Source organism: Schistocerca serialis, chromosome 4, assembly GCF_023864345.2.
Source record: "Schistocerca serialis cubense isolate TAMUIC-IGC-003099 chromosome 4, iqSchSeri2.2, whole genome shotgun sequence".
Classification (NCBI taxonomy): domain Eukaryota; kingdom Metazoa; phylum Arthropoda; class Insecta; order Orthoptera; family Acrididae; genus Schistocerca; species Schistocerca serialis.
The window spans coordinates 582,478,602-582,550,690 of record NC_064641.1 but is presented as its reverse complement, the minus strand read 5'-3'; the positions used below and the strand labels follow the sequence as shown (position 1 = coordinate 582,550,690).

Here is a 72,089-nt window from a genome sequence, read left to right as displayed (position 1 = left end):
TTTTGCTCGACACATCCCATATGTAGGAACGTGGAACTTCTGTGTAATGTTCTGGTAAATGAGTCGTCTTGGCATGACACAAAGAAAGCAATAAAAGTTGTTCGTACTAATGGTGCCTTTGTAACTCTTTTTGCCCTTGCCCTAGTATAAAATATACAAAGAGTCCATTTTTCTAGGTGGACGGTTAAGCTGACAACCTCTAGATCTCGACTGTGTGTCGAGAAACTTAAAATTCGCCAAATCGCTTTATTGCTGTTGGCCGATTTGATACTATACCATGTCATGATGAAGGCCCTCTCTAGTCTCTGCAGAGATGATAACATTGGTGCACTTGCATATCTGCAGACGTATTTGATACATTTTAGAAATTTACAGTATTCATCGTTTACATGAACTTGAACATTTTCGATAGGCGAGAACTGTACTGAAACACCCACTGATCTTCGCTGTGAATCTAATCTGTTACAGAGATCATTGATTGTATCTTGGATAACTCTTTTTGTCCACATGAAATTATCATAAGAATGGTCTTGGATAACGTTTCATGGATTTTTTGTCCTTCATGGACAATGAATATCTGTTTAACGCACTGCATGTTTTTCTTTCAGATTTGTAATTTGAGGCTGATGACGTCGTTTGTTTGATTCTGTCGAATTTTTCTGGGAAGCCAAATTAAGTTTTGTGGATGTGACAGTTCTCACATTTGTCACTCAGTTGAATACATATAGCAGGTGACAGTATCAAACGTTCTATTTTTGAAGGTGGCTTCGATGGATATATGTAATTTTCATGCAAAACTTGAACTAAATTATTCTGGCTGATGATGCTAGTCCATATTGCAATTCTTTTTTGGTTTATGGCCAAGAAGAATTGCCCGTAAATATTATGAATAAATGAGGCAAATATGTTTTCTGACATATCTGTGCATATTCATGCTTATGACATTCACTTCCAATGGACGCTGATGGCAAGATTATCAGCCTTCCCTCGTTGTCGATTTTGTCATCAATTATTACCATATATCTTCAATGAATTTAATTTATTTTGGTGGACAACCAATAACCACTCTGTCTTCAAATGTGGCATACGTTTCAACAATAAAATGCGTTAACACTTGCTGGCAATCTGTAACCATAATTCGGTGAACTCAGAATTGATGCGATGTTACCTTCTTGTAGATTTTTGTGCCTTTACTTGATTAGTTGCATGTTGAACTGGTAAGCACCTTTGTCTTGCCAAAACATCAGTGGATACCCTAGTGTATTGTAATGTGTTCCAGTATTTTGCTTCAGTATATAATGCTGATGTCATGCAAGCTATATTCATTCTCAACAGTTAGCAATTCGACATGACATGCAGCAAACTTTTGTTTGTACCCACGCCTTATTATTTTGTTGGCCTAAATGATGACTTAATAGTTGTCTGAGGCCATTCGTTTTAGTGAAGTCTTGAAGATATTGAGCAGTTGGTTGTTATTAGGGATTAGATGTTCTCGGACATTTTCTCCTCATAGGCCCGGGAGGTTAGAGCTGATCCATTTCGAGTAGTTCATCGCTGACAATGTATACTGTACTTATAGAAATTTCGCCTTTTCATTTGGGGTTGGCAGTAGTGAGCACACTCGTCCTTAATTCTTAAAACAATCCTGAAATGTCATTCGTATAAATGGAGCCCTGAACTATTTGATTTCTAAACAATATTACTGTAACAGAGGATATTTTGTAGAAAATGTGTTGATAGTGGTCTCTTCCCATTCACATAATCAAATAGTTCTGGTGCCGGCAGTTTTAGTGCTGGAAATGACTTTGCCACTAGTACACCATGAAACTAATGTCTCACCCTTGAATTTTTATGTGGCACAGTACCTACTTATCCAGTTTTCGATGGAGACTCTTGAATGTTGGTGGTATACTTTTCCATGGGATCATAACTGATTGCTCGAAGTTGAAATTTCTGTATTCTCTGGCCTCATTCTTTCTCTATGTCTTTTCTACCACAACTGTTGGTCGTCAGATCTCTGTTTCAATTCGTACGTGGTTCTGGTTCTCGCGTTTTCTGTAGAATACTTATGATGTTGCTCACCTGGACTTTTTCCTATTCGTTGCTGATAAAAATTCTGACTTTCCCAAGAAAGACTGATAGAGTTTACTTGGGCAGCGATCTTGACTGACTTACTGTGCCCAGAAAAGTGGTATCAAAGAGGGGTTATTACAAGGGGAGATGTGGAACATACATATTTAATATTATAATATTTAATATCGTGTGACACTATCGATGGCCAAGAGGATATAGTGATAGCAGTCAGAGACTGCTATCAACAGTAAGGTTGATATGAACGTGTTGGAAGGGTCCTTTAGGGTTATTGAACTGGTCTGGTGTGGGTTGTGAATGCGTGAATTTTTACTTTTTTGGCATAATGTACACTCTCAAGCCCAAAGTTTGCAGTCTTTCTTGATGTTAGGACAGACGAACCTATCCATCACTAGCAGAAAGCTAGGGCGAATGTCAAGGAGTGCCAGAATTGTGAAGGTGTTCAAAGATAGCTCAGCAGAAGCAGTGCAGTATGAGTGAAGGTACATTTCTTTGAAAAGTATCATGTAGTATGGCGTGGGCCACAACGGGAGTATGACAAAGTTCGATTCTTAGGTTCATGTCCAGATCATGTGTGAGAGCTTGTAACTGAAGGTCGTCCTGCTGCTTCTCAGTTAACTGACTGTAATCGATAACAAATGGCAATGCGCTGATATGTGTAAAAGAGTCCTTTATGATGTTCTCTGCACCTTAGAGGTCGCGAACATCTGTGGTAAACTGGAATATGTAGCCCAGGTGGTGATACCATCGGGGACAGGGACCTCCGGGTGGGTTGCAAATAGAGCTGATGAGAGGGTAATGATCGGAGTAATTATGCAGGGGACGTCCTTCAACATCTTGCCTGAAATATGACACTGCCTTGAAGAACGTTAGGAGTTCCCAGTCATAGGTGGGTAGCTTGCTTTGGGACGGAGCTGACATTTGTCTTTGTTACGACACCATTGTGTGAGAGGGTGTCGAAATCCTTTTAGAGATAGTTTTTGTGTGATACCTCGCCAGGTGAGAAAATTGAGATATCATCCAGACAGGCATAAGAAAATGGGAGCTTGAAGAGTAAGCCTTTGATAAAGCGTTGCCATGTTTGTGCCGTGGTTTTTAAGTCTGTACAATATGAACATAAAGTCGAATACGTCAAATGAAGTGCTTATGGTTGTTGTTGGGATGTTATCTGGGCACAAAGATATTTGTAGATACCCTATTTTACACTAAATAACGTTAAAAACAAACGCGTTCGCCAATAGTGGGTGAAGTCCTGTTTGTTTGGAACTGGGTAGCTGTCCTCGATAGTATGAATTTTAAGGATTCTATAGTCACTGCACAACTCGACAAATCTGACGTTCCGGAGGACCAACGTTATGGGTGAATCCCAGGCACTCTCGGAGGGACAGACTGTGCCTTTTTGTAAGGGTTTGTGTACAGAAACTGGCAACCCACAATGTGTCAGGTGGGAATCGAGTTGGTCTCTGATGTACCATGAGTGTAGTGATGACTTTACAGACTGTTCCGTTCTTAGTGGGACACTACCTGAAACATTCTTGCATGGAGGGGGGGGGGCGGGGGGGGGGGGGTCATACAAAAACACAGTGGGAGATGAGAAGATGAGCGATGCTGTACTAACCTTTGAAGTGACAATTGGAAGTGATGTTGCGGGCAATCCATGGGTGGTGTTAGCGATTCCAAGTTAATGTGTTATGAATGTGTTGGCGAGAAGGAGGCGACGCGTGGAGGCAGAGGGCGTAGTCATCGAGGTACTGCTGTGTTCCAAGGAGTTCATGTTCATCGGCTTGAATCTTGTCTCTGATGGTTTCGTTGTCGTGGAATAAGTTACCAGCTGGAGTAAAGATGATGGACGTGTTAGAACTGATTGATTTTACAGAGGCACTCCTGAAGGAGGTGATGAGTGACGACCACTGGGTGTGGCTGTGGGCAACAGAAGCTGGATTGCAGAGGGGTCTGTGTCGTTATTCTGAGCCATCAAAAGGGTGAGGCTGACGAACTCGGTCGGCGAGCTGCTGCTGATTGTGTGTACTAGTCTGCTGCTGGACAGGTCTGGGCAAAGATTAAAGTGAGCGAGAAAATCGACACCAAATATGGGTGAAATTTCCAGGTGAATTGTATCATAAGGTCAAAGTTGAATGTGTGAACCTGTGAGTCATAGACTTGGATTGTCAAATTGTTCATCACATAACTGCGCGAGGTAGCCGCACTGTCTACGGTGCCTTGTCACGCCCTGCGCGGCTCCTCTCGCCCGAGGTTCGAGTCCTCCCTCGGAAAAGGGTGTGTATGTTGTCCTTAGCGCAAGTTAAAGTTAGATTAAGTAGTGTGTAAGCTTAGGGACCGATGACCTTAGCAGTTTGGTCCCATAAGACCTTACCACAAATTTCCATTTCATCATACGGAGATGGACAAATATGTAGACAGATGTTGCAGTTAGCAAAGAGGGCAGCAAAGTGCTGGCCTTGGAGCCTGTGTTGACGAGCTATAGTCGGCTGCTTGTGAAGTCCCGTGCAACAAGTCTGTTATCCTGAAGTGTCTGGGGTGAGTGCGATACACTGTTGTCTCCATGAGTGTTAAGTTAACTTAAATATCTAGCATGGTCCAGTGAACCATACATATAATTTGGGAAATTGGATAGGGGTCTGCAATAGTGGGCGGTGGAAGCTGTGTTGCATCTCCTGCGGTCGCAGGTTCGAATCCTGCCTCGGGCATGGATGTGTGTGATGTCATTAGATTAGTTAGGTTTAAGTAGTTCTAAGTTCTAGGGGACTGATGACCTCAGCTGTTAAGTCCCATAGTGCTCAGAGCCCTTTATGGTCGGTGGCATGTGGCAGAGGCTCAGATGTGGCACAGTTGACTGGGTTCTGCACAGGCACTGTGTGCTCAGTGGCATTCTGTGTGGCCCTGGGTGTGATTTGGATGGCAGTGTCCTGCACATTTCTGGCACAATGCAGTATGGATTGGGAAGAAGCGGAGGTTTGTTGATACCACGTGAAGGCCAGCTGTCCATCTGGGTGCAGTGAATTCAGAATTGGAGATTGGTTGGGTGTAGCCAGCTTGGGTTTTGTCTCATAGGTTGTCACTGCTGTTGGAGTTGCAAGTCATGCTCACCGCCATTGTTGTCAACATTATTAATCCACGCAAGATAGTCTCCATGAGGTGATGTCTGCTCTGATTGTATTGCATATTTGTGATGGAAAGCAGAACCCACTAACATTCGGATTTGGTTAGCAAGTTCGTGTGATGGCATTGGTATTGCTGTGAGTGAGTGTGATCCATGTGAACATTGCTGTGATAATAAGAGACATATAAATATTCTTTGTGTATTATCCTATGTGTAACAGTTGTTCTCCATGGCTCGGGCCGCATTATGTTGGCTCAGATTTTGAAGCACCAGCATCAGCATTCAGGCCAAGTAGACCACAGCTTACATCAGTAGCACTGCCACCAGCTTTCACACCACGAGGCACTGAGGACATCGGCGTCTGCAGGAAAGGAGGCGTGTGACGTTGGTGACTGCAGAGACAGCAGAGGCGTCAGCAACAATGGCGTCTGTGTGTACAAGTGAATAACGACAGAGTAAGGCCTGGGCATCACATCCATACAATGTGAAACATGGATGAGACAAAGCGACACAGAGAGTGAAACAAAATACTCCACAAAAATGAAAACTTCTGATCACTCAGAAACAAGTATTGTAGACTCAAACAAAGGAAAATCCAGGATGGAATGTAACAATATTATGAAAAGGATAGTGGCTACTCACCATATAGCAGAGCTGCTGAGTCAGAGATATGCACAACAAAAAGACTGAAGCAAAGAGAGCTTTCAGCCAACAAAGCCTTTGTCGAAAATAGACAACACACACACACACACACACACACACACACACACACAAACGCAACTGACACACACACACATGACCACAGTCTCTGGCAACTGAAGCCAGCGTCAGATGAATTTGAGGATATAATACTATTAATATAAGAGGAATTCCACGTAACGGTGAAGGTTACTCCTGCAAAGCCACTTGAGTTGAAATACGGGTACAATCTTACTCTTTGTGTAATATCTCACGCAAAACTGAGTGGGTGGGTGTGGAGAACAAACAGCAAAAGAAAAACCAGGCTTAGGAAGGAAAAGAAAAACAAGAGGTCGGGTTGTTCGCTAGTGTGGCAGTCACTGCTCCACTAACTCAGAAGGCGGCCACCAAACCAAAGATCGAGACAACGCAAGCCAACCAAGGTTCATCAAATCTAAAGATAAGAAAGACACAAAGTAAATACAGACACGTCTCACAGAGTTAATTGATCTAAAGAAAGGGCAGATCCGACTCAAGAAAATGAAGACAATAAACAATGTAGTCATAATTGAAACTGAAACTGAAGAGCAAGTCAGGAAGCTGAAACAAAATTCGGAGCTAAATAAAGAAATGATATGCAAGTCATTTGCAAGTCTGGTGAGCAAGATGTATGAGATTGGCGAAATACCCTCAGACTTCAAGAAGAATATAATAATTCCAATCCCAAAGAAAACAGGTGCTGACAGATGTGAAAATTACCGAATTATCAGTTTAACAACCGCGGCTGCAAAATACTAACACGAATTCTCTCTTTCATATTCTGAAGGTGGCAGGGGTAAAATACAGGGAGCGAAAGGCTATTTACAATTTGTACAGAAAGCAGATGGCAGTTATAAGAGCCGAGGGGCATGAAAGGGAAGCAGTGGTCGGGAAGGGAGTGAGACAGGGTTGTAGCCTCTCCCCGATGTTATTCAATCTGTATATTGAGCAAGCAGTAAAGGAAACAAAAGAAAAATTCGGAGTCTGAAATAAAATCCATGGAGAAGAAATAAAAACTTTGAGGTTCGTCGATGACATTGTAATTCTGTCAGAGATAGCAAAGGACCTGGACGAGCAGCTGAACGGAATGGACAGTGTCTTCAAAGGAGGATATAAGATGAACATCAACAATAGAAAAACGAGGATAATGGAATGTAGTCGAATTAAGTCGGGTGATGCTGAGGGAATTAGATTAGGAAATGAGACGCTTAAAGTAGTAAATGAGTTTTGCTATTTGGGGAGCAAAATAACTCACGATGGTCGAAGTAGAGAGGATATAAAATGTAGACTGGCAATGGCAAGGAAAGCGTTTTGAAGAAGAGAAATTTGCTAACATCGAGTATAGATTTAAGTGTCAGGAAGTCGTTTCTGAAAATATTTGTATGGAGTGTAGTCATGACTTCCAGAAAGCGTTTGACTCGGTGTCCCACTGCAGACTCCTAACTAAGGTACGAGCATATGGGATTGGTTCCAAAGTATGCGAGTGGCTCGAAGACTTCTTAAGTAATAGAACCCCAGTACATTGTCCTCGATGTTGAGTGTTCATCGGAGGTGAGGGTATCATTTGGAGTGCTCCAGGGAAGAGTGGTAGGTCCGCTGTTGTTTTCTATCTACATATATGATCTTTTGGATAGGGTGGAGAGCAATGTGCGGCTGTTTGCTGTTGATGCTGTGGTGACTGTAGGAGGATACAAGATGACTTGGACAGGATTTGTGATTTGCGTAAAGAATGGCAGCTAAATCTAAATATAGATAAATGTAAATTAATGCAGATGAATAGGAAAAAGAATCCTGTAATGTTAGAATACTCCATTAGTAGTGTAGTGCTTGACACAGTCACGTCGATTAAATATTTGGGCGTAACGTTGCAGGGTGATATGAAGTGGGACAAGTATGTAATGGCAGTTGTGGGGCAGGCAGGTAGTTGTCTTCGGTTCATTGGTAGAATTTTGGGAAGATGTGGCTCATCTGTAAAGGAGACTGCTTATAAAGCACTAATACGACCTATTCTTGAGTACTGCTCGACCGTTTGGGATCCCTATCAGGTCGGATTGAGGGAGGACATAGAAGCAATTCAGAGGTGGGCTGCTAGATTTGTTACTGGTAGGTTTGATCATCATGCGAGTGTTATGGAAATGCTTCAGGGACTCAGGTGGGAGTCTCTAGAGGCAAGGAGGCGTTCTTTTCGTGAATCGCTACTGAGGACATTTAGAGAACCAGCATTTGAGGCTGACTGCAGTACAATTTTACTGCCGCCAACTTACATTTCGTGGAAAGACCACAAAGATAAGATAAGAGAGATTAGGGCTCGTACAGTGGCATATAGACAGTCATTTTTCCCACGTTCTGTTTGGGAGTGGAACACGACTAGAAGATGCTAGTTGTGGTACGAGGTACCCTCCGCCACGCACCGTATGGTGGATTGCGGAGTATGTATGTAGTTGTACATATGGAAGTGAAATGTGGACGATAAATAGTTTAGACAAGAAGAGAATAGAAGCTTTCGAAATGTGGTGCTACAGAAGAGTGCTGGTATTGAACAGAATTGGAGAGAAGAGATATTTGTAGAAGAAGGGATCGGTTGGTAGGATATATTCTGAGGCATCAAGGGATCACCAATTTAGTATTAGAGGGAAGCGTGGAGGGTAAAAATGGTAGAGGGAGACCAAGAGATGAATACACTAAACAGATGTAGGTTGCAGTAGGTACTGGGAGATGAAGAAGCTTGCACAGGATAGAGTAGCATGGAGAGCTGCACCAAACCAGTCTCTGGACTGAAGACCACAACAACAACAACAACAACAACAACAGCAACATGCAAGTCATCTAAGAAGGAGAGGCCGAAAGTGATAGTGCACACTGATCAGCCAGAAAATTATAACCACCTGTTTAATAGCTGGTATGTCCACGTTTGGCATGGAGACAGCAACACCGCGTCATGGTATGGAAGCAATGAGGCCTTGATAGGTCACTAGAGGGAACTGGCATCACATATGCACACACAAGTCACATAATTCCCTCAAATTCCGGGGAGCGGGACGATGAGCTTTGATGCCACATTCATGCCCAAATATGTTCGATCTGGTTCAGATCTGCTTTGTTGGGGGGCGAGCACGTCAATAGGAACTGGCCACTTTGTTCCTCGCACTACTCCATCACACTTATGGCACTGTGGCATGGTGGATTATCTTGCTGAAAAATTTTACTGCTGTCAGGAAATATGATTATCATGAAAAGGTGTGAATGGTCTGTAACCAGTGTATGATACTCCTTGGCCATCATTGTGCCTTGCACGAGCTCCACTAGATCCATAGATGCCCACATTAATGTTGCCCAGAGCCTAATGGAGCAGCCACCATCTTGTCTGTCTCACAGTACAGGTGTCAAGGAGCTGTTCCCCAGGGAGACGACGGGTTAGCGCCCTGCCATTGGCATGATGAAGAACATATCAGGATTCATCATACTATGCAGTGTTCTGCCACTGCACCAACGTCCAGTGCCGATGGTCACATGCCCATTTCCGTGATAGTTACCGATGTCATGGAGTTAACATTGGCACATGCGTGGGTCATTAGCTGCAGAGGTTTATCTTTAGGAGTATCCGGTGCACTGTGTTTTCAGACACACTTGTACTCTGTCCAGCATTGAAGTCTGAAGTTAGTTCAACCACAGTTCGCCATCTGTCCTGTTTTACCTGTCTGCCCAGCCTAAGACGTCCGACGTTTGTGGTGAGGGGTGGGCGCCCAACTCCCCAATGACATGAGTCACCTTGGTTTCGCTACGTGTTGAAGACAGTCACCACAACACAAGTCGTCCAGTGTTTCCGAAATGCTTGTGCTGACCCTCTGGGCCATCAAAATCTGCCATCGGCCAAACTCAGACAGACCACGCGCCTTCCCCATTCTATACGCAGGCAGCATGCTCACTGCTACTGCATGCACCGTGTATGTGTCTGACTAGCAATCACTCCCCACCATGTGACGCTGCTGTCTCCTGGACGGGCTTACATGTATAGTATGTTGGTGGTCATAATGTTCCGGCTGATCAGTGGATGATGTCCCAGTTACCATACAAGAAAGTAAGTTACTTGAGTCAATATTCAAACATAACTTGGAGGGAACCATAGATAGGAAACACTTCTTAGAAAAAGAAAAGACAGGTATAAAACAGGCCCATGGGAGAAGCTGACAGTAAATTGTGTACTGAAGGTAAAACTCAAAATCAGTGCACATTTGATGACACAGAAAAGAATGTACATTGGATTTCGATCAACCACTGTGAAGGAGTATGCTGCGGTCACCAAATGCTATAACTACCATGTCTGTGGGTACACTGCAAAGTAACGAAAACAAACCGACAGGCTCCCACTGTGAAGAATCTAAACATCTGAAAAAGACTGTAAAAATAGTAAGTGAGCTCCAGAGCTCCAGTGTGCATCCCATTTTCCAAATGGAGGAAATCATGCAGCCAACAACTTAAAGATAGTGCGACATACCAAATGTTCTTGAAGTGGGAAATTTAAAAAATAGAATATGGATTACGAAGCATTTAATAATCTGCTGACGAGCATCACAGGGAACCAGAGACTAAATACAAATGCAACAAATATCAGGTCGACAGTTGAAAAAGGTGAAACACTGTCCACAAAGAAAACTATTTACTACGAGCCCATCGGTCAAATGGGTTATAAAACTATCTCTCACCTTTGTAAAAAAACGGAAAAAACTAAACTCCGCCTGAACAGGCCATTAAGGCCCAACGGTACCGACCGGCCGCCGTTCCATCATCAGCACAGAGGCGTCATTGGATGCAGATATAGAAGGGCATTTGGTCAGCACTAGAGATTGGCAAAACTGCTCTTTTCAGAGATCGGATCAAAACTGTTCACTGCCTGAAATGAACTAGCTCTTTTTCATGACTCACCACTCATTCACAATAGAAAATAAATGGAAGGCACATTGCCCTTTAAACTTGGTTTATTCCAGTACTATACCCGTATTTTGATCTTATTTGATCCTATTTTGAAGTAACACAGATAATGAGTAAGAATTTTGTATTGTTTATTGAAATTTCCACGATAGGACAAAGTTTTTGATTATTGATTTATTTTGCACTATCGTGGTTTTGGCTTTGTAGCCATTATCATGGTCAAAGGTGAAATAGTCATAAAATATCTGACATGTCTGAATGATTTATTGTGACAACAATCATTCAGACATGTCAGATATGTAATAAATATTTCGTCTTTGCACATGATAATGGCTACAAAGCTAAAATAGCATGCTGATAACGACACTTTTGAGTGCCCCGCAAAACAAATCTCCACATCTAAATAGTGATAGTGTGAAATGAAGAAATAATGAAACTTAATCAAATGGTTGCATTTTCATTCATAAAGTACAGTATGACTGCAGTCCACAATGAAGGAAAAATCACTGATAGGTTTATATTACATCCTGAGTCACTTTGAGATAGAAAAGTTATACATTTCATCTGGTGGAAAAAATAAAAATATTACAATAAAATTCTAAATATTTTTATCAGGTAGGGAAATTTTGAAAATAAGACTGATTCATATTATGTAAACAAACTTTAATTGCATAAAAGTAACATACAAAAACAGTAATATATTTTAGTATGCACAGTCGACACACACAATGAGTATATGTTATAGGAAAAACTAATCAATGTTCTGGTTTATAAATAAAATTTGTTCAATTTTACTCAAAGTGAGTCTGTTCCTTCTGTCATTGCGTATTTGTCCTGCTTTTGAGAAGATACGCTCACAGGGGACTGATGTAGCCGGGATGCATAACATTTGCAGGACTAGTTCATACAGTGTTGGGTACAGCAACCTTCTAGTGTCCCACCAGTTTAATGGATCGCTGTTTCTACACAAATATGCCTCAGACAAATATTTGTCTAGTTCGACAATTGCTGCACATCCTGAGTCATGACTTCCTTGGAGCTGATTTATTGGTCTTCGAAGTCCTCCCAAATTGAAGAGCTCTCGCCTGTTACGGTGGTAACTGGTTCAGATCATTGATATGTTTCTTCTTGTTGAACTAGCAGTGATTTCATTTTTGCTATGACACTCGTGTAGCAGTCATGGAATGTCGACTCATCAGCAGATCCTTGTTTTTTGAACTGGGGGGCCAATAAAGATGCTTGTGCAACCACTTCCTTGCTGGAGATGACCCCAAATCCCTCTGACAAGCCTTTCAGCAAATTATTTATTAATGCATGTGTTTCTTCAGGATATTTTTCATTTTTGTCTTTAAAAGACTGTGGTTGCCATGCCATTAATCTTGGCAAGATCTTCATTTTTGACAGGGAGACTGTTTTCTCTGAGGACATCTCTTTGGTTACCTCATCGAAAACTTTCAAAATTCTTATACATTGTTGAATTATATCCCAGCCAGTGTCTTTCAAGTTTAAAGTAATCGACTTTCTAACCAAAATAGCTCGGCAAGAAATGATGGGATCTTTATTCAATAGAAATCTTTCTAACATGTCGTAAGTAGAATGCCATCTCATTGGCACATGTTTCAGTTTCAATTTATCTTTTTTCAATTTTTTTTGTATTTCACCAACTTTGTTTAATGCAAAAGAACTCTTCTTGAAGTACATTACTGTCTTTTTCATCTCATCAAAAATTTTCTGAATTGACTTGTGTATCACGTGTTGCACAATGAGATTTAATGTATGTGCAAAACATGGGATATGCAGAAGTTTCAGAAGCACGACAGCTGCTTTCATGTTTGATGCATTGTCTGTGATCTTTGCAGTGACTTTAAAATTGATATTATATTTTGCAATAATAGCCTTTACCCAATTCGAAATATTTTCTGCGGTGTGTCTTTCTTCGAACTGTGAGCACTCTAGAAGGTATGACTTCAGCTGACTGTTCACATCTATGAAATGTGCCGTGACTGCATAGAAACTTATGTTATTTATACTTGTCCATCCATCAGATGTAAGGCAAACTGCCTTTGCAGTGGCCAAATCATTTTTAATTTTTTCAAATAACTCGTGATACAATCTGGGCATTAAAGAGTTTGATAATGTTTTTCGATTCGGTAAATTATAATTTGGGCAAAGCATAGATATAAATTTTTTAAACTCGGCATCCTCAACTATAGAGAAAGGATGGTACTCTTTGCAAATCATTTTCAAAAGTTGTGTATCTAATGCCATTCTTTTGTTTAAAGTGATTGGCTTCATAATATTAACAAATCTATTTATGGGTTGTTGCAAATGATAAACAGTTGGAGTTGAGGGGGTCACAAAAGAAGATAAATCAGGACTCGGTCCAGAACCAGATGACAGTGATGGGCTGGATACAGCTTGAGACTCAGTTTGGCTTTCTGGGAGAATACCTTCATTTGAGTGGAAGTAGATTCGCAAGAAATGATTTCTTGAACTTCTGCATCCATTGACGGTGATCTTGATTGGCTTCTTGACCCACACCATTCCGCAGATATTGTTGGATGCTTCGATTTTAGATGTCTCTTCAGGTTTGAATTGGAGCCAGAGGAAATGGAAATTATCTGTTGGCAGTAACGGCATTTTCTTTTTTTCCATTTTGGTAAAATGGTACCATATGTCGCTCCAAATTCATCTAGGCGAAGGCGATGTAGCTGACATACTGTCCTCCGGTACTGAAAAGTACATTGGAAATTAAAGTATTTACTCTTCAGATAGACCTCTTAAATAGTAGAAACGTAAAATGACAACAAATGCACATGCATTAATATTTGAAAACGAAAATTATGGTGGGGCTGGGAAGTTTTAAGGAATTTCAGGGCTCTCTGCGATTTTGGGCCCACCCCTATTTTTTCATATAATGTAATTTCGACTACACTTTCTATGACTTTAGTGATTATACAGTTTTGATGAAAATGATGGCATGAGGTTTATTTGAATCTATTTACAGACAGGCCAACAGTATATTAAGTAGTGGCATACCTGCGACTTGGGTAAAAAAACACATTTTAATTCAATGATTTCTTTGTATGGAGTGTAAAGTGTGAAGACCCAGTTGTAAGAATACAACTTGGAGTAGATTTCATAAAATCTCAATAAATCTTTTTTATGTCAACACGACGGTGCTTTTGCCCCAGCTAGGTCACAAATTGTCCTTGCCATGTTAAATGCACGCATTTATAGTTAAAATATGCACAAAAATACCTAAAATATACACTTAAACAAGGAAAATATGCATTTAAAATGGATGAACCTGTATCTAAAACCAGTACAATATAGAACTGAAAAACAGGAATCTAACAATGTATTAGGTGCGATTTGACATTATAGTAATATTAAACCAAATCTGATTTGGTTTTAGTTGACCTCATAATAAAAAAATTACCATCTATTTTTCCACATCTTTCAGAAAGGCCTTTCTTACGTATGCCAAAGTAGATTTCACAGCTGGAAAAGTGCCCTCTACGACATATTACTGATCTGAAAACATTAGGGCTCTTTATGCAAACCTGCCCAAGTTGAACAGTGTAAATTCCCAACTGCATGTTAATGTGAAGGGTTGAGGGCTGTCACCACGGACTATCTGTGGGTCTCCACCTACGCAGGGCACTTTGTATAGTATTATAGGCAAAAGGCATACCCCTCCGGTGGGAGACATCAAACGTTTCTGGTGCCGGTATTTCGGCACAAGCAGCGAGAGAAATGGAAATCTGCGTTGTTGTCGGTTGACGTGGAGAAGGACTGCAGCGGTATTCATGAAAGCTGTGTGGTTAAAGGGAAAGTAGAGGTATCGGTGAAGGTGCTCTCGACAGCGCTAGTGTGAATGCAGTCATTCTATTAACATTCTAAATCTGAAGACTTTTTTTTTCATTTAGCAGGAAATCTGACTTCATTACATAAGACCAAATTTTCACAGGGATCATGGTTGGGCCCCTCAAACTCTATCCTCTACAAACCTCTGAATGCAGAGTGTTTCGAAACTGTCCTTTTAAGATTAATGCTGGTGACGCTAACATAATTTTTCAGTATCACCACTGTGAAATTCAAGCATAAGCTTTCTCTTCAAATATTACGCTACTTGCCTACTTCCACTTGGACCTATCCATAATGCAGCAAACAGTTACAGTTTCATACATATATTTGAAACGAAATCTCCAAACAGCGTTATTTATACCTCTCAAACATTAAAATTTGGAATTCTGCTCACGACAATTTTGGAGATGTTGGCCCTACTCACTAAAATATCCAAGAAAGAAATCGCAATTCACTGCAGAGACTTTAAGTGCATCATTGTATCTGGTCTTGCTGCAGGGGCACAAGAGAGAGTTTAGGAGACTACTTCCATTCTGTTACCGGACATAAAATACAAACTCGGATTTACTGAGAAAGTAACTCGACTACAAGATAAATATGGCCCACTGGAGATGGAAACCTTAAGGGGAAACCTATGCCTTGGCTAACGGATGAACAGCAGATGAATCTCACGCTACAAATCGAACCTCCAAATAGATTACAAGCAAAAAGGAACAGTCAATCAATGTGAGAGAAAAGACAACTCAGGCAAGCTGATACATGAATCTACAAGACAACCGTTGACTAAGTGAAGGCAAAGTAAAAGGCTCTTGCCTGCACAACGCAGCAGAAATACTCGTTTCCATTAGAGTGTGATCCTTTCTACCATAAGAGGCATAAGATAATAATTCCTAGTACATGCATAAAGAAGACATACGTTATAATATATTTGTTAAGTAGCTGTGATGTACTAAGTTTTATAGTTCCCTGACCTGGCCAAGCTACTATCCGATTTTTTATTATGGACACTTGAGTTTACACATTAATTACGAATGAAACAATAAATGTATTGCAAAATGTGTACACCAATATTTTCCTTGTTTTATACTGCGTAAGGCTATATGCAGCACTTTGGTCTTAAAGTCAAATTTATATACTTTTTTCATATTGTAATACGGATTTTGCGATTTCAGGCGTCTTCAGAAGGAAACGTTCACTTTAAAAATATGCAGCTTGCGATGTATTTGTTCCAGGTTAATGAACTTTTGATATGTTATAGCCAAATATATTGTTAGTGGAAATCTCAAGTTTCAACATTTTCCGATCATCCAAAAAAAGTTCTTGATTTTCGCAAACAAAATTTTTCTCATCACAGGATAAATACATAACTGTAAGCGTGGGTTTGTTTTGAAGGTCTCTTTCATGGTTGTAAGAAGATACAACCACTGTGACCCTACAGTGGGATACGGATTTTATACAGAGTGATATTGAATAACGATTGTGAGCGTGTTTGACCGTGAGTTTAATAGTGCGTGCGGTAGGGAAAGCAGTTGCTACGTTGCCGCGTTCAGGCGCAACAGTGGCAGCACGGAAGGAATTAACGCCTGTGAGCTTGCTTTGTCTGAGGCTGTCTTTCCCAGCCGCCGGGGGTAGGAAACGGTACTTGACAACGCTGCGCTCCGCTGGACACTGCTAACTGCACGGTCAAACACGCACACAACCACTATCAAATATCACTCTGTATAAAATCCACACCCCACTGTATGGACGCAATGGTTACAGCTTCTTACAACCACCAAAGAGACCTTCAAAACGAACCCACGATTTCTGTTATATATTTATCCTGTGATAAGAAAAAGTTAGTTTACGAAAATAATAAGAACTTCTTTTGAGTGATCGGAAAATGTTGTAACTTGAGATTTACATTAACAATATATTTGGCTATAATGTATTAAAATTTCATTAACCTCATACAAATACATCACAAGCCATATATTTTTAAAGTGAATGTTTCCTTCCGAAGACGGCTAAAATCGCAAAATCCGTACTACAATAAGAAAAAAAGTCCCTGTAAACCTCAAAAAATCTTTGATATCTATGAATCTTAACAAGAGCATGATCTTTTCGATGCTACAAGGTAACCTGCTGTACAAAATGTCAGTTATCTCCTCATCATCAAAATGATTATGAAGGTGATCTATTTTTTCAATAATTCCCCACAATATTCACTCATGGACTTTCCTCCTCTTCTGTAATAAGATGCTTTCTTAAAAGGGACTGATGACCTTGCTGTTTGGTCCCTTTAACCTCAAACAACCAACCAACCATCTTAAAACCAGCCTCAGCTTTTCTTTGCTTCCCAGCACGTACCTCTGAAACTTGGCCCTAATTCCGTTTTTCTGTTTCTTGGTCTTCCACTTCATATTCCTCAAAACCCGTCTGATGATAATTCCATGGTGTCTCTTTTCCATTACAAAAAATGGTTCAAATGGCTCTGAGCACTATGGGACTTAACATCTATGGTCATCAGTCCCCTAGAACTTAGAACTACTTAAACCTAACTAACCTAAGGACATCACACAACACCCAGCCATCACAAGGCAGAGAAAATCCCTGACCCCGCCGGGAATCGAACCCGGGAACCCGGGCGTGGGAAGCGAGAACGCTACCGCACGACCACGAGGTGCGGGCTTTTCCATTACACTTCAATTTTAATTTTTTTTTATTGTGCTGCTCTTCTCCATCTCCTTTCTTAACAACTTTACACACACATTTTCAGCTCTTGTGGTAACAGTCACAACATTACAATCAAAATCTATACCACAAAATATTTTTTCACATTATCCATGTCTAAAGCTATTTTTACATTCACTTCTAGAATCAAAAGGAATTCTACCTCCATTCCTCGTCTTTGTAGAACAACAGTACTCCACATTCGATATTTCACTGGTTTGAGTAAGTTCCCTGTTGCCCATTTAGTCCTTACCTCTATGCCTGGTGTTATTACTATATTTTCCTCTTCTCTGAGAGTGTCAAATAAAGCTAAGGATAATGATGACAATTCACTGTCTGTGAATAAAAGGGTTTCTCCTTCATTTCCATTTATTATCACTGTAATTATTCGTTATATATACTCTCCCCTCCCTTCTTGCTTTCAACTTCCTCAAAGATAAAATAATCACTGGTTGTATACGTTGATCTCATCTCTCATTTCCTCTTCTTACCAAGTATTCTTTTTCCCTTCCACCGTCTGAGATTCCTCATTCCAATTCCTTTCATGTTCCTCAAGGACAAATTTTAGGCTATCTTCCTTCTCAGTGGCTTCGCAATTTTCTGGGCAGTTATCAATCCTTATTTCCTTTCTTGCATAGAAAATTTTAACTTCACCTTCTTCAAGTACTAATCCAGGTGTCTAGGTGTCTTGCTCCTTAAGGCTCATATTATCATCTTCACCCCTTTAAATTACTTTCTTGATCCAAATCACTATTACTTTGAAAGGGTATAGTACTGCCTGACATAGAAAAGATGTACAACAATATACTTTGTTGTTCTTGTCAGAACAGCGTTTTTGTAGAATAACACCATTTTATTTACTACACTGAAGCCGGATACCAATGTAGGAAAGAAGGGCAATTTGTATGTTTAATTATTCAGATGTGCACTTCCTTAAAATAGATCCCTGAATCCAGTTTGGTAATGTTTGTGAATGGAATGAATGGCTGGTCGTCGGCTGACCACAGATACGTGCGTCTCGCGGGCCCCGAGGAATCGCTTCATGATGTCATCAGTAAGGCTGAAAGCGTGACAGTGCTGCCTGGTGACTAGACCTGTAAACAACTCTGTTGACGTAAGTGACGTCACACGTTGGCCACAGCGTTTGTACAGACTTGCCATCAGCTATTGTTTTGGAACGTCAAATCAATCCAGATTGTTTGAATGAAGCTTCCATTAACAGAATTAAATGTAGAAAGAAGGTTTGAATGCGAATAATCTGGATTATGGTGACATAATAATCCGCAGCGTAGTCAAAGTTACGCATTAGAGTCTTACGTGATTGATTGAAGCCAATTGATAACAAATTATTGGTCGAAAGGCAGAGTGATTTATAGCATAACACATATTACGCATTGAGGACAATGTGTATAAATGTTTTTAACGCATTAACTGCTGCTTACCAATGTAGGCTAACTACCACTGAGACGTTTGCAGCACGAATTTGTCTTTGAACCCATACCAGCAGTAGCAAATGCGGAAAAACAAATCAAATATGGTAAAGGATACGTAGTGGAACGCCCATTGCATTTTTTCCAGTTTGTGTACGATATCTGTAAATAATATGCATCAAAACACGTCGGATGATTGTTCATTTTCTAATATATGTTTTTTGGGGATGACCCAGTAGTTTTATTTTTTTATTATGAGAAATGCATTAAATGTGGGAAAGTGCATTTAAATACGCCGCAAACAAATATTAGGCAAAGCCACACGTCTCTCTGTTATCACAACCGTTATTTCTCATTCGCTGTGTTCCACAACTGTCGACGAAATTATCGCTTTTCAACCTAATGTAGACCTCAGACTACGCTACAAATAGTTATTACTCCAGCCAAGGTTTCTTGGGAAAGGGGGGGAAGGGGGCGAAATCCAGTATAGTGCTCTAGCCCAGATATGTGCTCTTGCCCAGTGTGTGTTACCGATATGCTTAAATTTTGATCGCTGTTTTTCTGTAAACAAACAGCAATATGCCAATCACATCTCCCTGTATGTAGTTACTCAAAAATCCAGTTTATGTGATCTTAAGATAAAAAGAGCTCAACGAGGGAATATTAATAGATCCAAGCAGTAAGCCTACTGACATCTCCAAATTGTAAGACTGCTACAAATGCAAGTCACTGATTGTCAGAGTGTATCAGTGGGACAAAACATTTGAAGTAAATCACAAAGCTTAGGTTAGTTCAACTATTACTTCTTAATGTAGTAGGCAGTCACAATTTTCTTCCGTATTTTGATGTACATACATACTACACAAGCACCCAAATGGTACCTGGTGGAGGGTACCTTGTACCACTACAAATCATTTTCTTTCCTGTTCCACTCGCAAACAGAGAGAGGGAAGAAAGGCTATCTACCATCCGAACTCAGATTTCTCATGCCTTCTAAATTTTCTCAATAGTGTTGAACAAAAAGAACATTATTTTCCCTCCAGGGATTCTCATTATACTCACACATAGTTTGAAACTACTGGTAACCTATATAGCATCCAGACTCTGAGTTGCTTCAATGTGTTGCTTAAATCTGACCTGGATCTCAAACATTGGAGCAGTACTCATGAATGTGTCACATAATTGTTCTATACGGGTGGTGTAAGTGATCTTCCCCTCATTTCCAGTCACAAACTATATTCATCTTCCCAGAGGAAAGAAGTAACAACCCTGAAAGCTAGAAAGGTTTTTTTTTTTAAGTGCTGTTTTTCTCTCATACTTATACAAGTCATTTCATAATTTTACAATGAGTACTGTCAGCTGTTCATATAATGGTAACATTAAAATCCTGTTTATTTGAACCTTAGTGTTAACATTAACTAGCAATTGCATTCGTGAGTCGAAACATTATGTTTAATTATAGTTATAGAAGGAGAAGCTAATAAAATATTTTTTTTACTTTGTATTTTTTTATTACCTTAGGATTTTCAGTTTTCTGCCTGATGTCTAGCAGCAACCTGTTAAAGACTTTCAATCAGAATGTGATATTCCATTCTGAATCGTAGGCAGGGATGTATAGCCTACATGGACATTGTTTTTACTTCCAGTATTTTGCAAGTTCATTTCACTGAACAGAGTAAAATTACCCCTATTATGAACAACAAATACTTTTAGGCAGTAAATATGTTACATGTAAGTGAAAGACTCCGAAGGGCTCTGAAAAGACTTCTGTAAGAAGCTGCGCTATCAATTTTACACAATAATTTTACTCACATGGATAAAAAGTTTTGTTAACTTGCCACATCAGATTTGAATAAAATCGCAAGCTTTTCATAGCAGCCTCCATCACCGTCACCAGTAATGGTACTGGTGTGGTGTACTGTAGCAGCACATTAAAAGTGAAACTTCCTGGCAGATTAAAACTGTGTGCCTGACCGAGACTCGAACTCGGGACCTTTGCCTTTCGAGGGCAAGTGCTCTACCATCTGAGCTACCGAAGAACGACTCACGCTCGGTACTCACAGCTTTACTTCTGCCAGTATCTCGTCTCCTACCTTCCAAACTTTACAGAAGCTCTCCTGCGAACCTTGCAGAACTAGCACTCCTGAAAGAAAGGATATAGCGGAGACATGGCTTAGCCACAGCCTGGGGGATGTTTCTCATTCTGGAAACATTAAAAGTGTTTCAATTGAATTGATTCTGCATTATTTCTCTTGCTCATGTCCTTGACATTAATGCTACCAAGTTGTGTTTTTGTACAGTAATTAGTTTCCATGTAATAATATGTTAAATATAGAAAGTTTAACTGTAACCAAGAAGTAGTTTTCTTTGATGACAATGTCAGTTCCAGTGCACAACTGAATTTCAAAATCTGTCTTGTGGGGTGAAAATCCATTACTGCTGCTATCTTGTGCTGAGAATGAGATGACTTTCATAGAAATACTGAATTATTTCATTTGTAATACAGTTTCATAGTTTTTGTAGTTGCTCATGACCTTTACACTTGCATGCAATAGATGTAGCATCAGCATACAGAACTATGCTTGAATTTGGGGAGCAGTATTTTGTCATTTACATAAATCGACAAAAGAAAGTATCCCAGTACAAAGTCCTGGGTACCCTGTATTACATGTCAGTAATTTTAGATCAGTGTATGCCACTCGCCATTCTTAAGAGTGAAAACTGATTTGTGTTAGATAAGGTTTTATTAAACTGTGAACAATTATCAGCATTATTACCCAGCCGTTTTCCCAGAGTATTTACTATACAAACAATTGATAGAGATTAGCTTTCCCATCTATAGCTTATCGCAGAAAGTTCAGTAACACCTTCAACATGTAAGGAATTGAGCACCAACTATTGGCACTTTTGCAACATCACCATAAGGTTTGATATCCCTACTGAAAGACGAGCAGAAATTTTTTGTTAATTGGTGCATAATAAGGTTCTTTTTTGGTATACCAGTGCTCAGTAATAACTGAAACATCTGGTTTATTAAAACATGCTATTATGTCCAAATCATTGTGCTTACTTCCTAGGCTCGTAAAGTTTTGGAAGATGATCTTTGTTCGCAGGAGGCTCGTAAAGTTTTGGAAGATGATCTTTGGTCGCAGGTTGCATTGTCACCACATGTTTTTTCTTTTTTCTTTTTTTTGTTTGTAACCATAAATATCCTCATTAAGTAAATCAGATGTACTTGTCAAACTGGGAAGAGGACACAAAAAGATCACACATGTACAAAATAATAATAAAAGGAAAGATTCAAAACGAGTTTCTTACAGCAAAATGTAAAACTTAATTGTTTTTGGATATATTACTTACTTATATCCTTCATTCAAAAACTTAAGAAGGCTGTTAGTTTAATGTCTTCAAGGCATAATGCTGTTTCACTGAGCATCGCAACAATCAAGCCTGAGATAGTAGTGTACTATGATACTACCTATGAAGAAATTGATACACTGGATGCGAAGTGCACTGTTTAGTCTACCCAGCAGGTGTTCCAGAAGATGGCCCTGCACTATTCTATAGCATCATTAATATTTGTGTGGTATATACATTAGTGATATATTCATCACTGACAGAAAATTTAATAATCACATTTTTCCTTCAAGTTTCTGAAATGGCAGTTGATGAGATCATATCTGAAGAGACACTATCAACCCACACTTTCAGCATGAAGTAGGACTACAATTACCAGAATTCTGAAATGTGGATCTAGTAAACCTAGAGTTGCTCTAGGAAAATAAGTAAGATGTGACATGTGTCCCAGATCAAAGATGAGAAAATGAAAGGTTGCTGTATTAGTTATAGCACACAAATATGCAGTGACTAAGAAGTGTGAAATGACTGTGTTCAAAGCTATGTAGACTTGTTTAATTCCTGGTTTAAGTCATTCACATTATTTCATTGCTGTGTTTCCTGCTGCCGTCCATTAATACCAGAATGTCAACAACTACTTTGTTACTTCAAAATCTTCAACATGTTCACTGTGGCTGACACAAAGGTCAATAAGAGCTTTTAAGTGTCAGCTGCAGTGAATGTGCAAAACAAGAAAATTTTTGCTATTTAATTTAAAGTCCTATTCAGCTTCCTTTTTCAGGCGTGTTTATTTTTAAATATTAAAACTGATGAGAGTTTCATTACAAGACCCCTAATTTTGAAATCTGGATGACATCATCCCAGCACTGCAACAAAATATGCACCATACACAACAGGTTCAATGTAATCTCTCCTCTCCACAAATTTGCACCTCAGATGTGTTATATGTCATATATATGTTATACATCATATAATACTACAGTTAATTTTCCATATATCTGAGCAAAATGAGTTATTGTGTGTCCATATTTATCTCATCTAGGCATTGCATCTTACCCTTAGCTTCAGTGTGCTTTACAATAAAATTTGTACGAAGAGTTTTCTGTGTAAATTACCTATTCTACAGCTAATGCTTGTGTAACCCAATGTGCCATTCAGGTGGGTTTACTGGTGTGTCAATATAATTGTCAGGTTTGGTTTGAAAGGGGTTCTTGAAATATATTCCCACATAAATTTTTATCTATTCTCGGTTGCAAAATATATTACACACTGTCAGTGCCATTTCAATGCAAAGATTTTAAATCATGCTGGGGAATATACCAATAACACAGTTGCAGCATACCTCAGAAATTTAATTTTAGTTGCTTCAACCAATGACGATTACGGATCAAGTCTTGCACTGCCCTGTTTTGTGTATTAACCCGTTGGCTGGCATGAAGGTGCCGGTGGTCACAGCAGATTGCTCTGCTGGGGCCAGCACTGATCTCATGGTAACAACCAGGTATCAGCAATTTTACACTTTAATCTTACCGAGGAAAAATATTTACTTATATTTGATATCCCTTACCATTTCAAGACAATTTTTCGGTTTGCGGTATTTTTATTTAAATGACTACAAAGTTATTCATGAATTCAGTTTTAGATACATATTTAACATAATATATTTAACTGTGTAAAGGATAATTCCTGAAACAGTAATTAGCATTCTAGCTGTATCTTTTTAGCCAAGGCTGTACAGATGCATATACTTCACACTAGTTCCTAAACGACTGCTTAACACATTGACTACCATGCTGCTGACAGCAGAGCAGCACACTTAATGCTGTATTCCAGACCCAATCATGCCAGGGCCAAGAAATGCAGAAGATAATCTCTCAGGGAGTACTATAATCTAATAATGTAAACTTATAACTAAAAAGGCCATTTCCAATTACGTCTAACAAGCAAATTATGCTTTGAGTCAGTGATTTCTTTTGCCATAACTGACTAGTGAACACACATGCCATAGGATGGTGAATATTTATACTTTGCCTGTGAGAAGCAGCTATGCACATACTCCAATTTATGTTGAAATTATCACCTGGGTATTTTAATTAAATTTGGTCTACTATAAGCAACATGATAAAGGAATCAAAAGAAAGACACACACAGATTTAATTTCTTTATTAACAATGCTCGGATTTCCACATCACCATGGAGGTACCAAGCTGGATGCGTTACTCGTTTTTTTACATGGCGAGTTTCCCCAGTAGGCCTATAAACCATGAAACAGACAAAAAAGCTACTTCTCGTTGTCTTCTCTTCCTTGGACTTTCACTTCAGAAACTCTGAAACATCCATTACAAAAACACATTACACCATGCACAAACCTGGATTCAGTCACTGCAATTCATATCTATTTTACTGTCAAAAATACTGACTATGAGCAATGATTAATTGTGAACATTCAAAAGTTTTCAAATGTGCAGGTTACTGTTAGAATACAGTTACTACACAATTTTTGATCAGGAAAAAGTTACGATGATTGCAACTTAAATACCGAAGCCATTTGTTATGAGAATATGCCGTTACCACAAATAATCCACATAGATGCATTGAAAGAAACTTTACTGAGTAACATAATGCATCAGAATACTATAGGCACAAAGAATGAAATTTCTGTAGATTTACCATACATTTTACTTTTCTTGCACATGATAAGATTACCGTCCATTGTCTGGAATATAAACTATCCTTTCTCGTCTGCAAACACGTGCTTTTGCAGCAAGTATTATCAATTTTTCCGTGATTGAAAAGCTTTAACGCACACAAATCCCGCCATCATACACAAATCCACAAGGCATCAGCATGCCAGCGATATTGGCTTGCATGAGAGACGACGTCATGCCATGATATGACGTCATGATTCCTTGGGGCCCGCGAGACGCTTCTGACCACAGATAGTGAAGGTAGGTTATATAATTATCTTTGAGACAGTTCTCTGGTCACCTTTGGCTGAACCAAAGAGTGTAAGTATACCAGAGCCTGGAATATGGCTGACCAATACGGTGGCAAGGTCCTCCCCCAATTCTGCGGAAGGATGACTGGATGAACGGCCATGTTTCAGCACTCTGTTGCTGGTTCCTGAGGTGTGAAGACGTGCTTTATGTGTGCTCCAGAAAAACAAAGTTAATTGAAAATGGTATGCTTATAGAATATTTAGGCGTAGATGAACTAACAATTTCTCTTTTCAGAAACTTTTGGTGGGAGGCTGATGTAAATTTTTCTTAAAAAGATAGGCAGATAAAAATTCATGAGGAACATAGGATTCTTTGGAAGTGACAAAGAAACCACGTGTTGTAATCGTAAGACGAAATACTAGCATGTGGTAGTATTAAGATGAAATACTTGTGTGTGTAAATCTAAGTTGAAAATAATTAAGATTTCCGTGTACAGAACTCTAATTAGAGACAAGCAATTCCACATGGTGAGTACAGTGTGAGTCTCAACCGGACTATGAGACAATAAAAAGAGTTAGAAGTGTGATTTGCATGGGACAGTAGCGAATTTAGTGGGTCAATCATGATTTTTCCCAGTACAGCACGACAGTCGGTAAATTTGTTATGTTGGTAATGAATGAGATTACGAGAATGTGGGAGAGAATGAAGTAGCAAAAGATTCCTTACCAATCCAGAAAGTGCACAGTAGCAATAGACAGAAACATTTCGAGACCATAGAATAGTAAAATGCCCATTGGGTGGAGAATCACTTGTGTTGCTATTGTGTTTGAGTGGAATGCAAGAAATTTTGCAACATTAGCATGAAAGAATTTACTGTAAAAAAGAGGAGATATGTGAGACAAATAGTGGTCTTGATTATGGAGTTGTGGGTGGCCATTTTGATGAGCTATTTCAACATAACCTCCATTCTTTCCATGTTAGAGCTCATTGTATTACTTCTCTTCAAATGACATTAATCATGGAATGGAAACACACAGCAACAGAACGTACCAGTGTGACTTCAAACACTTTGTTACAGGAAATGTTCAAAATGTCCTCCGTTAGCGAGGATACATGCATCCACCGTCCGTCGCATGGAATCCCTGATGCGCTGATGCAGCCCTGGAGAATGGCGTAAGTATCACAGCCGTCCACTACATTTGGTACCGGGGTTGCGTAGACAAGAGCTTTCAAATGCCCCCGTAAATGAAAGAAAAGAGGGTTGACGACAGGAGAGCGTGGCGGCCATGGAATTGGCCCGCCTTTCCCAATCCATCGGTCACCGAATCTGTTGTTGAGAAGCGTACGAACAGTTCGACTGAAATGTGCATGAACCACATGTTGTGTCGAACTTAAAAGGCACATGTTCTAACAGCACAGGTAGAGTATCCCGTATGAAATCATGATAACGTGCTCCATTGAGCGTAGGTGGAAGAACATGGGGCCCAATCAAGACATCACTAACAATGCCTGCCCAAACGTTTACAGAAAATCTGTGTTGATGACGTGATTGCACAATTGCGTGCGGATTCTCGTCAGCCCACACATGTTGATTGTGAAAATTTACGATTTGATCACGTTGGATGACGCCTCATCCGTAAAGAGAACATTTGCACTGAAATGAGGATTGACACATTGTTAGGTGAACCCTTCGCAGAAGTGTACCTGAGGAGGACAATCAGCTGGAATGTTCCGTGCTCCCTAAGACGCCGATCAATTGTGTCGTACGTCTTCCAGTCGGGAGACCTTCGTTCTGGAAATCTGTCTCGATACAAACGTACCGCGCCACGGCTATTGCCCCGTGCTAATCCATACATCAAATGGGCATCTGCGAACTCCGCATTTGTAAACACTTCTCTGACTGCAAAACCACGTTCGTGATGAACACTAACCTGTTGATGCTACGTACTGATGTGCTTGATGCTAGTACTGTAGAGCAATGAGTCACATGTCAACACAAACACCGAAGTCAACATTACCTGCCTTCAATTGGGCCAACTGGCGGTGAATCGAGGAAGTACAGTTCATACTGACGAAATTAAAATGAGCTCTAACATGGAAATTAAGCGTTTTCGGACACATGTCCACATAATATTTTTTTTATTTATGTGTGAGGAATGTTTCCTGAAAGTTTGGCCGTACCTTTTTGTAACACCCTGTATACGACAGGAAGGAAATGTGGCCTTGCCAGGGTGGAGTGAGTCCATCAGAAATGAGCAATAGCTCTTTGTCAGATCCGTTATTCATTCCATTCCATTAAAAAGTAAGGATCAGAATAAATTATAGGTTAACTGAAAGGCACTAGGGCTCATATTTCAAGCAGTGGGTACGATAAACACGAAAATATTTCTGATGTATGAATAATAATTGCACTTGCTTGGCAAGCCACTCACCTTGTAGGCCTGACTATTAGATGCCACAGAATGGGGTAGGAACCTCCCACTTTCTTCAACAATATTCATTTTCATGAATAACATTCCAGTTATTTTGAACACAATTTTTATTTTTCAGTCCAGTTTCTTTCTCTACACTACTTAATTTTTCCTTTCTAGTTACAGTTATGTTCCGATTATCTTCGCCTTCTGGGATTTTTGGAAGCAAAATTTTTCTTACTTTTTCCATTCGCTCCAAATTATCCAAATACTCCAGTCCCTCATTATTTCCCATTGCTTCCACCAATTCCTTGCTGTCTTCTGTAGTAGAACCCACAACTTGTAATTTATTGAGCCCTATGTCTTCATCCTCACATATATCAAAAATATTTTTCCATAGCCTAGTTATACTAACAGACCTTTTACTTTCTTCTAGTACACACACTTCAGCTGGACTGTTCTGCACCTCACTGTTGCTATCCACACTGTCTTCATTTACTGTATTATCTTTCTGCTTTATTATTTTGTCCAGTATTTCGTTGATTTCTTCGATGTTCCCTATTATGTGTTTACTAAAATTAACGCCACAGTAGGAAATTTAAATGTGAGAGAGGGTGTGTGCACCAGACAAGTGGCTGGTTTTGAATATCTCTTTAAAGAAAGCAGAGATGGAATGGATAGTGGAGTGTGGTGGGTTGAGGGAGGGAGAAGGATAGGGGAATGGTCTGGGATGATAGAATGACAGTAGATCTAATGGGTGCAGAAATGTCTAGTCTCAGTAAGAGCTATTTGGTTCTTTTGCAGGGTGTGGTTGATTTCCTTCTCCACACTACCTCAGTTCAAACTTGTGTTCCATCTTTAATGACCTCATCACTGATAAGATGATAAACTATAATCACCTTTCTTCCTTCTTGCTAGGTACCAGTGCTTGTATTTGGAATTGTTACACCCTTATTACTTATGTAACTTACAAAATTCGAGTCTGGAGCTATGAAGAGACAAGAATGAGGAGAGATCTTTTTATGATGATACTCTTTGTCACCCATTGCTGGGACTGCTACAGAACTTTTTGCGAATGAATAAGCTCTCGTATTTGACAGATGGGTTGTAGAAATACACTCAGCACCTTTATAAGAAGAAATGTGGTGATGCTATTTTAGATTCTCACTGTTTCCTAAGACAGACGATAAGATGACCCAACACCATTTGTAGCAACAATATCTTCTGGAATAGAATGTCGATCTTCACGACATCAGTTACATCAAGTTTTCGTGTTAGCTGACTAATTAACATGCATGACATCAGATACATTTATATTTCTCGTGAAGTTCTTGATTGATATTCTTAAACTCTTAGCAAAAGGCAAGTGAAGGATCAAAGATAGAAAGAACCATCTAAATGGGACAGCAAGTGGTTCCTTGAGTGATGACAGTTTTACGTATTGATTTACTTCCCAAGTTACAGGGTGAACTCGGCGACAGAAAGAATTATTAGTATACAAATATCAACTGACCTCATAATTTCTTACATAATACAACAAAATACTTATTGTACAAGGAAAGCAATTTCACCACATGAGCGGCTGACAACATTACCAATCCTGGAATCAGAAATGAGTTGTAAAGATGTGAATTTTCAACACATATTGCAACACATTTATGTTCTCAGCCAATTTCGTTGGAAAATGCGGAATATGTGGGTCATTGTGGAATATTCCCACTTCAGCCCCTATAGTCTCATGATGTTCCAGTAGTTGGTGGCGCTATACGTAGCCTTCAAAATGGCTCTATAATGGGGGTGGGTTCTAAGCAGAGAGCTGTCACTGTTTTCTTACGGTGAAAAACCTGAGCATTATAGATATTAATAGGCGCTTGCAGAATGTTGGCGAAAACCTCGCAGTTAACATAAGCATATTGGTCGAGGCGTCTGTCGTCATCACAACAAGGTCGGACATATCTGTCCAATCTCCCATATCCTGGCTGCACACAGCTGTGACTCCTCCAAAGTTGGAGTGTGCAGACACTCTCACTGGAGGTGATCAATAGATGACAATCAGTCATCTTGCTGCACAACTGGACGTCTCTGTTGGCAGTGCTGATACACTCGTCGATATTTGAGATACTGAAAGGTGTGCACCAGCTGAGTTACTCGTTTCCTAACAAAAGACCAACGAAGTACCATCTGTATGGAACTGATTGTGCATTATGAGGCTGATCAAGACAATTTTTTGTCACACTTCGTCACAGGCGATGAAACATGGGTTCATCATTCCGAACTGGAAGCAAAATGGAAATCCCTGGAGTGGCATCACAGCAATTCTTCTCTGAAGAAAAAAATTCAAAGCCGCACCCTCAGACAGTAAAGTCATGGCGACGATCTTCTGGGACTCTGAAGAGCTTGTTCTATATGATGTGCTACCTCATGCTGCAACGATCAACTATGAAGTGTGTTGTGATTCCCTCAGGAAATTGTAACTTGTTCATGACTGCAAAAATGTAAACAAACATCTTCTCCATGATAATGCAAGGTCTCACACAAGTCTTTTCACCTGAGAGGAGCTCAAAAAACTTCATTGGATTGTTCTTCCATGCAACCCTACAGACTGGATCTTGCACCTTCTGACTTCCACCAGTTTGGCCAAATGAAGGATGAACTCGGTGGGGAGCAATACATGGATTATAGGGAGGCTATTGATACAGTGTGACATTGGCTCAGACGTCGACTGGTAGTGTGATATCATGTAGGCATACAGGCCCTCCTAGTAATGTGGCATAAGGTCGTCACATTGAACGAAGATTACGTTGAAAAACAGGATTTTGTAGCCAAAAGAGTGGGGAATAATATTGTGAATTTGAATCCTAAATTAAACTAACTTACTTTCAGAAAAAATGTGTTGCATTATATATTGAACTCTTGTATTTTTTGCTTTGTTTATGAGTGTTTAGCGACTCTCTTTTTCCTATCTAAAATACACCAGCAAACTTTAATACATTTTTATGGTAGACTTTCAGAACTATAAGCATCTGTCTTTATTATTATTTTCCAGTTTTGTGTTCAGTACAGGAATATTGCTTCTTCTGATGTACTGATTTTATGGAAGTTTAATAGAATATTTTATCCACTAGTGAAACTTCAACGAACAGTTGCCTTGTTATTATGATTGCAGTGTTCCTTGCTCTTATCAGTCCAGTAAAGGCAGCTGGTCAGAGGAGGAAAGAGAGGGAAGGCCTCCTCACTTCCCTGTAGTAGTAGCAGTAATAGTAATACAAGTGGCCATAGATATTTTTGCAACAAACCTTCATGCACTTTTGTAAGAGAGCATGAAAGACTTTAGCTTGTGTTATTTCCTCTAAACTACCAACAGCAGAGAGCAAATCAAAGTGCTAAAGCTGAACCCTAACCTAAAATCTATATTATCCAAAGAATCTGGAGGAGAGGGTATTGGTACTTCAGGACCATGAGGAACAGGGCGAATGGCTGACTGAATGTTAGAGTAAGAAATATCCTTTTTGTTTTTCAAATTGAAACCTTTTACATTGCAAGACCAAAAATAGCAGTCATCTCTAGGATTTTTGGGCTCCCTCCAAACCATTGGTATTCCAAAACGTCGAAACCATTGCCTCAGTTATTCAACACACACTGAACAAACTTGTGTGTGGCCCAAGGTTTATCTTGATCGCCTAGCTTTAACCGAAATAGACGAAATATATTTTTTCAACAAAATCGGAAATGTTTCTTTGTTGCTTTCTAATGGTACAGTTACCTCAAATGTAGCAGAAGCAATCTGGCGAGTTTATACATCCTCTGGTAGCCATTGTCCATTGTCCTTAAAACAACTTCACAACACAAGAAAACAGTCACTACTTTAAAGCACTAGTAACAACAACATGTGAACAGCACAGAGTGAAGAGGTACTGTGAACTAAAGGGCAGAAGCTCACTGCTTGGTGATGGTGGGGGAAGGAGCAGTGTGACAGATAGGCACTGACATGAAAATACTGCTGATTTCTCCTAATTGCTATTTATTTTATGTATATCTTGTATAAAAATGGCTAAATAACAGTTTATGGAGATCCTAAAAACCAAAATTCAAATTCACCATAGTGCTGAAATATCGAAAAAAGCTAAAACTAGACAAGCAGTTTGTGAAATAACTGTATGTGATAAAACTTTTTCACTATTTTCCCCGAAATCAGCGTTGAAAGCAATATAAAAATCACTTAATAAATTTGAAACAATTTTTATGTCTCAAGGTACTTTTACACTGGGATACATGTATCGCGACATGTATGAGCGACATGTCAATTTGACATGTCGCGATACATCACCTCATACAAAAATTCACGGAACTTGTATGCGGACCCTCGAGCTCATATATGTCGTGTATATATTTTGTATATCGCTTTTTGGCCATATACGCGACATGTATGAGCAACATTTGAAGAACTCGCGCATGCGCAGTACTATCATTTCCTGTCGTCTTGTCGCTTCCCGCTCATTTTTACGATTAGCGCATGCATAGTACCAGGCTCTTTGGTGGCTGTTTGAGTTTTGGAGGTGCCGACTGTCGTTTGTTGTGTAGATATTTGTGTATTGTGTCGTGTGTTGTGCCCACGTGTAATACTTTAAAATTTGCCATGACTTCTTGGTCAAAACAAAATACAGTGCATTTTATAAAGGCAGTGTGCAGGCATCCCTGTATATGGGATGTGAAACTAGGAGACTATAAGAACACTCAGAAAAGGTACGACGAGTGGGAGGAAATTGCTATGGCATTTAACGTGTCAAGGAAGGAATGTGAGGACAAGTGGCATAATTTAAAAAGCCAATATAGTCGCGAGTTAGCGAAAAGGAAGAGCAGCAAAGGAACTGGAAGTGCTACAAGCAATGTGTACCACTCTACATAATATGCTTTTGAAAGTATGCACTTCATAAGAGACAATTACAAACCACTCTCTCATAGGAGCACACATGAAGTAGTACCAGTAAGTAAATTTGTTATATCATTTTATTAATCATATATTTGGCAGCATTTTTTCGTGCTAATGCTTTGCATAATGTGTGCTGGACAATACCTTTGAGATTTTCTGTTTTGAAGAAAATTATGTAAATAAACACAGGCTAGTGCTACCACTGTAGCCTTTTCCGGACTGAGAAGCATTTGCTTCCTCAGCACTCTGTAAACAGCACTTATAATCCCAAATACATTTTCTATTACTCTTCTTGCTCTGTATGCTCTATAGTTAAAAATATATTGCCAACTATTTTCTTCGTGCAGACCTGGAAATGGTTTCACAATATTTTCCTCTAGGCCAAAGGCTTCGTCAGTGACGAAAACATATGGAACAGGCTTGCTTCTACCAGGAAGAGGAGTTGATGGTGGTAAATGTAGAGTTTTGGTTTCTAACATTTTGTAAAATGTGGTGTCTTTAAGGACACCACCATCTGAAATCCCCCCCTGTGTACCAACATCAGTGTAAATTATTCTATAATTAGCATCAGCAATTGCTAGCAAAACAATGCTGAAGCGCTCTTTATAATTAAAATAAACTGTTCCACTGTTGGATGGTGCCACAATGTCAATGTGCCTCCCATCTATAGCTCCCAAATACCTGGGGAAATTCCATTTTTCTTCATATTCTTTGGCAATTTTCAGCCATTCCTCTTCAGTAGCACGAAGCTGGAATGAAAATTGGTACTTTTTTAAATTAACTTATGCATGGACACTCAAAAAATTCTCAATACATTAAGATACCTTGATTATAATGTATGTATAACATATAGCTCACTTTGCCTTAGAAATGTGTTATGTATTTTAAAGGACATGGAAGCCCCAGCCACAGAAGGAGATGGTGAAGGAGAAGGAGAAGGAAGCATTAGTTTCCCTTTCGATATAACAGAAATGGAGGAGGTGACATTTGCCACGCCCCCACAAGACATTGTGGAAGTGGAAACCCCTCCAGTCATCTCTGTGCCTCCACATGAAAGTGGATCTGCAACCATGTCACCCTGTACCACTCCAAGTCCGAGTGGAAGAGGTAGATCAAGTGCACTGAAGAGAGCCAGGAGAGACCTGGATGAAGACCGAGAAGGTCTTTTACAGACCTTAAGAAAAGTTGGCGACGATTTAGCAGGCAGAAAAAGGGACCAGTTTACCCACTTGGGTGACTTTGTCGCCAATAAGCTCAGATTTCTTTAATAAAATGGCCATAGTAGAATTATGGCAAGACTTGAGAATGGAATATACAGATGTTTGCAGGAGGAAAACGATGAACTAATAGACGCAAATGCAACATAATTTATGGATTCTTTAAAAACATGCATAAATGTTGAAATATGCATGTCATGTGCTGTCAAGTGCTACTTAATAAAACTAAATACAAATTAATGTTGTTGGATATCTTTACTGTGCAGAAAGTGTCCTCAGAAATTGTGATGTAGTACTGAGTGAAGCATGTCAGTCGTTCCAAAGAACTAAAAGCTAACCCATTTCAGCAAAATTTGAGAAATTTATGGTCCAAAATGTATGTGCCGTTAAAATTTTAGTTCCTATTCCAGCAGCCTCACGTGGTTATGTTGGCAACATCAACGACGCGGTAGAAAATTTGTGCTGCTGTTCCTGATTGACACTTACTTGTATGTATCCTCATCTGCTCGTTAAAAGTAATTGCCCTCGTCAAACGAAGATTTCATCACAAAACATTTGCATTGTCGCGCGATTGCTAATGCCAACGTCTCACACACGATTGTCGGCATTAGCAACCGCCGGAATAATAGCAAAAAATTGATATACGTGCCAGATGCATGAAAAAAATTTATGATGTGCTACATACTCTGATATATATAAAACTTTTACCTTCACTTCTTGGGATAAAACTTGCACAATGGCCTCGCAAACACGAAGAATAATGTTGCATGTGGCACTTTTTTATATTGTATGCAGATACACTAACGTCGAAAAGGAATCCCCAGTGGCCAAAAAACGGAGTGTTATTGCCAACTGATTCTCTGGTGGAATCGCTTCCCGAAAGTTTGTGTTGGTTTTGGACACAAGAGGAGCCACAAGAGATAACAAACACCGGAAATCCTCCATACTCATCCTAACATAATTTCTAAAATATGCGCCATCCTCTAGCGTTAATTCCTGAACGAGCATTACGTAGTCTCTGTGAGTAGCGCGTTTGCGAAGAAACTCTCTCTACCGCCTTTTCTTCCTACTATCTTCCAAAAGAGCAAGTTTACCAGCACATAAAAAAGTGAAATCTTCCAAATCGTCGTCGGAAGCCATCGCACAGTGATACAAATCAACCAGTGTAAACGCACGCTCATACATGTATGAGGTTGATACTTCTCAACACATACAAGTCGCGATACATGTCGCAAAGTCGCATATACATGTACCTCATATATGTGCCGATACAAATCGCAGTGCAAACGCACCTTCAGACCTGTGTAACTGACAGTCCACACTCTAGTGCAGTGGCTACAAGAGAAACCCACGGTTTCAATAATAGCCTTCTGGACATTTTCTTTTCTCTGTTTTTTCGAAGCATATTTTTAAAGACTGAACTGCTTTCAACATCCATCAGAAAAACAATGAGGCATAGTTTTGCAACAATGCTGACGCAGAATGCATAGCTTACATGAATAACTTTAAAAACAAAGGTAAATTGATCGACTTTTTCTAAATTCCTAGAAGCTTTCATGGATAGAGCTGAAATGGTAGATGAATACATTGGCAATCCATTGGTGTCAAAATACAGACAGGAGTACTTCGAGGTATAGGATAACATTGTTACATAAGTGGAAACAATATTTTCACATTGTGATTAATTGACATTCCTTAACTTAGGCAGTACCACTCAGATCGCTGATTATGCTCAGCATTTCCCTATAGATGGTGTGGATTCATTGTAACAAATGTGTGGTGTGTCCTTCAGTTACTCGCAATTGCGTGTAGAAGTGGAGACTATTTTCTTCCCAGCATAAAGCAATATTTCACTCTGTCAGTTTGGGAGACACAATCAAAAGAATGTCTGTGAAAGAAACGGACCAAATTCTTCCAGAAGCTTTCAGACTACTTTGTCTAATTTCTGCCACTCCTGCAAAAGTGCTTTAGTTGAAAGGCGTTTTCTTTGTCTTCGCTTAAAAACGCATTTGAGGAATAACGGATCGCTTAGCAGCTCTTACTTGTACTCAGCTGAAAAATCAGTACTGCGAATGCTTGAGAGCTGAGACACGAAGTATGATGACGTTATCGAAAGATTCGGGAAGAAAAAGGATCGTCAAGTGAACTTGTTTTACAAGTAGCAACACTCAAATGATCAATCTACCAGTTCGTTTGGAAATAAAAATGAATGTCATTATTATTGTAATTATTATATTCCTTTCTCAGACGTTATGTCTGGTTAAAAATGGAAAGTGACGCAGACCTTGATCAAGCGTGACTTCCTTTTAACTGTGTGGTATATGTTACATTGCATTTAGGAACTTTCGGGTAATTGAACATGTATCAATAATTACAGATTTCTGTAGTTGTATATATACGTTTGGATGTAGCTGTATTGCGTTGATGTACTGGTGGATATTGTGTGGTATGACTCCTGTAGTTGGTAGTATAATTGGTACAATGTCAACTTTATCCTGATGCCACATGTCCTTGACTTCCTCAGCCAGTTGGATGTATTTTTCAATTTTTTCTCCTGTATATTTGTTGTATTGGGTATGGATATTTCGATTAGTTGTGTTACTTTCTTCTTTTTATTGGTGAGTATGATGTCATGTTTATTATGTGGTGTTGTTTTATCTGTTATAATGGCTCTGTTCCAGTACATTTTGTGGTGCATACTTGTATGTGGGAACGTGTTGTTTTATTAGTTTATGTTGTATGGCAAGTTGTTGATGTATTATTTTTGCTACATTGTCATGTCTTCTGGGGTATTCTGTATTTGCTAGTATTGTACATCCGCTTGTGATGTGACCTACTGTTTCTATTTGTTGTTTGCAAAGTCTGCGTTTATCTGTTGTAGTGTTGGGATCTTTAATAATAGGCTTGCTGTAATATCTGGTGTTTATTGTTTGATCGTGTATTGCAATCATGAATCCTTCCATCTCACTGTATACATTGCCTTTTCTTAGCCATGTGTTGGATGCATCTTGATCGATGTGTGGCTGTGTTAGATGATACGAGTGCTTGCCATGTAGTGTTTTCTTTTTCCAATTTATTTCTTTGTATCTGTTAATGTTATGTGATCTAAAGGGTTGTAGAAGTGGTTATGAAATTGCAGTGGTGTAGCCGATGTATTTATATGAGTGATTGCTTTGTGTATTTTGCTAGTTTCTGCTCGTTCTATAAAGGATTTTCTTAAATTGTCTACCTGTCCATAATGTAGGTTTTTTATGTCGATAAACCCTCTTCCTCCTTCCTTTCTGCTTAATGTGAATCTTTCTGTTGTTGAATGTATGTGATGTATTCTATATTTGTGGCATTGTGATCGTGTAAGTGTATTGAGTGCTTCTAGGTCTGTGTTACTCCATTTCACTACTCCAAATAAGTAGGTCAATATTGGTATAGCATAAGTATTTATAGCTTTTGTCTTGTTTCTTCTGTCAGTTCTGTTTTCAGTATTTTTGTTAGTCTTTGTCTATATTTTTAGTCCTTCTTTAATATTTATAGTATCTATTCCTATTTTTTGTCTGTATCCTAGATATTTATAGGTATCTGTTTTTTCCATCGCTTCTATGCAGTTGCTGTGGTTATCCAATATGTAATCTTGTTTAGTGTGTTTTCCCTTCACTATGCTATTTTTCTTACATTTGTCTGTTCCAAAAGCCATATTTATATCATTGCTGAATACTTCTGTTATCTTTAGTAATTGGTTGAGTTGTTGATTTGTTGCTGCCAGTAGTTTTAGATCAACCATGTATAGCAAATGATATGCCACGCTTAATCTGTATTGGCTGTGATATGATATTATTTGAATTTGTTAGGACATTAAGTGTGGTTTTCCAATTTTTCATTACTATGTTTAGGAATTGTATCAATTTAGGATCTACTTTGTATATTTCCAATATTTGTAGTAACCATGAGTGGGGTACACTATCAAAAACTTTTTCGTAATCAAAGTATGCGTAGTGCAGCGACCTTTGTTTAGTTTTAGCTTGATTTGTCACCTCTGCATCTATTATCAGTTGCTCTTTACATCCTCATGCTCCTCTGCAACAGCCTTTTTGTTCTTCATTTATAATTTTGTTCTGTGTTGAATGTGTCATTAATTTCTGTGTAATGACTGAAGTTAACATTTTGTATATTGTTGGTAGGCATGTTATGGGGCAATATTTAGCTGGGTTTGGTGTGTCTGCTTGATCTTTAGGTTTCAGATACGTTATTCCATGTGCAAATGTATCAGGGAATGTGTATGGGTCTGCAATGTAACTGTTAAATAATTTAGTTAGATGTGAATGTGTTGAGGTGAATTTCTTTAGTCAGAAATTTGCTATTTTATCTTTTCCAGGGGCTTTCCAATTGTGAGTAGAATTAATTGCTTGGGTGACTGCATGTTGCAAAATTATCACTTTAGGCATTTGTGGTATCATCTTGTATGTGTCTGTTTCTGCCTGTATCCACCTTGGATGCCTGTTATGTTGTACCGGGTTTGACCATATGTTGCTCCAGAAGTTTTCCACCGGTGTTATGTTTGGTGGATTGTCTATTTTAATGTGTGTGTTATCTATTGTCTGGTAAAATTTCTTTTGGTTTGTGTTGAATGTTTGGTTTTGTTTCCTTCTATTTTCACTTTTTTTGTATCTTCTAAGTCGTTTGGCCATTGCTTGTAATTTCTGCTTCTTTTCATCTGATTGCTCTATCGTTTCTTGTTGTGAGATTTTACCTAACCTTTTTCGTTTTTTGTCTAATATTTCATTTCTTATAAATGGTGTTAGCTGTCCAATGTCTTTTCTCAGTTTTTCTATTCTGATTTGTAGCCTGTGTTTCCATGCTGGTTTTGTGGGTTTCTTCTGTGTGTTGGTTGGTTCTGATCTCTGCCTAGTGTGTATATTTAGTGTAGTGAGTGCTCCTATATAAACCAGTAGTTGTAACTGTTCCATAGTTGTATTTTCATTTATTTTGTTGTGTATGATTGTGTTGATAGTTGTTATTGTTGTTTCGACTTGTGGGTTATTTGGGGGTCTATGCAAGAATGGTCTAATGTCTGTATTTGTGGCTTTGTATTCTATATATGTCAGCTGAAATTTTTCTTCTATATCTAACATGTGTGTCACTTCGTGTTCTATTTGTGCTTGTTCTGGTGGCTGTCTTAATATTTCGTTTTCCTCTGATTGTTTAATTGATGCGTGTTGTTCTTTGTTTGTTTGCTCTTGGATGTTTGAGTCCATTACTGTATTTTCTTCTTCTTCTGATTGCACATTATTTCGTTCCAGTATTTGTTGTTTGATGTTTTCTAATTTTGACTGGGGTATCCTGATATTATTATTATTATTATTATTATTATTACTAGTTGTAGTAGCAGTAATAGTAGGTTTTGTCGTCGTCCTAGTAGTAGTAGTGGTTGTTGTAGTAGTAATAGTAGTGGTGTTGGTCTATAGGAAAGTTACGTAAGTGTACATTAAAAGTGAAGGAAAAAGAGATCTTCCAACGCGTTTCTTAGTCTATCCAGAATTTAGGCCACTGCATTCCAGAAACACATGTTATTGCTATATGTTTTAAGAAATTCAAGAATGAGTTCTTCCTGTGGTGTCACTGCAAGGCACCACACTTGCTAGGTTGTAGGCTTCAAATCGGCCGTGGTCCGTCAGTACACATCAGACCCGCGAGTCGCCACTGTCGACGCTAGCAGACCGAGCGCCGCCACTCGGCTCATCTTAACGAGACAAGCTAGCGCTTTGGCCAGTTCTACAGTTGACTTTAATAGGAATGGTTCACTCTGATATCTCATTTGTAGAGACGCTAGTTAGCATACCCTTTAGCTAAGTCAGTAGCTACTACCTAGCTAGGCGCCATACACAGTTTATGCATTGACAATTCATCTATTTGTGTGAAGCAATCAGACTTGTAAAGAAGTATGCGCAGTTCAGTCTATAACTGCACTGGTAAATATTATTGTACAAATTCAAGATCGATGTTCACTGCTGATGCTGAATTAAAACTAAGTATTTAATTGTAATCCTGTCTACTAACTTTCTAATCACCTAAGGTGTTCCAGATACATACCGTCAAGTATAGTTCATTGATCCTCACATCAGCCTATGTGATCAACGTGTGCAATTAATGGCACCCCTCGTGACCAGACTAAGAGTCAAATTGTGTGGCTCAGCCGGGTCACCCTTTCTCCATGAGGCCAATAGTTCTGCCTCATACAAATCAGTTTCAGTCATTTCAGAATTCGATGTACATACGAATAGGGGTAACACATAGATTGCGAAGATGCGTTGTGCATAGCTCTTTGGCGCAGTCACATCGTTGCACGTGGAGTGAAAATTACAGTTTGGTCTTCTTCCAGACATCAGACGATGTCAAGGAGGTTAGATAAGTGAACTGATTAAAAGGGTCTTGTTTTGTGTGTACTGCGAATTACTACTGCTGACATTTCGATTTTACTTAAAACAGTAACAAAACGATCGGCTGTATCGCCATGATGCACCCCACGCTTGGCGAATAGAAATGGGCTTAGAAAAAAATTTCTTCAACTTTCTGATGTGAGTATTTATACACGAAAGTATACCGTTCCGAAGCAGCTACTCATAACTTTCAATTCAAATGTTTTTTTCGTCTGGAATGTGTACCAATAATTTTTATACCATACTGCTTTGATTCTCACAAAAACCGTTACCTCAGTGCCGATAATCTTCAAATGTCCAAATGTGTGTGAAATATTATGGGACTTAACTGCTAAGGTCATCAGTCCCTAAGCTTACACACTAGGCCTACTTAACCTAAATTATCCTAAGGACAAACACACACACCCATGCCTGAGGGAGGACTCGAACCTCCGCCGGGACCAGCCGCACAGGCCATGACTGCAGCGCCCGAGGCCGTTCGGGTAATCCCGCGCGGCCGACGATAATCTTAATTCAATCACTATATCTGGTAGTGAGAACATTAGAAAGGTCTTGTTTTGTGTGTACTCACCGAGTTACTACTGCTGACACTTCGATCTCACTTGAAACAGGAATAAAATTATCGGCTGTTTTGCCACGGTGTACACCAGGCTTGATGAATGAGAATTGGCGTTACAAAAATTAGTTTTCATGTCTCGGTATCTGTAAATATTCATCCATGTATACTGTTTTACAGTACGTACTCACAACTGACTGTCAGTGCAACGCATTAACGATATGAGCGTAGATTTAAGACAGGGCTTTAACGGAGAAACAGACTTCTAAGACTCCCCAAGATGGCGAACTCCTGGGCCCTCTGGCTTCAACTGACGTCTGTGCTCGGCATATATAACGCCATCTCCCTTATCCTAACCTGCTTGATCCATGGAGGTTCCATGCCTTGAACCACAGACAACAGATAACATAAACTGCACATAACGTCATTTTACTCAAACCAACATCTAACTCACATGACTCGGTGCACGAAGCCGAGCATGTCATTACGCATTTATAGTGCACAATTTATAACGTTTTTGTTACAGATCAAATGTTGTGCATTTTAACAGATACAGTCTTGCTTTGTATCCTACAGATTAGGTAAAGTGACGAAAATCTCAGTTGTGTGAGTGAATTACTTTAAAGTACTTGCAGAGGTATTTCCATTAGTTGAAAGTTAGGATGTAGTCCTTGGATGTAAAACTTGGGGAATGACTTTAGATTTTGAAACGACATGTCATTAATATCTAGCCCACTACAACTGTATAATCAACGTTTTATAATATATAACGCTTCCTGTCTTGATATCTTTTCGGTGTCTGTACTGGACTAAGCAAAAGTAAGAAAAAATTTGTGCTTATCACGTGTAAATACCTGACATTATGCACACAACCGAATTTCCTTTCTAACAAAAGCTTACTAAAGCACTTCACACATATTCTTGTGGAATGCTGCGTTCGAAATTGTTATTTTGTCTTCCACTCCTGTGGAAGCTGCGAACTATAAGAATTCACAGTGCAAAAAGAAGTATTCACTATAGAAAATCGTTGTGTCGCTTATTAAAAGCACTGTCAATTCGTCTCAACTTGACAACATGTAAAAACCATAACCACTGTTTTATTATCAGGAATTTCGGAGAAACTCGGTTAACTTCACTACAACATGTGCAAGAGAAGTACTACAGTTCATTGAATTGTTAAAATCAATGCTTGATTTCAGCTGTAAACGAGAGAAACTTTAACTGTCAGCTCCATTTCACACAGCGCGTAATGACACGAACTCTGCTTTCTGCCCCGAGTCATGTGACTGGATGTTGGTTTCCAGAGTTAACACAGCATAGATGGGGAAATGCGCGGGCCAAGTTATATCTGGTCTGTGCCTTGGACGATGCATTGTAACTTCTGCGTAACTCCTGGGCGCAGTCACAACGTTGCATGTGGAGTGAACGTTGCATTTTGGTCTTTCTTCCAAGCGTTAAACATCTTTGGTCAGTGCTGTGCGGCGCACGTGGAATGTGTTTGTTTATATTTATGTTAGGTTGAAATGAATATTGTTTGAAAACTTTGAACTATACCTAGTATCAGTTTTTTGATTATTTGTTATCAGAGTTCAGTAATTTACGCAGGCTATCACGTTCGAGAGGGTAATAATGCGTTACTCTCATTTTGTAGATAATGAGTTGCGGACTGGGAAAAGTGTGTTAGTAGCACGGAAAAGAAAACCACCTTTCACCAAGTTTTTATACCTCTTTCACGAGACGTCATTGCTGTGTTGCTGCCCGTTGTGAAATCTACCGTTCACAATGCTTGATCTAAACTTGCTGAAAATTGGATTTGCGTTATTAACTCTGGTGATGATAGTTTTGGGAAGCCTTATGAATACAGTTGAGAAACGTTTGCCTAGTTTTGTAAAACAGAGTTTTAGATACGGTAGATTCGCTTATCAAGGCAAAGATACGTTTCTGAAACCCATCGAAGTTCCTAAAAGGTAGGCCTATGTCGTAAGTAATTCTGACAGTTCATGCGACTAAGAACAAGTGTTTGTATGAAATTGGTTTTTAAGATGTTTTTACACAGTTAGTAATTTCAGTTGAAATCTGCTTTTGATTGTGAACGTTAATTTAAATTACCAAACTGTACGGTATTGTAAATAGGGTTAATATATGTATAGAGCTCTCTTCCTTAACTCAGAATCCCTGAATTCTTTTTTGGATGATATTAATACCGTATAAAAGAATAGAGCTAATGTATGTATGGTGTCCACGTCCATGATTGAGATGCCCTGATTTTTTGGGCATAATACGACTACCACTCAGAATGCGGTCATCATACATATTCACACCATACACGATTCAGAGATTCTGCAAGTAACAAATTAAAACTTCGAATAAAATGGAGTATACAAGGCTTTTTTCACCTTTTGAACATTTTTCAGTACAACCAGGGTTGACAAAGTTTGCATGAAACTGTAAACAAAGTACTACATAATATTTACACCCTGCATTTTACACATTACATGTTAGGCTAATTCTTTTCACATTATTGTAGGTTACAGTGCTAGTAGTAAGCCCTTTCTAAAGTTTTACTGTATTTATTATTTTAAATAATGTAACTTCACTGTATAGTATTTCTTGTTTTTAGTCCATTTCCTATGTTTCTTTTTTTAAATTTTTTATTCATACACTCTATATGGGCACTTTGTAGAATTTTGTTAAGAGGCGTTAGAGCAAGTGAATCCCTCTCAACATGGGGTTGTAAGGGTCTTGCCCACTATACATCAACGGAAACGTCTGATTACACCCGTTGGCTTTGACCTGTGATGTAATCCTGGTGTGGTGTGTGATGTCACGATGCCGCGGAGTTTAGTTTGTGAGTGTGAAGTGTTTATAGGTGTCGTTTTGATGCGGTCGGTGGTGCTCTCTGGTGATGTGTTTATGGGTTGCGCGTTATGTGGTGTATAGGGTGTAGTTGCTTGTTAGTCCTTGGCGTGTTAGGTATTTGTGTTGACTGTACGTTTACAGGAATAGTTTTCAGTGAGTTAACGATTTAGTTTTTGTTGTGTCTAAGTTATTGTAGTGTTGTTTGGTATTCACCATGTGTGAATTTTTTTAAATTACTTTGCTTATGCCTTTATTGGGTATGGATATGACTGACAAATTGAATAGTACATGTTTGTGTGCGTAGATGGAGGACAGTGCTTTGTCCCACATCAAATTTCTCCAGCTTTTTGGGCTGTTGGCCGAAGGGGTGAAGTGCTCTGTCTGTCTGGAGGAAATGCAATTGACAAAAGTTCCGACGTCTCGGACCAGGGATGGCTACATGTGGAGATGCCATAGGGATAACCTATGGCGCTCTATGGTGAGGTTCCTGGTTCGAGAAGTCTAGGCTGGGCATGCGAGAAATTGTGTTAATGACTTATCGTTTTTGTCATCCTCTCACAGTTTCTCTGCGCATGAGATTGGTGTGAGTGAGAGGACTGTGCTTGATTAGTTTTCATTTTGTTGTAAAGTCTGTTTGGAGTATATTAACTACAGGGGTAAGTTGGGTGGGCCTGGGGTGGTGGTGGTAGAGGAGGAGGAGGAGGAGGAGGTTGATGTGTCGCAGTTTGGGAGGAAGTAGTATGGGAGTGGTAACTCTTTGGTTGGTATATGGATGTGGGGCGGCTGCTGTATCGGGGGGTGATTTTTCAGAATGTGTATTTAGGGTTTTGGAGGGGCAGACGGAAAGGGAATTAGTGGGATTAATTGAAAAGTTCATAGAAGAGGGTAGTACCATAGTTGCAAGCGCAGATGCATTTCATCTTTGGGTTTGGGTAAGTGGGGGTACAATCATTTAGTAGTCAATCATAGTGTTGAGTTTAACAATTTTGAGACCGGAGCCTGTACGAATACCATAGAGGGGTTTTGGGCAGTTGTTAAGTCACTTATTGGGAGGGGGAAGAGGCGCTCTTCTAACCTTCAGCCTCATTTAGATGAGTTCTGTTGGTGGAAGAGAGTCCCTGATGGCTATAGTATTTTTAGGGCTTTTTTTTAAGGGCTATTAGTAGGATGTATCGGCCAAAGGTTGTTGGTTAGGGAGGTGTCGGGGGGGGGGGGGGTTGGCTGCGGCTCGGGCGGAGAGGTGAGTTGTTGGCAGGGTTTTTTGTTTGGAGGTGGGGTGGGGAGTGGTGGTTGTTTTGTGATGTTGTTGTGGAGGATCTCTCTTGTTGCAGTTGTTGTTGAGTTGTAGTGTGTGATTGAGATATTTTTGATTTTTATTTGTTTATGGGTCTATGATTTTTTTTGGGGGGGGGGGCGGTGTGGGTTGGGAATTATTTTTAGTTGTGGTTTTCTGTGTGTGTGTGTGTGTGTGTGTGTGTGTGTGTGTGTGTGTGTGTGTGTGTCCTAGAGTGCAGTGCCGGAACTTTTTTGTAGTAAGTTGTATTTTTTGGTTGGTTGGTGGGGTATTTGTTAGTTGTTTGGTTGTTGGTATTGGTGATTCGGTATTGTGAGTTGCTGTTGACCTATATAGGTCAAGGGAAGCGACCGATTCCAGAGGATATGGTGTGTAGTGAAATTTGGGAAGGTTGTGGGTCGTTTTATTTTGTAGTTTTGTGTCGTTTGGTACAGTGGCGAGTGTTTGTATTTAGTTTGTCCCCACCAAAAAACCTCCAATTTCCTACACTTGTCCTGTTAGTTTCATTATATATCTTTGGAGGAAGATTTGTTTGATGGTTTTTCGATCTATTTTCGTGTTTGTTGTCATGTTCACATAATGACGTCGTAGGCACGATATGGAAGTTGTTGTGAATTGTTGTTTCCGCCATATTGGTGACATCATGGGTCAAAACAGGCAGGTGGAATCGGATGCTTCCGTGTTCCCCATGATGTCTTATAAAAGTTAACAGGCAGCTCAACAGGCGCACTGTCTTTCCCTTAGGAAGTAAATACATTCACATTACACAAAAAATGCACGTTTAATTGACATGCCTTACACCATACTAGCAAAAGTCCACTATAGTAAGGTGCCTTTGACTGATAGTTTAATTATCATTTGATCTGCTGTCTGCAGGAAGGTATAATGAAAGGCAAGGGACAGCTAGGTGATGAAGATACACGGGAAGGTCGTAAAATAAGTTGATAAATGGTTGTTGCTTAGAATGCGGTATACCGTCATGGTTCAGTTCTGGCAAGGGTAGGGGAATATGTAGACTGTGACTTTGTAGAACAGTTGGTTCTGAGATTGATCTGGAATGATTCAGATACACCACAAGAAAATGTAACCTTCATTATTATATACCTCATAATTGCTTACTGACGTGTAGGAAAACACCTAAAAAATTTTAGATGAGATTTACATTGTTTTATCATGGAAGGTGAAATGATGCATTTGCAGCTGTCTGTATGAAGAGGTGTGTTGTATGTAGCTGTTGGAACTGTTAGTTGCTTTTCCAGGGAGAAAAGAGGAGTGGGAAGGGTGGAAAGTACAGTAAGGTCACTCAAGACTCCAGGCTTAGGTGACCCTCCATCCGTTCTTTCCTTTAACATATAATTTTTTTTCTAATGTTGAACTTATCAATCAACATTACTTAGAATTTATTCTCCCAATCATTTGATCTCTCTATAATTTTACTCTTTCTCAAGTTTCCTTATGATACTATTTTTCATACAGTGGTGATTATGAGCAGTGCCTAATAGTGACAGTAAAATAGTGATTTGTGAGTTGTCAAGAAAGACACATGTAAAATCTCTGCTTGAGCTACATATGCTGATGTGGTAAGCACTGATTACTTTTCATATTAGACAGAGAATATTTATTTTAGTGGCAAACTCAGCTCTGCAACAGCAGTTTATGTGTGCATGAATGAAGGAGGAGGAAAATGGAGCCAAACTTTATGGAAAAAAATATAGATTCAACAGTTTAGAGCTGAGGAGTATATTGTGTGATCAAACAGCATATTGCTATGCTCTACATGTATTGGTATAATGCTCAGTGCATTGGTGTTTTGGAGGTTATTCTAAGGCACTAAATTGTGTGGACTCCATTTTTATAGAGAATTCTCTTTGGAGTATTGCAATTTGTATATTAAAATAACATGTAAATTAGTTGTGTAGATATATGAAAATTTAGTTTGTACTGATCTCTGTAGAACATTTAACTATTTGCTCAGCAGCTCATAGCTTAATGTACTCCAGTTTTGGAAGAAGCTTGCATTTTTTAGTATGGCGTGGGCATAAAAATTAGGCTTCATTGTCAGTCAGTTTGTTACCGCAATCAAATTTTCTGCTGTCTCATTCATTGGCTTCGCCAACTCACAACCAAATTGTCACCTTCAAACCGGAAAAATGGAAGCGTCCGATCCCACCCGTCTGCTTTGACCCATGAAGTCACAAATATGGGGGAAACGACCATAAACCACAATTCCAATATGGCGCATATAAAGTCGGTACGTACACGTTATGAGGACGAAAATACATCGAAAAACAAACGCACACACTTTCCACAAAAAGCCTAATGACACTAACGGGACAAGCGCGGGAAATGGGGTGTTTTTGGGTGGGGGCAAACTAAATATAAACAAATTTAGACACCCGCCCCTATACAAAACCACACGAAACGACGGAAAAAAACCGACATCACAAAACTCCCCAAATACCAGTAAAAACAATATCATCTGAAATCGGACCCTTCCCTTGACCTATATAGCTCAACAGCAGCTCCCGATCCCATAAATTAGGATCAAACACTTCCGTTGGCCTATATAGATACCAATATCAACATACACAGCCACACATTGGGATGGGACACTTCCCTTGACCTGCGCACTGTTAATTTTATCCGTCATAGCCATACCTGAACAAAAGCAACAACTGATTAATTTTACTAAAATTACTCCACGATGTACAGCGAACAACACTAAATTAACCTTCACACAAAATTGTTAACTCACTGAAGCGAATTCCACTACAAACACAGCCGACACACGAACAATTCTGGATAATGAGCAAAAGCAAACTGAGCCCATTACACCACACAAACGAAAACCTTAGACATACCACCAGAGAGCGCAACAAACCACAACACAATGACATCTACAAACATGCCACACCCACAAACGAAACTCCGCGCCGTCATGACGTCACACACAACACCCTTACATCACGGGTCAAAGCTGACGCGTGGGATCGGATGCTTCTGTCGACCCTTCAAACCTAACCTTAGACCTGGGGTTGCGATACAGGTCAGGCTATCACCACAACCAGGTTGGATGTGGTTGGGACTTCTTTTACAGTCTTCTCAGTCTGTGACCCCCGACTGCTCCCCCTTTTTTTTCTTCCAGTTTTTTTAATTTGGTCTCACCTTGTATGCCATTACCGTGTGATTAATGTTCATTAAGTTTTATAACTGGACTCCCCTGACTGGATCCATCCACTTTTAGCAGACCCTCTTTCTTCTGTAACTCACTTCGGAATCACGGGGCTGATGACCTCGTCGTTTGGCCCCATAACCCCTCTGTCAGTCAATCAATCAATTATCACCAGAACCAAGATTGCAGGGGGGGGGGGGAGGGAGACATGTAACTGGAGCCCTAGTTTCTGCAGGTTAGGCAGCTTCTAGGAAAGTGCTGTCTTGTTTTACAAATTGGTAGTTTCTGTAGCTGTGTAAATACGGTTTTGCATACTTTCAATTAAATTATACTTTTTTAAAAAATTATGGGACACAATTTTTGTGTAGTATTTACCATCAGGAGGTGACGGATGCGTATAAAGGTAGGCACAGTATACTTGTGTCTACAATTATATTTGTGTATAAGCAGTATTGAAATTTTGCCTCCTGAAGGAAAGTGATGGTTAGCAATTCTGTCTCATAATTTTATGTAGTCTTTGGAAGTGAATTTTTCTTTTGATAATATTACATTTTTAATCAGATGATGCTTACCTGTTGGCAGAAGTGTGGTGTTTCATGCAGGCTGTTCGTTTTTTCTCTGCAGGTGGTTTCGCCATTTTTATGTTTTTGGAGCTTTTTTCACATCATTAATATTTGTGGTTGTACTGAGAGTATACATTTTTCACGGCAAGCCACATCCATTGTTGCTTGCTTTGCTGGATTTGCTTGGGTCAACTAGCCGCAGAGCAAATGGTAATTCTTCAATATTTTGTAATTTCCTGTTATGATATGGTATTGCTGTATCCGGAGTGAACTATGAACAATAGAAGAAGGGAAGATTATCAGCCAACCATTCAGGGAATACTAATGGCATTGGTAGTGATGTTGAGTGCTGTGGCCTGGCCATAATACAGAAACAGTGAATCTATGTTTGCCTGCTGTCATTTTTTGTGTACTGTCTGTAATAATAAAAGTTCCTCCTGTTTCCAGGTTGCTCATATGTATAAGCTGCATGACAGAATAAGACTTTGAACTACACTGCCAACAATAGCCCTGTGTACACTGGCAGTACTTTAATCATTCTCGGTGTCTTCGCTGTGCTGAGTTTTGTAGACAAATGTGAACACTCGCTAAACTCACAATCAGTATTGTCTGCCAATTAAATCATGCTAGATTATCTTTGGTGAGGGAAAACTTTCAGTATCTTTGAAGTGTGTTCAGTTTGTATTGATTCAGCTAGCCCTCTTGTGCCCCTTTCCACCAGTGATTTGCTGCTCAACCAGGGAGTTTTGAGTGTCCTTGTGTTTCCTATTTTATTTTATCATCATCTATTTCTCCACTTTGTCTTTTTCCTCCCTATTTTGTACTTACTCTCTTCTGTTTTACCTGTTCTTTTTTTTTCATACCACTTCTATTTTCTTCTTTTTCAAACTTTCATGTCTCTTCCACACTGCTTACCTAGACTCGCTATTATTTGATTAGATGTTTGACTTTTGTTGATTAACTACCATGGTTTGAATACAATCCCAAAAATACACTATAAAATGAACAGTGGCTAGTGTATTGAGACTGAATGGTGGAGACAGATTGTTAAATTTCAACAAAGAATTCTGATGTAGTGCCTGGGAAGTTGTATGTCACACCAACACACAACAAAGGAAATAAAAGCAATATGCTGATTATAGACCTGTATCACTGACATTGATTTGTAGCAAGACTTTGGAACATGTAGTGTGTTCCAGCATTATGAAATACACTGGTGAAAATGAACTATTGATACACAGCTACCATGAATTCAGAAAATATTGTTCTTGTGAAACACATTGGCTGTTCATTCTTATGAGGTGATGAGTAGTATCGACAGGAGCTGTTAAATTGATTCCATTTTTTTCTAGATTTTCAGAAGGCTTTTGACACTGTACATTACAAGTGACTTCTTATGATACTGCCTGTGTATGGAGTATTGTTTCTGTGTGTGACTAGGTTCATTAGTTTCTGTCAAAAAGGTAACAATCTGTGGTAATTGACGGGGTGTCATTGAGTGAAACCAAAGTGATATCTGAAGTTCCCAAGAAACTGTTATAGGCCCACTACTGTTTTTAATGTATACAGACAGTGTAGGAGCCAATATGAGTATCCATCTCAGATAGTGTGTTGATAATGCTGTCATTTAGCATCTAATAAAGTCATCAGAAGATCAACATGAATAGCAAAATGCTTGAAATAGGTTTTCTGCATGGTTCAAGAAGTAGTAGTTTAGCTTAAATAATAAAATGTGCAGAGATCCTCCATAAGAGTGCTAAAAAATCTCATTACACTTTGGTTATGCGATAAATAACACAAATTTAATGGTTGTACATTCAGTTACGTGCCAAAAGCAGAGTCGGCGAAAGGAGGTCCCTGACAGTTGACAATGCTACTGCCAGCTTTCAAGTGAAAAGTGAAAATGGCTGCAAGTGAAAACAATAGTTATCTATAGAGCTACGGCATCACTGAAATGTCGCTATAGAGACATACAAAATCAAGTTATGTGACTGGTTGAGGCTGACGTGCAAAGTAGCTTTGCCAAACCCACTGCAAACGCCAGAGAACATTTTTTACAATCTCTACTCTAGCGATTACCATTACAGACATCTTAAATTGAAGCAGTCACATTGGAAATATTATGAGGAAGACGAATCAAAGACTGTGTTTCATAGACAAAACACACTTACAAGATGCAACAGAACTACCGATGAGACTGCATACACTAATGAGTCAAGAAGCAAAATCCTAAATTTATCCAAACTGGTTTTGATGCCAGAGTCCAATGATGGCACAATTGTGTACAGTGGCATAGTGACCACAGCTTGTTCACAAAGAGAAGAGCAAGGGCTCCCTAGGCCTAAAATCAGCAGAAGTCGATAGGAGTCAGTTGGCTTTGTTCATCTGGGTGCTGCCTATCTCAGCAATCTAATACAGGACATTCTGTATGTAGCCATTGTGAAGTGATTGGTGTGCCGTGTTGAACTCCACAATAAGATACTACATCACTCGATGGGTGACGATGAAGCACTTCCCTGCCCATAGAGGGCAACTCCTGATACTCCTACCATTCCTCAGAGAGGGGCTAGGGGTAGCACATTACAGAGTGGACCAAGGAAGTTAATTAATGATATTGCTGAATGTTGCGAGCCAGATTGTTTCATCGTCTCTCACCTGACAAGATGTACCATGACATGGGCAAGCTTCATCTCAGTGAAAACAATTTGCAGATTTTGCAAAGAGAATCCTGGGAAATGACCAGAAACTCCTGGCGAGAAGAATTAAATTTCAGTTCATATTTTTCTGTTCGGCAGTGCTTCAAAACTCCCTTCTGCTTTGTCTAAATTACTTTAAAGTGTCATTTTGTTATGAGTGTAAAAGAATTTCTTGTTATCCAATAGGTGACACACATTTCTCTCAAACCCTAACATAGTCTGGTGGTTAAGGTGCTAGGTTGCAAGGCCAAAGGTGGTGGGCACAACTCCTGTCACACGTCAGGATTTTTTATTTTTGTGCACATCAAGCTAGAAATGCATCATGAAGTGGCTATCTGTTTTCCGAGATACATACTCACAGCTGTGGTTGCTCTGGCTGTACAGTCTTTTGTGATAGAAATGACTGCCATCAGTATTTTTATTCAATTGCTCATGGCAGCAATGTGTGATACTTGCTACCGTAACCTACACTACTTTATAAGTGGTTTCTAAAAGTGGTTCATTTCCTTTTGGGCCTCTCCTCATTACTTCTAACTATACATTGTGCATCCAGTAATTCCGACATGGCTGTCTTGAAACAAACAATTGAAGAATTCTATATGGTGCAGAGATTGCTCCCAGTCTGCAGAAACTTCAGGCAATACTTAATGAAAATATCGACTGGAGTTGGGGTATTACATCTCTGTGGAATATTTCGTTATCCATGGGATTTATGTGGAAAAAAAAGTACAGAATAAGAGATCTTTACTGCTAGAGCATTGAGACATTGTTGATTGGCAGAAATGAAATATGAGGAAAGCAGCCACAGAAATATTCTGTTTGAATGAAACTTGGATAGACAGTAATATAATGGTAAATGTTGGCAGTAGGATGATGATGTCAGCTTTAAGAGATGGGGAACCTCCTCTGAAAGACTTGTTATTGGAAGCCTCGATTGAGGAAGAGTTTGTCAGAGAATCCCAACTATAGTTCTGGACTGAACCTACGAAAGGTGATTACCATAATCAAGTGACCGCTGTAAACTTTGAAAGCAGTTCTGCAGATATGATATATGATTCTCCCAAATCTTCTCAAAAGTCAATCATTGTAATGAGCAAACCTCTATACCATAACAACAGACAGGTGGACAAAACACTCACATGATATGATACCAAAGTGAGGATGTAGGAATGGCTGCAAAAGAGGTGTGTTGCCTGCAATGAGAGCATGAGGAAGCAGGGTTGCTTGCTTTAATTCAAGAACATAGACCTGCTAGAGAAACATATGTAATTGATAATATGGCAAATGAGGTAGGTCACTCGGTTGTGGACCACAGCACTTCAGGCTAAATGTCCAAAGGTAATCTGTTTAAGATTGCAAGTGAATTCTTTCTGTCGGTAACTGCTAATGGCTGGGAAGGGTACTTCAGGAAGGTCCAGCAACTAGAAGGAGGGTACTGGAGGCGCAAAGGTGTCATCAAACTTGAAATAGATGAAATCAGTATCAACAATGATAATATTGAATTGCAGTAGCAAAAATAATGCACAAATGAGAAACTTAATGAGACTGAGTCATAGTGATTTATTTTTCTGTTCATAGACAGACACTGTGTAGAGCAGTTGACAACTGTTGTGGTGGTGGCTAATAGATGCACTCCCAATGCCACTAGGAGTACAGGTTGCATTTGTACGCGAGTGTGTTTCCAGCACTGCTCGACATTAGCATGTTCCCCTCACACTGCCCCTCTCCTCTAGACAGTCTGTGTACTGGCGGTCAGTGGATGGAGCTTGCTTACCATTCTCCTTGCACCCCTCTCAGAATTTGCTCTTTGTCTTGTGAACAAACTGTAAGTTGAATGGTAGTGTTCTATAGAGGACAGTTCAATCTTCTGCGCCAGTTCTGCTGTTACATGATCATTATTAAATTTTATACAAGACAGGAGACATTGCTTTTTGAGTCAAGCTTCTATAATACAAATGACCCAAAAGTTATTCAAATACTTACATAAAACATCAGTATCATCATCTTAGTTACGAAGGTCACATATGCAGTCCAAACAGTAATCATAATTAGAAATGTTAATGTAGTAGAAAGTATAATGGCAGTTTATATGGAGAAATGGAATGTAGATTCTTTTCTTTTGTAAGATGTCTCATCAGTATTTCTAAATGATGATTAACAGTGAAGGATCCCAGCATCCTTGATAGCGATGTTCAACTGTAGGAATGTCTAGGTGGTAGTGTTCACCCTGTTCATTCCTTACAGCACCCAAGTTTTAACAGAAAATATCAAGATACAAATATGAGAAGTGTATTTTTAGGGTTCAATTTTCCATTTGCTGTAGTTCTCCAACAGTGCATTTACTACAGAAACATGATGTCCTTCTCTTCTGTTGCCCAAAATCTATGAACAGTGGCTTCGAAAGCAGTCCAAGAACATAACTCGACATTTGTTACTTTAACATCAAAGGTCTCATTGATCAACAAATTTCTGATTTCTGGTCTGACAAACATAGCTTCTTCTGACTCGACTTGTTCTTGAGAAAGTTTATTCAAACAGTTCAAAGCGACACAGTGTTTATCAAGCCCCTTACAAAATTCTTCATCAGTCCTAATGTAATATGAAGCGGAAGCAGCGTGACTTTGCACAGCTGATAGATTATTCTTTACATTCTCCCGCCCAGCAGTATACAGTTGTCTCATTTGCCATTCTTTGAAATTGTAGTGGTTTTTAATGTCATGCTTGTTCCACAACTTCTGAAAACAACAGTGGTTTGTGAAAAAGTAAAGCAGTCATCAACCCAAAGGTTAGTTTGAACACCAGAATGCTTTATTAGGCATGGTTTTATTGAAGGTGATATGCCCTTTCCCTTCTCTGACCTGTAAACTGACTTAAACATCCAGTTACAAGGGGACCTACAGTGTAATGTGGATTCTGAACAATGGTGCAAGTCATCATTTTCCAGCCTATAAACTATGAAGTAGCGCAACTTTTATATCACAAGTGATCAGCTACTCATAATTTAATTTCGTCCGGTAACAGGACATGAAACTCAAATTGGAGAGGCTTGCACATTGGTTGGGTTAACTCAGCCCTTTCAGAAGCTGGAAAAAAGGCAGTATGCAATACTGTTATGTTCTCCTTGTGATAACCGTGGTCCATAAATGTTGACTGTTACGGTGAGTAGAATAATATTTCTTTGTGTTTATTTGTTTCACTGAACCAGAAAGTGAAGCTGAAGTGGCTCTCATATTTTTCCAGTTGTGTTTATTGTATTGTACACAAGAATAGGAAAAAATATGAAAAAATATCAAATACCTTAAGAGCATTTCTTTTTGGCTTGCCTCTAGTACTTCCTTGAAAGAGCATCCCTTTTCACTGTCCAGTAATATTCACATAATAAAGCAGTACCCCATTTCCCTTTGTACCATTGCACCAAAATTCAAATCCCCCTCTGGTCATTCAGTTTAAGATTTTCCATTGTTTTAATAAGGCTTTCAGGCCAAAGCCAGAATGTTTATTTCAGATGGGCCACAGCCAATTTGCTTCCTCAACTTTCTTCACTACAAGTTTGTTCTCTGTGTCTTTACGACCTCAGAATTAAACTATTGTTTTCATCCTTCCCTTGATCAGTTCTGTGAAATGTTCCACCACCTTCTCGTGCGTCAGCTTTCATTTCCTTTCCATACTTGTAAGTGTTAGTATCTCACGTAACTCAGTCTGCAGTACCAAACTTACTAGTGTATCTGTTTTGAGATCTTTATTATCCCAACAAAGGATGGAAATTCAGAAGATTCGTGGCGGTCTGTATGCTACCTGAATCTTACCCATCACAGTGAGTAGTGGTCCATCTTCTCAGGCACTGTTCCTTTTCCATCCATGACTTCCATTGTCATAATTCTTTCTTCTGTTACCAAAGTTCATTTGTTTTGTAAGATGGGCTATGTCTTCCATAATCTAATTATGCTGTTTTTGTGACTGATCGGTAAGTGCCACGTTACAGATTCTATGGTTCTGTATTTGATAGCTAGTTAGTCCTGGTAACTTTTTTCCATATCATTTATCAAAAATTTCGCCACTGCAGCATCTTTAAGATCCTATGTTCAACTTTAGATCCCCCCTATCAGTTACTGGATAAGTCCGTTCACAGTGCTGAGTAACACAATGACATGCCACCAGCAACAGGAACTTGGGGACATTGAAGCTGAGCCCTGTTTGTGGTGTTCCAACTTTTGGTTGATGAGGAGCCAGTCTCTCTTACACCGTCATGTGCTTGATGTCTTAGGTTTGTTTTTCTCCTATTTTATGAAAAGATATGTATTTTCTTGCATTGTTGAGTTTAAAAATAGTACAATCAGGTATCTTACTTCCTAACAATCTGTGCAAATGTTCTGTTACGTGTTATATTTTATGCAGCACTATCATGTAAGGATTCCACTGTGCTGTAACTGATTTTGACTACACAGAGGTCATATCTAGACTGTCAATAGATGAAAGGAAGAGACTATTCTTTTGTACAAAGTTTGCCATTATCCTTTAGTTAAAGGTAAATAGCAAGTTCATAATATGCAAGGGTGTGGAAGTATTTAATTATGACATGTAGATAAGTTTACTGTAACTGTGTGACAGAGTACTTCTAGTAAGTTGACCATGATAAAATAGACATTTTATTTGAAGCTGTACTGGATCAGAATCTGTATTTTCTAATGCTCAGTGTTTCGATACAGCTTTTTTGATCAGAAATCCCTCATTCTGTATCAGAATAACAGAAAATAAGACATTTCATCTGTATGTTAAGTACGATGATGGTGAATTACTTACATGAAGTGACGGCTTTTATTTTTAAAGCATGACTTCCCTGTAATATTCTTACATACTTTTTTTTTTTTTTTATTCCAGTTTCACCTACGTCAGTATTGGTTGCTTTGTTCCTGTTAACTCTGCAGTCTTGGCACCGCTTTTATGAGACATGGTTCATTAGCATATATTCAAACTCATACATAAATATATATCATTACATCATTGGCTATGGACATTACTTCGGATCAGTTATGGCTGTCCTGTGTGAGTCTCCTGGTTTTATAAATAACCAAGGTAAGAAAATACAAAGACTTATTGTGTAATTATGGCCATGAACCAGACATAAAGGTGTTCCATTTATCTGATGATTGCAAGCACAGTGCAGTAGATGGCAGGCAGTGAGCACTCCATTGCTGGGTGAATCAGATGCCATGTTGCCCTTCTACTACTGCAGTACTAAATTTAAAATCTATGCAAATTTTGTACTCACCCATGTTATGCAAGGAGATGCTGGAAATGCCTGCCATTGTTTTCCATACATTTCTCACATCTACTCAAGAATTTAATCATCACATGGTGTAATTCTCATTGAGAGATTGAATTAATTGACTTTCTTATATTATCATTGAGTTTCTGTAATGTGTGCAGATTCATTTTGTAAACTTTATTATCTTGTGCTCCCCACAGATAGAAATCACACTGGGTTAAATAGGGACTTCTAGTGGGCCAGATATTGTTGCTAATGTCTCTGTCATGGAACACACCATGAGCTGCATGCAAAGAAACATTGGCTGTGTGAGCCCTTGCTGAATCCTGTAGAGAAAACCTGGGCTTCATTCTGTGTCACTCAGTTTGTTAAAAATGGTTGCAAAATGTTTTGCATGTATCTTTCACTGTGTGATTAAAGAATTGGTCCTATTATTATGTCATCACTAACTGTGCATCTCACTCCTGTTTTCTGATTGTGAAAGGGATCTGTATGAAGCAGAAGACTAGATCTATTGTCACTCCAATGTCAACACTTTTGGGAACCATATATTACGGACTATAAGATGCTACAGACTGTAAGACGTACCTTAATTTTTAAGCAGTTTTTTTCAAAAATAACATTTTTACTATTTGTATTAAGTTACAAAGCCAGACTAAAAAAACCTTAGTTTATAAAACTGAACTGACCTTCAGAATCCTTGAAAATCATCATCTGAACTTTCTTCTTCTTCCTCCTCCTCCTCCTCCTCCTCTCTGTCGTCATCATTGTCCTCTTCATATATAAGATTGTCTTCACTGTCATCAAGAGCATTACTTATGCTGCAGTTTTGGAAATATTCCACTCTCATATACGCTTTAAATGGTTTAATTATTGCGACATCAAGAGGTTGCAATTGTGAAGTAAGTCCTCCCAGAATAACAGCAAGTTCTGTATTTCCCTGTCTCAATTTCTCTCCCACATAATTTTTCAAACGACTACTAAACTGGTCTAACACAAGAAGAGAACTCTTCTTCAATAAAGCACCTTCCCTTTTCTCCCACATTCTGTTAATGCATAATTTCATACCAGCCTCGTCCGTCCAACCCTTACGTAGATGCACCACCTGGCGATATTTCAGAAGGTTTTGGAACTGTTTTGCACTTGAATATGATCATTGGATTAAGTTTAGTACTGTCAGCACAACATGAAAGGACAACAGCGTAGTGCATTTTTTTCATGTCTATTTCTTTTTATAGTTAACGGTTTTCATGGCAAGAGTTCTGTAACTTGGCACATCAAATGTCAGAGGAGTTTGGTCCATATTAGCTTTTTGGCTTAGTTTCACATTGGTTTTCTTTTGATGTTGAATAATAAAGCAATGGAAAGATACTGGTAATATTCTCTCTTGCGGCAATTTCTGAGATATTTTGGTTGTGGATCACATGCTTCCATGAGTATATGTCCATTTGTAAGATTGATGGGAATTTTAAATCAAACATTGAACTTTTTTATATTAATTTTGAGTGTAAGATGCACCTGAATTTTGGAGACATTTTTTTAAAAAGAAGTGTGTGTGTGTGTGTGTGTGTGTGTGTGTGTGTGTGTGTTGTTTTCTAGTCCATAAAATATGGTACCCACTTAAATGGAACCAAGCCTCATCGTAAAACAGAATGCGGTAAAGATTCACTTCACCATCATGTAGTTGTTTCAAAACCAATCTAACCCTGCGTGTAGGATCACCGGGTTAATGTTGTTGCAATACTATTACTTCATAGGGCCTTATCCCAAGTAACTTAGCAGCTCTTTGTTGCAGGGGTGCAAGAAGTTTGTGTTCGTTGTGCAAGATGTCTAGAAGACTTTATATGGGAGTTTCCCAGACACTGTACATTGTTGTTTATGCTTCTTGTCATGACACTTCCCACTTCACGAAATTTGTTCATTAATTTTTGATTTGCATCACGACTCAGAATTCGAACATTTAAATTGTGACTGAACACTTGTTGTTGAATGAAATAATTCCATCTTGTCATTGTTGCATTCATGGACTTCACTGTACACTTGTAATGTTTGTTTCACTGTTGGAATGACACTGACCGAGATGTGGGACCCATTTGATCGATCTGTGAGCCTCCGGTGGCCAGCAAACACAACCCTGCGTGTGCTGTCGTCAGATAAATGGAACTGTCTGTATTTAATATATGTGTATGTTTATCCAGTTATAGATAAATAAGTTACAAAATCTTCTTTATATACAGTATATGTATGCTAAGTATGCTTACTGTTTGGCTAGTGGTCTATTTTACAGTGCTTTATAGTTTGAGTCATAGTACATGGATCCCTTGAAGAGATCTCTGTGTGACTTGGAAAGAGTTCTCAGACATACATTGTATTAAGTTCAGTACAACAGAATACCTTAATCTTCTTGTAGAATTAGTAAACAGCCAGTCAGTTTGCAAAGTGGAAAGTTTACTTAAACCCCTTTACTGTGGTTCCAATGTTCATAAAAATGTCTTCTTCAGAAGAAGACATTTTTAGAAATGTTGCAACAATGGTAAGGGACTTAAATAGACATCCCATTTTTCAACTGACTGGCTTTTTATTACTTCTACAGGAAGATTTCATCATGTGATTCCTGCTCCAGCCATGTACAAAATTTCAAAAGAATGCCTTAAGTTTGTGAAATTACAGTATTACAAAGCTAATGTGCGGGGAGCTCACCTGACAGTAGCACATGTTGACATGTACTGTGTTATAGTTCAACAAACTTGAACACATGTAACTAGAGGTTGCAGCTGTTGGTAAATGTCCTGAGCACAAAAAATTCATGATTTTCAAAGTATAATAATACACTGAAGTGCCAAAGAAACTGGTATAGACATGCGTATTCAAATACAGAGACATGTAAATAGGCAGAATATGACACTAAGGTCGGCAATGCCTATATAAGACAAGAAGTGTCTGGGGTAGTTGTTAGATCGGTTACTGCAGCTACAAAGGCAGGTTATGAAGATTTAAGTGAGTTTGAACGTGATGATGTAGTTGGTGCACAGGTGATGGGACACAGCATTTCCGAGGTAATGATGAAATGGAGATTTCCGTGTATGACAATTTCACAAGTGTACCTTGAATATAAGAAATACAATAAAACATCAAATCTCGGACATTGTTGTGGCTGGAAAAAGATACTGTAAGAATGGGACCAACAATGACTGAAGAGAATTGTTCAACATGACAGAAGTGCAACTCTTCTGCAGATTGCTGCAGATTTCATTGTTGGAGCATCAAAATGTGTTAGCTTGCAAACCATTCAACGAAACATTAATAATATGGGCTTCCTGAGCCAGAGGTCCACTCGTGTAACCTTGATGACTGCACGGCAGAATGCTTTATGCCTCGCCTGGGCCCGTCAACACTGACACTGGACTGTTGATGACTGGAAACGTCATGTGGTTGGACGAGTCTTGTTTCAAATTGTATTGAGTGGATGGACGTGTAGGGGTATGGAGACAACCTTATGAATCCATGGACCCTGTATGTCAGCATGGGTCTGTTCAAGCTGGTGGAGGCTCTGTAATAGTGTGGGCCGTGTGAAGTTGGCATGATACAGGACCCCTGATACGTCTAGATATGACTCGGACAGGTGACATGTAAGTAAGCATCCTGTTTGATCACCTGCACCCATTCAGCTTTTGTATGTCCATCCTTTTAGCAGGACGTTTCTGGGACGACGGCCGTTTACTATTGTGACAAAAAATAAAAAACACCTACAGCCATCCTTCTGATTTTATTTTATTTTGTCGCTACCAGTTTCAGTGCTTCATTGTGTCATCTTCAGGCTGTTTTGATGCGGTACAGGTTGATACGATCCCCATGCACAACCAATCAGTTGCCAGCACTACTGGATTCGCAGATAATGTGTCAGCACTCCAACCATCAACTGATGGACAGTGTGATGAAGTGTGAGGTCATCCACATGAGTGCTAAAAGGAATCCGTTTAACTTTGTTCACACTATAAATCAGTCAAATCTAAAGGGTGTAAATTCAACTAAATACCTAGAAATTACAATTATACTGTGTTTTATTGGCAGAACACTTAGAAGATGCAACAGATCTTCTAGAGAGACTGCCTACACTATGCTTGTTTGCCCTCTTTTGGAGTTCTGTTGCATGGTGTGGTATCCTTTCTAGATAGGATTAGCGGAGTACTTCAAGAAAGTTCAGAGAAGAGCAGCATGTTTTATATTATCGAGAAATAGGGGAGAGAGTGTCATTGACGTGATACAAGATTTGGGGTGGAAAAATTAAAACAAGGTGTTTTTCATTGTGGCAGAATCTTCTCATGAAATTTCAGTAACCAACTTTCTCCCCTGAATGGGAAAATATTTTGTTGATTCCGACATACATAGGGAGAAAGGATCATTATTAATAGAGAATTATTGTGAAGGTGGTTCGATGAACCCCCTGCCAGGCACTTAAGTGTGATTTGCAGAGTATTGAGGTAGATGTACATTTAGGAAAACAGAAAGTGTAGTTTCAGGTGAACATTGGAGTATCTTGTGCAAGAAGAGATGGAGTGAATGAAACATTGTGATATGCTTGTAGGGAAGGCAGTGTGAAGCAGTCAAATGAGGAATGCTATGTGGTGAGCTGGAGAGAAGATAGGCATGTGAGGCGAGCAGCATGTCATGTCAAAGCTGGGGGGAATATCAAAAACATGAAGCCATGGATAAGGGACTGTAGGAATGTCGCCTGCAGGAACCAGTTTAATAAAGACATAGGGATCTTCTTTCTTTCACACTGCTGCTGTTCATTGGACACCTCTTGCAAGTCACAAAGATCAATACTGTGCACACATTGTAACATGCCACTTTTCATGGGGGATGCTGGGAATGTAATGGTCACTGTTTATTATATGGGCTGCTGCAGGAGGAACGGAAAAGAGAGAGAGAGAGTGAGTGAGTGAGTGAGTGTGTGTGTGTGTGTGTGTGTGTGTGTGTGTGTGTGTGTGTGTGTGTGTGTGTGGGGCGGGGGGGGGGGGGGGGGACAAGCAACATCATCTCCTCGCTAGGCAAGCAGCACACTAGAGTTAACATTGCATTCATGATACTTGCCACAGTTCTGTATTACAGTAGTATGCTATGTTAACAACAGATAAAAATAATCCACACCTGACCAAACACAACTGACTTCCTTCCAGTCCTCCATTCCTGGGAAAGTTCCAAGTTACATTGTGCATGTAGTATTTCATATTCACATAATGTATTAGAGCTCTCAACACGTAGCACGTGCTGGTGGCGTAACATTTTAAACTAAATTGGGCATGTGAAATGTAAAATATTCTTGTGAGAAGCAGTTTTTCATCCCAAATGTAAATCCTAGTCTTTCATTTCTTTGTGTTTTATGTATCTCATCATCTGTCTGTTCATCCCATTCCTGCACCTTATTCTAAATCTATCCTTTCATTACACACACTAGGTCATATTTTGTATCACTATATCACATTCTAGTCATAGAAGAACTTGCAAGCAGCAAATTGCCACAGTATAGGTTTTATAAAGTCAGGTGGATAATGAAAAAGCCGAATTTTGTTCATTAATAGTAGCACATCACTATGGGGACTGGTGGTCCAGATTTTCCTCTTCCTACCTGTTTTAATACATTCATGCATGTATTTCAATGATTCTGCTTATGGTGGTGATTGTTGACTTTTGTCATTGTGCACTTTGTTTCACAAATTTATGATCATATTTTCTCAATTGACCAGAACAAAGAGTGCAGTTAAATTTTGGGGACATCTCATTCCTTGAAGTCATTGGAGTGACTACGTTTCTTTGGGCATGCTACAATCAGTACAGGTCTGCGATAATTCTTGCAAACTTGAGAAAAAACAAAAATGGTAAGTGCATACCAGTTTTACCACAAATGTTCTCCAGAATTTTGTGTAGTGAATAATTACAATGTTTTCATCTTATCTGCCTAGTTAATACTTGTACAACTTTTCAGTTGTTAACATCATTTTAGTCACTGTCCTATGTTTTTAATTTGTTATTTTGTGAAAACTTTAGTTATTTCCTTGTGCAGTAGAATAGAAGACCCCTGCAACAAAAATGCAGTATGGTCTAAATTTTCATGGTATACATTTTTTTCCTCTATTTTACAGGATAACTTTCTCTACCATGTAGAAACTCTAGGGATTGATAGAAGAGAGGATATGGAACAAAAAAGATGTTATGAACTTCTGTCCAGATATGCATGGTTTCCATGCTAGAGACCATTGATTCAGTCATACATTCTTACAGAGACTGTGGTCTAATATGCACTGTACCATGCAGCCACAGATACAGTGTGTGTTGAAAATGGTTTCCATGTGCCTCAATGCATGCTTACATGTGCCCTACCATGTTCTGTCTCACATGTTGACATTGCCCAAGCTGCTTCCGAACAGTGTTAAAGGCAGCTTGAGTACGCTACTCCATTGTTTCCACATCTGGAATGGGCTCTGCATACACGATACTTTTGAGATGGCCCCATAAGTCTGTCTCTGGTGAGTCCTGCACACGTTGTAAGTGATAAGGGTAGTAACTATTGTCATGGAGAATGTTCCACATGCTCATCTGGCTTACTCTGTACTAGTGGGACAACTGCCTGTCACTGACAAGGCGGTCACCTTCCATAGTGTTAATTGCATTTTCCTCGAAGTCTGGTGTTCAGACATTTCAGGTACATTCTCCATGATTTCCTGCTTCCTGAAATGAGCCTGCCTCGGACAAATGGCGAAGCACTGTAGCCAACATTGAATGCTGTGGTGGTTGTCGGTGGGGACACATCTCCTGATACAACCTCGCTCCCCACTGCCTGTTGTCATTTGCCTTTATGTGAGTAAACACAATGTCGGCAAGCTCTCAATTTGAATATGAAACCATTGTGTACAGTGCTGTATCACATCCACTGCAAGATAGGTCAGCAAGAGAAGTGAATCGGACACAACTTTACCAATTACGATGGCAGGAGAGGGCGCTAGGGCGTGACGTATGAGGAAGAAACCATGCGTACTGTAACTGTGGCTGCATGGTACCGTATTAGACCACAGTCTCTGTAATAATGTATGATTGAATAAATGGTCTCTAGCATGGAAATGTAAGTTCATTAGACCTTGTTTTGTTCTGTATCTTCTCTTTGATCAATCCCAAGAGTTTGTACACGGTGGAAAAAATCACCCTGTAGAAAAATATTTTCTTGTACTATTGTTGTTGAGACTATGTACTGAAATTTTGGGATAATCATGTATCATTTACCTTAACGTCTTGTGTGGTTAGATGTATTAATAATTATTTCTGTTTATTTTTCATCTTTTTTGCCAGGCCAAGTTGTAACAACAAAACATAGTATACCCTACGGAGGATGGTTTGAACTTGTGTCATCTCCACATTTTCTTGCTGAAATATTAATGTATATGGCAATATCAATAATTTTAAGAGCAGCAAACACGTGGCACGTAGTCTTTCTTTGGGTTCTGAGCAATCAGGTAAGGAGAAGTTTGAGTGCGCAAAATAAGATATAATCAGTTACAATAAAGATAGCTCATCTTTCAGAAAATAAAAAATAAAATAGTGCATTAACGTAATTGAGAAACTTTTGATTCTGTGCTTTTTAACATAATAAATAAACCTCTTTCTTTTTCAAATTAATAGTTAGAAACTTACTTTAGAGAGAAAGTTGTGTTCATATTTGTTTAACATATCGGATCTTCAAAATACTGCTTCAGTTGTAAATTACTTTATTTTCTCACGACCGGTTTCGGACTGTTATAAGCCAATCTTCAGGTGTCATACTGGAAATAACAAAAGATGGGAGATTATTTTCATGTGCCGCAACACACACAAAAAATTTCTAAAAAGTTTTGAAAACTTTTAAAAAACATTTCGAAACCGCCAGTCGGGCTAGGTGCTATGAAACCTATGTCAATGCGCAAGTGGCACCAGACACTAGTATGGACCACTGCCTGAGTAGGGAATATATACAAATGATATCACTACACTTACGCTGTGCTGTGGTCCCTGAGCGCCGCATGAACCAGGTGCGGTATGCTGCCTATGAGCGCAGAATAGGGAGTAGCGGATGCGAACAAGGCGGCAAATTGGTAAACCGGAGTGGCAAAAGTGCTGCCATCTATTGAAAGACAGAACAACACGGGGCTGCACCTGGTACACGTGGTGCTTGGGGACCACAGCACAGTGTTAGTGTAGTAGTATCATTTGTATATATTCCCTACCCAGGCAGTTGTTTGTGGTACTGTCTGGTGCCACTTGCTCATTGACATGGGTTTCGTAGCACCTAGCCCAACCGGTGGTTTTGAAATGTTTTTTAAAAGTTTTCAAAACTTTTTAGAAAAATTTGTTTTTTGTTTTTTATGTGTGTGGAGACTGGGAAAGGCAATCTGCCTAGGAAATGGTAATACAAAATATTACCCAGCAAGCTTGGAAGCTGTGAGGTGGCAGCCCCATCACCAAGCTTAACCTGTGTAGCACTTGTAACGCGGCCAGGGGATTCTATACCTACTGGCTCACATCAACAATTTGCCTCGGATAATGGATTCAAAGGAAACGGACATAGGCTATGGAACAGAAATTCGCAAGATAGAAACAAGGAACACTGCTTCGCATTTGGGACATGGAACACTCATAGTGTTAATAAACCAACTGCAGCAGCGACTTTGATATCTGAACTAAAAACATACAAGACAGATATTGTAGCTCTACAGGAAGTTAAGCGGCTTGGAGAAGGGATACACACGGAGGATAATTGTGTCATTTTTTTATGGGGGAGATGGAAAACATCATGAATATGGTACTGGTTTTGCTGTTAAGAACAGGATTGTTAATCGGGTTAAGGAATTCCATCCCATTAACAAAAGAATGTCTTACAAAACAATCAAACACCAGTGGTACGATATAACATTCATAAATGTCCATGCAGCAACTGAAGATTCAACTGAGGATGAGAAAGATGAGTACTATGAAGAACTAGAGAGAGTAGTCGAAAGTATTCCAACAAGAAATATGAGAATAATCATAGGGGACTTTAATGGAAAATATAGGTAAAGAGGATATGTTCATCCCCACAATAGGTACTTGGGATGTGTTGCAGAGTGCTGTGAGGCAGAAGGTGATGTATTTGTGAACTTCATGGCACCAGCAGGACCAGCAAGATCATTTCATTGGCCATGTTTGGCAGACAGGTGTTGGATCCCTTTTGAACATATTCTTATGACAGTTCCAGTTCCTACCACAGTGTCAGGAAGACAGTACAAATTTGCCACTCAATGTACAGAGTACAGTAGCTAAAGTTTGGGAGAACTTCTGTTTGAAGCACAATCGACTGGGTTTTAGCAGTTAAGGTGCAGTGAACATTAATGATAGGTTGTGTTAATCTGTCTGTATGTTGTTGCTTAGTGATTAAACAGTTGTGGGAGAGGATAAAAAGAGGCAGAACAGTTTACAATATGTTTTTACAAAATTGTGTTGTGGAACAATGGCCACATCACCAAATACATCTGTCAACTTCCATTGTACACAAATGTCTTGCAATAACATGATGAAATTTTGAGAAATATATCATTATGGTCTACTTACGCAGTGTTTGAAATTTGGCTTGGATATCACTTGTCCCTTTTGTGCTACCACACTTCAAAAATCCATGTTTTTCAGGTAATTTTTGAAATTTTTGTATTTTCGTGTGCATGTAACTCTGTTTGTGTGACTTATATGGGCAAGATGAGTTCTGTGTGTGTTTAGACCATATTAAGCTTACCACAAAAAAATTTATACCCTCTTTGAGTGAATTTTTGGCATAGAGGGCACCTACAATATGTACCTTGTAACATATTACATTTTTTAATCACATTTTGGAATTTTTTATTTTCCCTCAGAAATATGTTGTTGGTGTTTTGATTCATAGTGTGTGTTCTCTAAATGGACGTTACTGGGTTGTAAAAATTTCACTGGACTGTGTGGAATAGTTCCAAAGCTATTAAGACCTGAAGTTGGGTCTGAAGATAGGTTGCCAGACGCGGGTTGCAACTTCCGGGTCACGCCACCTTCTTTCACAAGGTCATAATTCTGGAACTAATTGGCAGGGGAAACTAATACTTTGTACACGAGTGTTCCACACATGGTAGAATTAGTGACTGAATTTCAGTCAAATCTGAGACTATGAGCTGGAGCCCCTGGTTGAACTGACATGGAATGACCCAAAGAGTATTTCTCAGAAATGTTAAATTGCACTGATCCGCACATAACCTTCAGTTACGCAATGTACGCATTAATAATGACGAACACCCCATTCAAAAGCTCAAAAACAACAAGGCAGCAGGCGAGGACCAGATATCATCAGAGATTTTCGAGGACCAGATATCAGCAGAGATGTTAAAAGAGGGTGGAAGCAAACTACACAAAGAAATTTATAACCTTATCACAATGATCTGGAAAACTGAAACACTGCCTGAAGATTGGAAAACTGCAATAATTTGTCCCATACACAAGAAAGGAAACAGAATGGAATGTGGAAATTACAGAGGAATCAGTTTGCTGAACATAACATACAAAATCCTGTCAATGACCATTCTGGAAAGACTTAAACCTTACGCAGAAAACATTATTCAAGATTACCTGGCTGGATTTCGAACAAACCGTTCCACAACTGACAATTTGTTTACTATACGACAGATCTTAGACAAATACTGGGAATTTAACAAAACATTCACAGTGTGGGTTTAGGCCTCTTAGAGGTTGTCAGGACCAGATCTTTAGCTTACGGCAAATAATGGAGAGGTGTTACGAGTGGAATAGGGAATTGTATCTATGCTTTATAGATCTAGAAAAGGCATATGACTGGGTTCCTAGGAGCAAGTTATTGTCTGTTCTATGAGATTATGGAATAGGAGGCAAACTTTTGCAAGCAATTAAAGGTCTTAACATGGATAGTCAGGCAGCAGTTAGAGTTGACGGTAAATTGAGTTCATGGTTCGGAGTAGTTTCAGGGGTAAGACAAGGCTGCAACCTGTCTCCACTGTTGTTCATATTATTTATGGATCATATGTTGAAAACAATAGACTGGCTGGGTGAGATTACGATATGTGAACACAAAATAAGCAGTCTTGCATATGCAGATGATTTAGTTGTGATGGCAGATTCGATTGAAAGTTTGCAAAGTAATATTTCAGAGCTAGATCAGAAATGTAAGGACTATGGTATGAAGATTAGCATCTCCAAAACGAAAGTAATGTCAGTGGGAAAGAAATATAAACGGATTGAGTGCCAAATAGGAGGAACAAAGTTAGAACAGGTGGACAGTTTCAAGTACTTACGATGCATATTCTCACAGGATGGCAACATAGTGAAAGAACTGGAAGCGAGGTGTAGCAAAGCTAATGCAGTGAGCGCTCAGCTATGATCTACTCTCTTCTGCAAGAAGGAAGTCAGTACCAAGACTAAGTTATCTGTGCACCGTTCAATCTTTCGACCAACTTTGTTGTATGGGAGCGAAAGCTGGGTGGATTCAGGTTACCTTATCAACAAGGTTGAGGTTACGGATATGAAAGTAGCTAGGAAGATTGCAGGTACTAGTAGATGGGAACAATGGCAGGAGGGTGTCCACAATGAGGAAATCAAAGAAAAACTGGGAATGAACTCTATAGAGGTAGCAGTCAGGGCGAACAGTCTTAGATGGTGAGGTCATGTTTCACGCATGGGAGAAGCAAGGTTACCCAGGAGACTCATGGGTTCAGCAGTAGAGGGTAGGAGGAGTCGGGGCGGACCAAGGAGAAGGTACCTGGATTCAGTTAAGAATGATTTTGAAGTAATAGGTTTAACATCAGAAGAGGCACCAATGTTAGCACTGAATAGGGGATCATGGAGGAATTTTATAAGGGGGCTATGCTCCAGACTGAACGCTGAAAGGCATAATCAGTCTTAAACGACGACGACGATGATGATGATGATGATGATGATGATGATGATGATGATGATGATGATCCACTGTCTCTTCATTGACTTCCAACGAGCCTACGACAGCATCCACAGAAGTAGCCTGTACAACACATTACGAGAATTTAGTATACCCAGTAAAATCATTAGGATGATACAACTGTGCATGGATGGCTCCCAGGCAGCAGTGAAGTTCAGAGGATCCATATCCCCCACCTTTCCAATTAAAACAGGCTTATGACAGGGAGACACTCTTTCATGTGTCCTCTTCAACCTTGCATTAGAGAAAGTGGTTTTGTTTAGTGTGTGTTGTTGGTTGATGGTGGGGCGTGTGTTTGTTTGGGAGGATTGGGGCTAGCACTTAATGCTTCACATTCTCCCACTGTCAGTTCTAATCACACGTTACTTCTGATTCAATTATATTTGCCATATTTAATGAAAGTGTGGTTCAAATTTTTTACTGCACTTATTTTTCAGTTTGTGCTTTCTGTTTTAGGTTGAAAGTGGACTCTTGTCACATTGGTGGTATAAGGCAACATTCCCCAACTACCCCAAGGAAAGGAAAGCTGTAATACCATATGTTTTATGAAAGTTCTAATAGACTGATTACAATATTTTTTCTTGAGTAATGTTGGCAATAGTGTACTCTGATGAAGTTATAAGGAAACGCCAAGCACTGTTGAATTACATCTGTCTGTATATCATTATCATTTCATTTTTCTGTTTGTTCATATCTATTATTATGTGATAATCTTCTGTTCAAGTCATAATGAGGGATATTTTTGCTAAAACAAAATGTTAAAAACAATAGCTCTAATTAATAATGTAGTGGTTATTGGCCTACATGTAAAGGGAAGAGACAGTCAATTACGTTAAGTACTCTGTACTTACAGTTTACAGCCTCTGCTAAATAACTACATGCATTTTGCATATATAAGTCATTAACTGTTCACACATTTTGGAAATGACAGAGTAAGTGCAGAAGTGTGGGGACTGTTTTGTTTGTATGCTTCTTCATTTTTAACTATTTATTTACATATTTATGCAGTTTGCATTAGTACTTTTCTTGGCAGATTGACAATATTATTTAGGTTTGTTTATTTTTTGCTTTAAAATCCCAATGTGGAAATTACACATGACATTTATAATGATAACAGTTGTATATTAGTACCTCTCTTACAATTGATACACTGTTGAACTGTCAAAAAATTCTTGAGCAGTTGTAACTTAGGTCTAAATGACATTCCTGTAGTGTGTAGACAAAAAACCAAATTTGTTACCTCAATGTAATATCTTAATTGAGAATTATTGTTAATGTTTCATTGAGGTGATAACAGATTATTAAGTGAATTTAGCAGTACAGTTTGGTACTATACCTGGAAATAAGAGTTGCCATATATTACCAATGCTGTTGTGAAATGATAACTACACAAGCAGCAGTAAAAACACTTTACCCTAACTGTAGCTCATCTTGGGTGTGTCCAACTTTTGCCATTAAGCACATGCTGAGATGGAGGACCATCAGAGAACAGTATCGATCAAGCAGTGACGAACAGAGGTTGGGAGCCACCATACTAAGATAAACTAGGGTGTAACTTCCCTAGTAGGTTAATTCTTGAGTCTCTCACAACCTATCAGATTATGAACATGATATCTTTTTATTTTTGTTCTATCGACTCCACCTAGTTCAAAATGGATCCTTTGACCTTACTATCGTACATCCACATTTTCAAAACTCCAGTAATTTAAAAGACTGCACATAGATTGCCCCCCTTTTTTTTTTAAGTCTGTAATATCTTACTGCCCTGCGAAGTATTGGGGGAGCTAATTTAACAGTTACTTACCCTGAGGTAAAATAAGAGTTCGTAATTAGTTAATATTTTTAAATTTGTCTTGTATTTGGTTTTTTAAAATAAATTTAATTATAAAAGTGTGTTTAATGCTACTTACTCCTGACCTCGCACATGAATAATAAGCACATAGCTAGGTTTGCCATGTTTGTGTCGAAATTTTCTTACACAGATGTTAGCAACTCCAAAGTTCTTACACTCTTCTGTGCTATGTGTTTGAAAAATAGGTAGATGTTGATAAAATCATGTTAAAATTCTGTAATACCCTTTTCAGTCAACTTAAGTTCTTCAAGAATCTGAAAATTATATGGCCTTCCTGCATTTCCATCAAATGTGCATGACACAGTATTCACCAAATTTATCATTTATATCATCTATGGAAATAATAAAAAAAAAAATTACAACAATAATAAAGCACTTTCCATTGTGCAAAGTGATGAGTCACAGCACACGTTACAGACCACAGCATGTGGTAGTGATTGATACTTGATGCTAGAAAGTGAAAACTGTGGGCTTAGAGATCTCTGCAGAATGGTATGTTCATAGATGTACAGCAACAAAAAATAATGTTGTAAAGACATTTTTGGACATAACTGCTATTTTTAATGTGCCAGAATGTGAAGTAAATAATGATGCTTTACTGTGGATGCATAATTTTAGAGTAAAGCAAAACAAAGTGTTAAGAAAAAGTTGTATAGTGATTGTTGTAATGACTGGATGAATATGTTTCTGTTGCATTACTCTTGCCATGAACCACTACACCACTAGTACATGCAACAATGGAATGCTCGAGTGATAGGGTACTTCCTCTTCAATCTTCTGCAGTTTGTGCAGATTGTAGGCCTTACAATCCTTAAACTAGTCGTAATTGTTGTTGTGTTAGAGAGTATTTAAGATTAATCACTGTGCCTGCCAAGTTTTTAGTGAAACTGTGCTGTCAGTTCCCCGAGTAGATCCAGCATTGTATTGGACAGAAGAGTCTTCTTTCTGGTGACAGGAATGATAAAGGTGGCAGAAACAGAGACACTCCAGTGCAAGTTTTTTTCCCCCATAAGATCACTGATGTGAGTGACTCTAATATGGCACTGCAACCTTGTGGAAAATATAGTAAGATTTATTATGCTTACCAATTACAAACAAACATTTTTTAATGAAAATTACTTATCCTTGTGGATTTTGGGGTGTTGAATCCAACAGTGATAACAAAACCTCTGTAACCCACAGTTATTTGCAGTAAGACTCAGTATTTGGAAAAAAAAATATTTTAATGAGTTGTCTGTACGTATTTTGTATATGGTTTCAATCAGTAATGTAATTAATGTATGCAATAGTAGGGCAGGGGCTCAGTATTGGTCCAGAATAAACTAACCTGCAAGAAAATCTTTAAAACCTGGAGAGAACAACACTCTGGATCTAAAAAAATCTGTTACCAGCTTTACATGTCAAGTTGGGTTTAATGACACAGTTTGTGAAAGCCATATCCAAAGATGGAGAACTGTCTTGTCCAGTGAGCAGTCTAGATGCTTAATGACATAAATTCTGAGGAAGATCTGTTTGGTTAGTTAAGCTGGTGATGGCTAACTGACTGTTTTGAAGGAATTATGGAACTCTGGCAGGAAATATGCACACAGTAGGAAAGACTTGAACATCAACTATCTTCAGGCCCGAGGCCTGATCTGAACTGAGTAGTGTCTACTCCAGTAGAATTTCCTGA

At 39.1% G+C, this 72,089-nt stretch overlaps 1 protein-coding gene across 2 annotated transcripts; it reads left to right on the top strand.

The window, feature by feature from the left end:
- Positions 1–42,105: 42,105 nt before the first annotated feature.
- Positions 42,106–70,460, top strand: LOC126475324 (polyprenol reductase). Of its 2 annotated transcripts, none has more exons than XM_050103109.1 (6): positions 42,106–42,675; positions 48,658–48,806; positions 56,171–56,365; positions 62,306–62,437; positions 63,903–64,066; positions 69,022–70,460. In XM_050103109.1, exons 1-6 carry the CDS (start codon positions 42,491–42,493, stop codon positions 69,112–69,114), a joined length of 918 nt encoding a protein of 305 aa, XP_049959066.1. In that variant the 5' UTR covers positions 42,106–42,490; the 3' UTR covers positions 69,115–70,460. The 2 variants fall into 2 exon arrangements, with proteins under 2 accessions (XP_049959066.1, XP_049959067.1); XM_050103110.1 differs by lacking the exons at positions 42,106–42,675; positions 48,658–48,806 and adding exons at positions 54,421–54,450; positions 55,385–55,556.
- Positions 70,461–72,089: the final 1,629 nt, after the last annotated feature.

Bases quoted from the DNA above. Each gene is read 5' to 3' on its own strand.
- LOC126475324 (XM_050103109.1), top strand. From the start codon at position 42,491: ATGCTTGATCTAAACTTGCTGAAAATTGGATTTGCGTTATTAACTCTG. The intron at 42,676-48,657 runs GTAGGCCTATGT...TTTTCTCTGCAG, and splicing joins CCCATCGAAGTTCCTAAAAG to GTGGTTTCGCCATTTTTATG. The intron at 56,366-62,305 runs GTAAGAAAATAC...TCAATTGACCAG, and splicing joins TGGTTTTATAAATAACCAAG to AACAAAGAGTGCAGTTAAAT.